Raw genomic sequence first — 72,089 nt, forward strand, 5'->3', positions numbered from 1 at the left:
CAGGTGCCTTGGTAATGCACAGTTAAATTTTGAAGTTCATAACCATCTTGTCATTATTTTTTAGGGCCTGATATGCTTGCAGTGCAAAACCGAGCCTAGTTTCTTATGTGCTTTAGAACATAGTCCTTCTAATGAAAATGATTTAAAACAATTTGCAAAAGACTCTTATTTGTAAAAGTGAGATAAAAATACTGATTTTTTGCATTTTTACAAAAATTTTCAAATTTGCCATCAATTTGTAAACTATTTGGAATCTGTAAGAGAGTAAAGAGTTACAGTCTAAGACCTTGTCTTGGTAAATTGTTACATGAAAAGTTTCAAGTTTATTATGCAATTACTTCTGGTGATATAAAAAGCTAAATTTCTACTATTCCAAGCTTCTATTTTTTTGACCAACTTTGTTTCAAATTATCTACATTAAAATTTCTCAAAGATTTTTTTTTTTTTTTTTTTAGTATTTTGCTTAGGAGAGCACAAAAAGTTGCACAAGACTGCCTAGTTTTGTTTCTTACAAGAAATTATATTATATTATATTATGACTCAAAATTGGTGAAAACTCAGGGAATCACTTTTGACAGCTGCTGTATGTGGTCAAACAAATGACTATACATCTCTTTAAGTATTATATTGGTGAAAGTAAAACCTTACCATTGTTCACTGGGAACATGCGTAAATGTTCACACAAATCCGTGATGGTCATGCTGGAATCTCTAGACTGCTTTGCATAGAATGATACCATTGTAATCACCTCATGTACCGATTTACAGTGACCATTGAGTATCTGTATCTACATCTATACTTTGCAAACCACTGATCTGACTGAATATTTATGCAGCTTCTTTCAGACTTTGAAATACAATTGAAAATAAAAGTGAAAAACTAAAAAACAATAGTCAGTAGTGCTTATTTTATGTTCTTACACAAGGTTACTATTAATATTGTTCGCAAGGGTCCCAACCCACTTCCCTGGGGCATAATCAAATTTTCTTCTCCGTCTGTCGATGACTCTCCATCACAGAAAACTTCCTGATTCTTCCTGGTTGTCGGGTTACAAGAATTCTCAAACGTATAAAATACTTTTCTATTAGGCTTTGAAATACGATTGAAAATAAAAGTGAAAAACTAAAAAACAATAGTCAGTAGTGCTTATTTTTTGTTCTTACACAAATCACAATGACAAAATAATGTGTCTTCAACATTGACACATTGTTCATGGTCCCAGCCTTTACATGTGTTGCACTGAATGAAATTTTCATTGTAACACTGCCCTCAGATTATGCAGTTGGGAATACATGAAGAAGATGTAGTAACAGTTGGAAAGAATGGAGCTCTCCTGCATGAAGAAGATGTAACACTGCAGCTATAATTTTCTGCTTATCTGCATTATTTTTATAATTTCTCCTTCTTTATTTTTTGTTTCATCTCCCTTCATTGTGCTTTAGCTTCCTTCTCTTTGATAAGTGCCTTTTTAGCTACAAGCATATTTTTGTAAGGTGTAGATGTTAGGATTCCACTTCTCTTGCTTTGTACTTTACACTTGAACTGATTGGTAATGGTGAAATCTCTGCCAATATCTGTTGAGTATTCAGTAATATCAAAGTAGCTACTTCTTGGCACTGGCCACAGTTTTGGTATGGAGCCTCAGGCAAGTGTGAAGTATGAGAGGGTCTTGCATTTGAAGGCTGGGTGAACATTGGGCTTTCTTCAGCAGGATTGTCTGAGTTAGGCTCCTGTCTGTTAGGCATGTTTGAAGCATCAGCTGACTAATGAAGTTGCTCTTGGTCAGGATTGATTGATGTCTGAACTTGAGTTTTTGGTCTCTCATCTGCTTCTGGAGTTGAGTTGGTCAGTGACCCCACAAAGTTTAAGTCAGAAAACACATTTGGATTCAATGGATACATTCCAGTGCACTCAAACCCAGATTGTACCAATTCCCTTTCACAGACTCTGGAACAGTGGAATTCACCAACCCAGCTATATCCTTCAGGGTTATTTTCATGTTACAGTACTACCTCATCCAAAAACCATGTGCTTCATTACATGCACTTTTAAATGGTTTCATTATTGACTGATCCAATAGCTGCATCTTATGGGAAATGTGAGGTGTCAGACATCATGTGAATACAATTTTGTTTTGCATAGAGGATTATGTCAATATTGTTGTGGTCATTTGTGATCAATAAGACTGATCTCTTCTCAGTAGGGTTTATGCATTCAACAAAACCTTCCATCCATTTCAGGAATCTGTCTTTAATGATCCACTCACTCATTGGCCCATTAAATGTGCTTCGTGGTGGAGGGTGCATTTTTAAGTCATTGGCTATCCTTGCATGAAGGGATACAAACAAAGGAGGGATGAACTGATCTCCTGCTGCATTTATTGACTGCAGAACAGTCACATTCCATCCTCTCTCCCCAAATGTTAATTTCCCAACTTGTTTTTTCTCTTTTGTAGGCTGTACAAGTCTGTTGTCATGCACACAAGATACAATTTTTTCATCAATATTAAATATCCATGACACTGTGAACTTGTATTTTTCCATAAGCTGATTTAGCTTATCAAAAAATATGGTGAACTTTTCCCTACTGAAACCAACAGCACAGTGCAGGCTTGTCGACTTGGCTGTTCTCACCTTCAGTTCAGATGTCAATTCATAAAGTAATTATAAAATCTTTTCCAGCCATCCATGTTTTTTTCATTGAAGCAGTGTTTGATTTTTAGTTTTTCAGCAAGTTTGTAAGCTAGTTCTAAAAATTCAGATTTGCTTAGTGGCATCAGTTGACTACCCAAAGCCATAACATGATTGTACAGTATCTTCTTTTGTTAATGATCGAACATTCTAGTAAATGTACCTTCATTGCCAAGCAGTGTGGCTTAGCTGTTGCCTCTTTCCCTTCCAACAGATTTTTTGACACGATCTCCTAATGTAGTCTTAGGAACGCCACAACTAGCACTGGCTGCATTTACTGTCACTTCTTTGGAAATAACTTTGTCCATGGCCAGCTTTATATCTTCTCTGTCCCAACTGCCTTGTATTTTCCCCATGATTTCCTGGAAGAACCAGAAACCATTACAAAACTTGAAGTTTATTTACCAGTGTGAGGTCTGATACCACCCAATTACACTTTGTCTGAAACCAGCCAAACAACTCACAACCTATGGATGGCTATCTACCAGCTTGTAATAACACAAATGAAACTAGAGCACGTGAGTTGTATATGTAAGCTCTAATAAATGTTGTGCTAACAATAATATATAAATACACTTACTTTGTAATAAGTTGCTGCACCACAAAACTATCTCTGTGCATCTTATCACTCACGAAAATACAAAAAAAAAAAAAAAAAAAAAAAAAAAAAAAAAAAAAAAAAAAAAAAACTAAAGCATGAAACACTCTATTCATAGTACAACTCCAGTATGGCATGGGATTGGCTATTTAATTTTGATAAACTCACTGCGTGCTTGATAGGTTCTGCCTCCAGCAGGAAATAATGAAAACTGCTTTTATGTGGTACAGCCTGCTGTCCCATACCAGACGATCTTCTCTTAAGCATACATGCAGAACTGAGTCAAGTGATTCTCAGAAATCAAGAAATACCACATCTGCCTGAACGCCTTGTTCCAAAGCTTTCAGTATGTCATGTGAAAAAAGTGAATGATGGGTTTCACATTATCAATGTTTTTGGAATCCATTCTGGTTGATGTGGAGTAGGTCATTCTGTTTGAGATACCTCATTACACTTAACCTTATAATATAAGGGGCATTCAAATGAAACCTGTCACTAGTGTAAAGTAACAGTAGTTATTTTATTAGCTCAAAAATGTTGTTATACACAGTACACATACTCAAAATTAGTCGCCAAAACTGTTGGCACATTTATCTCATTGCGACACTAGATGGTCGATTCCATCCTTGAAGAAGCTAGTAGGCTGCTGTCGTATACAGACCTGGACCCACTCACACACTTCATCATCCATTGCGAATCAATGTCCAAGTACAGCTTGTTTTAGAGGTCCAAACACATGAAACTCACGCAGTGAAAGGTAGGGACTGTACTGTGGATGTTCCAGCATTTCCCACTGAAACTGCTGCAATGTCGTCTTCACTGCATTGGCCATGTGTGATCAGGCATTATTATGCAGGAGGATAACGCCATTGGACAACATGCCTCAGTATTTCTACTTGATGACTCATCTAAGGTTATGTAAAGTGGCCTGATAATGCTGAGCACTGATGGTGGTTCCCCGTTCCAGGAACTTGACAAGCAGTGGGCCCTTATGGTCAAAAAAAGAAGGATATCATGACCTTACCAGAACTGGTGTGCACGGCCTTTGCAGTTGCATGTTTCCGCTGCTTGCTTTCCAGTTCAAAATGGTAACACCATGTTTCGTCACCTGTGACAATATGCAACAGAAAGGAGTATTCCTCCTCATGATAATGTTGCAGATGATAACAAAGCAGAAGGGAGGACAGAATCAGAAGCTCCCTGAGTAATTGATTAGGCAGTACTTCTGTTCAACATATGTTACCTTTCAATAAAATAAAATAATTATCCATTTCTGATCGAACTCCATATGAAAGTTGTTTTACCTTTTCACTAGTGGCTGTTCCAAGTAAGTGTTCAAAAACACACAAGTTCCTGATGTGGTCTATTGTAATTTAGAATGGGGTTAATGTAAATAACTAATCCCAACATGTTAATCGTTTACTGCTGTAATAATCGTGATACATGTTCCAACTTTCACTAAAGATTCAGGTTCAGTTGTACTATGAAAAGGTAATTTTAAACAAGTTAACAAATCCTGCCTATGGTGGATCAGAAGCCACATCAGCCCTTTGCATATTCTCGATAATTGATCTGAAAAATATTCTGAAACTGACAAATTAATACATCAAAATTTAGGAGAATATGACTGTATCTGTAACATAATGAGTACAGTAGAATTGTCTTCAAATATTATAGTTAATCACGAAGTCACAGCAGTACAAAAAACAAATACCTACAAATGGCTGATCAGATGCAGAAGAGGTAGAAGGACAGCAAGCACTTGTCTTGCTGTCTCCCAAAATATGTGAAAGCTGACCTTCTGTTATTTATTGAGATACAAATTAATCTTTGACATTCATTTTACAAACATTTTAAATTACAGCAAAAGGGAAAATAACCCCTTGAATGGCTATGAAGTCCATGTTTTGATGAGGAGCCATTCAGTGTCCTGATTTCACCTTTGAGGTTCTACAAGGGTGGTTTGAAAAGTTCTCGGAATCACCACGAAAGATCAGGGCTAGGGCAACAAGTTGTTCACATGATATCCATTGGACTGTTCTCTGTAAACATGTGCCACATCAGAGCTCTTGGAAGAGAGTTGGGGTGATGACGTGACTCTGTTGTTCCCGCATAATGATTTGCGAAGATGGAAAAAATCAAGATTTGAGCAATGATTAAGTACTTTGTAAAGAAGGGTATGAAAGCAAAGGACATTCATGCTGATTTCCGGAATACACTGAGGGACTCTGCTCCTTAATAGTCAACAAGTGGACAAATGAATTTAAATTTGGTCAGGAGAGCTTAAATCATGATCCTCACAGTATTCGGCCAAGATGTGTCACTACTCCAGAAATCATTGCAAAAGTGCACAAAATGGTCATGGAGGACTGCCGATTCAAAGTGTATGAAATTGCTCATGCTTGTCAGATGTCATCTGAAAGAGTGTATCACATTTTAATTAAAGAATTGGAAATGAAATCTGCAACATGGGTGCTGTGACTCTTGACACTGGATCAAAAACGCATAAGAATGGACATATCGGAACATTGCTTGCCCCATTTTAGGAGAAACAAACAAGATTTTTTGTGCCGGTTTTTGACCACGGATGAAACTTGGGTGCACTACTATACCCCAGAGACAAAACAGCAGTCAAAGCAGTGGAAACATGCTGATTCTCCACCACGAAAGAAAGCAAAGACAATTCCTTTGGCAGGAAAGGTCATGGCATCAGTGTTCTGGGATGTGAAGGGGATTCTGTTTGTAGATTATCTCGCCACTAGGCAAACAATTACTACAGAATACTATGCTAACCTCCTGACAAATTGCAACAACAGATGCGTGAAAAAAGGCCAGGTTTAGTGAGGAAGAAAGTCATCTTCCATCAAGCCAATGTGCGCCCACACACCTGTGCTGTCACTATGGCAAAATTACCCGAACTAAGGTATGAATTGTAGCCATACCTGCCTTATTCACCTGGCTCCATTAGACTTCCATCTCATCCCAAAGCTGAAAATTTTTCTTGGTGCTCAAAGATTCACTTCAAACGAGGAATTGATAGCCAGAGTTGACAACTATTTTGCAGGCCTGGAGGTAACTCATTTTCGAGATGGGGTCAAGGCACTGCTACATTGTTGGACCACATACATTGACCTACAAGGAGACAACATTGAAAAATAAATAAAGTTTCAGCGATGTAAGTACTTTTTTTTTATTCTGTTCCGAGACCTTTTCAAGCCACCCTCGTAGTTTCAATGTATTATTTTCGTTTGGGATTATTTTTTAACAGTGGTATGCATGTATATGCTAGTTCAAATGAAGAGTGACGCATTAGTTCTCGTTCATATTGGAGACTAAACACTTGTGACCTCTTGTTGCATAATGCAGCACAGCACAAAGTGTGACATCAGTCTCGCATCATCAGCCATATGGTGCGGAGCTGCCTCGTTGGCGATTCTGCATCCACACGGGGAGTGTCATCTCATAGATTTGTTTATCAAGCATTCATGTGCACAGTTATAGTGGTTCCAGATTCCAAGAATACATGGAACATTTGTACCACTGCATCAATCTCTTTGAAGGCATTGCACAATTCAGCATACATAATAAATTGAAATACATAAAGTTATTTACATACATACAGGTAAGTCATACAAAGTTTTCTTTACTGTTACTATAACTATAAGTTTAAAATTATTTACAATAAAACATGTTTCTTGTGTCTTATGCAGTTAATTTTCAAAACTTTGACCTTGCCCACTGTACAAGTATAACTTGTCTTCAGTGGAATTTGAGATTCTCGCTGATGGAATGTGATAGTCTTTTCTCTGTCAAGAATAATTAAAGATCAGTAAGCCACATAACGGTCTCTGAATCATAACTTATCTTCCAAAATCACATGGTAGCACAGTTATTTAAATGTACAATCATGTATGTTGCTTCAGTGACAATCGACAATGCTAAGTTTGTTCTTGCCACACTGGTAACTTAGATGGCATGTGGTGGTTGGAAACGAAGTAAATTACTCACACAAAGTTTCTCTTTTAGATAGTTTGTCTTGGTGTCCTCTTTGAAATGTTTGTGCTGGCAAATCCACCGATCCATTCAGTGTCATGCCCTGTTCATTTGAAAGGTTTTCAGTTTTCTGAGAAAAGTAAACAACTTTTAAACTTGCTAAAAATACCATTCGCTTGGAGGAAGTCTTTATAACACATCACCAGGAACCACGTTTACGGTCCTGCACTTACTTCCTGCCAAGACACGCTGAGTTACTTCTCTTTACCAATTTACAGATCGCTGTTTCTTTTCACTGAAAGCATTTATTCACTATAGATTTATTTGTGGTCCTATATCACGTATGTGCTTTAACACCATAATTTTCTGGTCCAAGTCATTTTGCGATACTGTTAACTAATTTTTTCAGACATCTGCTTTACATTTTACATTGACAAAGCATAGGTCATCTTCTTACACATTGAATTATCTGGAAACAGTATTCAGATTCTTTAAAATAAAATGAACTATCATGTGCTCATTATTTTTACAGACAGGCCAGAGAAAATCACAGAGACACAAATCTACTTAAGGTTGATAAGTGCTTGAACATACATCATCCTATACCAAAGTGGCAAGGAACAGAATACTAAAATAGTTCAACTAATAGAGTGAAATAAAATCATTCCATATAAGCAGTACACTACAGTTTTATTGCTTAATATTGTGGCAGTGTGAGTGTACTACTGGTACTGGTCATCATCATCAGTTTTCTGCTATATTAGCAGGTCTTTTGCCTCTCCACTTTCTGTGATCCATTGCTTCCTTCTTAAAGCTGCTGTATGTTGTACCATCCGTCACGTCATCCAGTATCTGAAATCTCTTCCTTCCTCACTTCCTTGTCCCTTCTACATAACCTTCTAAAACCGTTTTTATCAGTCTGTCATTCTTACTTAATATATGCGCAATCCAATTTCTTCTTTTAATTACATCTATTAACTGTCTTTTCTCTCCCACTCTTCTCAGTACCTCTTTGTTTTTTACTCTGTCCATCCAACTTATTCTTTCCATCCTCCACCACGTCCACATTTCAAAAGCCTCCAGCCTTTCTCTGTCTTTCTTCCTCAAAGTCCATGTTTCAGTGTCATATGGCATAACACTCTATACAAAACATTTTATGATTCTTTTCCTCGGTTCTCTGTCCAGACTGCTGCTTTTCTTATAAAATGCCTCGTTTGCCATTGCTACCCTTGTTTTAATTTCAGTGCTGCCATTCCAGTCGGTGTCTATCCTGCTTCCAAGATACTTAAAATTTTGCACCTGTTCTAATATTTCTCCATTCAGCATAATTTTTATTTCTTTATTTCCGCCTAGTGTCAATACTTTTGTTTTCTTTGGGTTAATTTTCATTCCATAATTTTTCCGTTACCTTCAATTGCGTCCACTAAATCTTATAATACTTTTCCCCCTATGACTAGAAGGTAGTAATGGTACTGGTAGTGTAGTCTGAATCTTGCATGGTGTGCACACATGTTTTATATTCTCATACTAGTGTGATGTACAGTTCATAGTGTAATGTGTCGGTATGGTAGTTTCACTCTGAAACAGCAGTGTGTTGCATTATATGGTTTTGTCATCTTGTTTGCTTCTCCAACCTGACAGGTTATTTTCTCAGTTTTTTATCAGTGTTCAAGGCTAAAATACTTGTTTTGCATACCATGTGCTGTATCCTTGTTTCATTGTGAAATGCACTTCTGCATTCAGGAAGATAAACTTTACTCTTTACAGTGAAAAAAAATTAAGCAATAATAGACAATAAATTCTGATTCTGCCACAGGACATATTTCTTAAGTGAAAATATATATGTATAGACCAAAGAAAAAATAGAATTTATTGTGGGTAAGCTTCTGTATTGCAGATACGTCTCTGTGGTGTAAATGAATTATTTGTTCAGATGACATAGAGTCGTTCATATAGAAATGCCCATTTGGTGTTTCATTGCTTAAACTGTGACGATTTTCGATGGGTTTCCAGCAGAACATAATTCCCTATTTCATACTTTTGTACCTTTTTTTAGATTTTTGTTATATTGTAGCTTTTGGACATGCACCTCTCATATGAGTCCAATTAAAAGAGACCTAATTTTTTTCTTCATATGTTGCCAATTTCTGATGTAACTTCTGAAGAGTATTTACTCTCACATTGTCTTCTTTAGCAAATTAAGTCTGGAGGAGTGTACTGTGTGTCATATATTTGAAGGCGATTTACCACTTGTTCTATATATTGTACCCAATGAGTGTGTTTGTTATGTATGTAGGTCTGCATGAAGCGGTTAAGTTCGCATGGCTTGCATTCTGAATCGTGATATCAAGAAAATTCTTTCATAGAAATTCTCTCCATTTATACCCTGTGAAATAGTATGCATCGTCTGACAATAAAGCTTTAGGTTTTTCTGTTATATGTACGTAATTATCAGAGATTGTCTTGATGGTTGTTGTTGCTATGGCTGACTTACTGTGTACAACTTTACAAATTTTGGAAGTACATCGTAAAGCACAATAACGTACCTCACGCCCCCACATGCCATTGGATATGGACTGGAAACACCAATGGTAACTGTTTCTTGTGGTTTACTTGGTAAAATGGCATGTAATTCATCTTTGATAATCACAGTAATTCCTTTTGTTTTCTGACAGATTATACATGTTCGCAAAAATCGATGAACCTTATGTCACATTTCCTGGAAATAACAGAACAGATATAGTTTTCGTACACATTTATTTGTTCCAGAATGCCCCCAAGCAGGATATGTGTACCAAATGAGCGTGTCAATACTGTCTGCAGGTATGTACACGCACAATACATTGTGATACAAAGAGTAATACTATTTTAGTGTGGTAGTGTCATTGTGTTGTAACTGTACTCTTACCTTGTGTCATGTGGGAACATTTTCTTGTAAGTTCGTCATGTTCCTGCACATCTCAGTGTAATAGTGCCTGTAATATCTGTCTTGCATAAGTAGGTTTCAATAGACAGATATCTGTTCTATTGTTTCAGTGTTCTCAGTTAGCCATTCTAGTAATCAAGATAGTGCGACAGGTATGACATTCTGTTCACCTGAGATATGGATTATTTCAAAAGAGCGTTCTTGTAAAAATAACGTCCAATGTGCTAAGTGTCAGTGTAAAAGTGTACATGAGATTAAGAAACTTCAAGCCTGATGGTTAGTGTGGGCTTATATGTTTCTACGACATACGTAATAGGCCCTAATTAAATTTCTTAAATGACCACACTGCAAGTGCTTCCAGTTCTGTGGCTGAATATGTATGTTCGCATTTGGTTAAGGTTCTACTGTCAAAGCTAATTATTCTTCATTCTTGTTTCTCCAGTTCTTTTATGATATGGAGTAAACATGGCCCAGATCACAAAACTGTGCATGAGGCCTCACTGGTTATATGAAATCTTGATTGCATAATATATCTAAGTTTATTAGTTTTAGTTTAATTCTATTGGAATCATTCTTACATTCTTGTGTCCTTGACCATAAATCGTTTTTCTTAAGCAGATTAAGTAGAGGTAGACTATTTAACAACTGATCAGGAATTAATCTACGAAAGAGTGACTATAAACCAAGGAAAGCTTTTAACTGTTTCTTTGTTTGTGTAAAAGGAAAATTTTTAATTACATTGATCTTATCTGGATCTGGAATTATGCCTCATGATGTGACAATATGCCCCAAGAACTTGATTTCTTATCTTCCGAATTTAGATTTTTACAAGTTTGCTGTAACTCCTACCTGTGCAAATTTATTTAGTCTTCCCCAAAATAAGTAAATGTCCTTCCCAGATACCTTTAGCTATCAAAATGTCATCAGCATACAGTGTTACATTCTCAAGTAGCTCTGGACCCAACACAGTGTCAAGGGCAGTGATAAGTACTCCAGAACTAACGTTTAATCCAAATGGCAAAACACAGAATTGGTAGCGTTTATGTGCAAAGATAAAAACTGTATATTTTCTAGGTCCAGGTGTTAATTTTACTTGCCAATAAGAACTTTTTAAATTGATGCTGGTGAGGTACTTGACCCCTAGAAATTTCTGCAATTGTTCTTCCAAGCTCTAAGGCCTAATATGTATAGGTATAATGATATTGTTTATTACACACACGTGTATCATGAGCTGAATGCTTTCGCTACGTTTATTCATGGCAAGAAGTGGGCTGCAGTGACACTGAGGGTTCAATTATTTTCCAAGCAAATATATGTTTCCTCTCATCCCTGAATGCACTTCGTTTAGTCCAGGGGACTGGATATGTGTCATAACAAAACACATCATGGGGGTGAACTCCCATGCTATACATACAAGTCTTGATTATACCTGGTTCCCATGTAAAAACTTGTTACTTCATTGCTCATTATCAGTCGCAGCAGATTCTTTAACCTTACCATTCATGAGTACTTTCAAGTCTGCAACTTCTTCACAAGTTACAGGTAGGTAATCCATATAGCTGTCATCATTGCCTAACAATTGTATTTTATAACCCTGGCAGTATTTTCAATGATTTAATTTTTGACCATTCAGAACTACTTCAATTGTCTCGCCATCGTGCGTTAAGTAACATTTTCTCATCCAAAAAGTCTGCCACTACCAAAGAATTTGTGACTAAGTGCTCAATTACAAGGAATGGGCATACAATTATTCCATTTCCAAGCTGCAATGCTATGAAAATTTGCATCCTACCTCTATTAGACTTTGTGCCACTGGCAATTATAATCCAGCATTTCTCAACTGGGCCTAGTTTCATCATATTTTTGTATAGATTATCTGACACAGCACATATGGCTGCCCCCAAATCTAATGTGACAGTAGTGGGCACATCATCAACAATTGCTTGGGTCGTGGCCTGTATTACATTTGTTTTCAGTTCATGACACCCAGTATCTGACACAGCACATATGGCTGCCCCCAAATCTAATGTGACAGTAGTGGGCACATCATCAGCAATTGCTTGGGTCGTGGCCTGTATTACATTTGTTTGCAGTTCATGACACCCAGTATTTTCATTTGTTAACTCGTCATGTAAGTCTGTGTCTTCATTATATATTAATGGCAGTACTGATTCTGTATGTTTACTGCTTTGCTTGTACTGTGTTTTTGTATTAGTTTTACATGACAGGATGTTGTTGTCATCATCGTTGCCCCCATACAATCCCTGACCAATATCTGTAAATGAGATGTGACTGCATTTAGTTTGACAGTCCATTGATTGATAACTGTGGTTTGTTTGCCCCTTCAGCTATATTTAATTGTGGGTATTGTCTTTGCCAGTCTCCCTGTACTGCACGATCTGATGTGTGGTTCTGTGTGTTGTTTTGATTCCCGCTATTGTTGTTATTAAATGTAGGTGGGTTCTCTGTATTAGTTGAATCACTATTTGAGCAACAGCATCGCCATTGTCCGTTTCATTGGTTGTCATTTCTATTTGGACCATCTACATCTACCTCCATACTCCGCAAGCCACCTGACGGTGTGTGGCAGAAGGTACCTTGAGTACCTCTATCGGTTCTCCCTTCTATTCCAGTCTCGTATTGTTCGTGGAAAGAAGGATTATCGGTATGCCTCTGTGTGGGCTCTAATCTCTCTGATTTTATCCTCATGGTCTCTTCACAAGTTATATGTAGGAGGGAGCAATATACTGCTTGACTCCTCGGTGAAGGTATGTTCTCGAAACTTCAACAAAAGCCCGTACCGAGCTACTGAGCGTCTCTCCTGCAGAGTCTTCAACTGGAGTTTATCTATCATCTCCGTAACGCTTTTGCGATTACTAAATGATCCTGTAACGAAGCGCGCTGTTCTCCATTGGATGTTCTCTATCTCTTCTTTCAACCCTATCTGGTACGGATCTCACACTGCTGAGCAGTATTCAAGCAGTGGGCGAACAAGCGTACTGTGACCTACTTCCTTTGTTTTTGGATTGCATTTCCTTAGGATTCTTCCAATGAATCTCAGTCTGGCATCTGCTTTACCGACGATCAACTTTATATGATCATTCCATTTTAAATCACTCCTAATGCGTACTCCCAGATAATTTATGGAATCAACTGCTTCCAGTTGCTGATCAGCTATATTGTAGCTAAATAATAAGGGCTCTTTCTTTCTATGTATTTGCAGCATATTACACTTGTCTACATTGAGATTCAATTGCCATTCCCTGCACTATGCATCAATTCGCTGCAGATCCTCCTGCATTTCAGTACAATTTTTCATTGTTACAACCTCTCGATATACCACAGCATCATCCTCACAAAACCTCAGCGAACTTCCAATGTCATCCACAAGGTCATTTATGTATATTGTGAATAGCAACGATCCTACGACACTCCCCTGCGGCACACCTGAAATCACTCTTACTTCGGAAGACTTCTCTCCATTGAGAATGACATGCTGCGTTCTGTTATCTAGGAACTCTTCAATCCAATCACACAATTGGTCTGATAGTCCATATGCTCTTACTTTGTTCATTAAACGACTGTGGGGAACTGTATCGAACGCCTTGCGGAAGTCAAGAAACACGGCATCTACCTGGGAACCCGTGTCTATGGCCCTCTGAATCTTGTGGACGAATAGCGCTAGCTGCGTTTCACACGATCGTCTTTTTCGAAACCCATGCTGATTCCTACAGAGTAGGTTTCCAGTCTCCAGAAAAGTCAATATACTCGAACATAATACGTGTTCCAAAATTCTACAACTTATAGACGTTAGAGATATAGGTCTATAGTTCTGCACATCTGTTCGACGTCCCTTCTTGAAAACGGGGATGACCTGTGCCCTTTTCCAATCCTTTGGAACGCTACCCTCTTCCAGAGACCTACGGTACACCGCTGCAAGAAGGGGGGGGGGGGGGGGGGGGGGCAAGTTCCTTCGCGTACTCCACGTAAAATCGAACTGGCATCCCATCAGGTCCAGCAGCCTTTCCTCTTTTGAGCGATTTTAATTGTTTTGGAAAAAGACATTTAGTATTTCGGTCTTTAGTCTGCCATCCTCTGTTTCAGTACCATTTTGGTCACAGAGTGTCTGGACATTTTGTTTTGATCCACCTACCGCTTTGACATAAGACCAAAATTTCTTAGGATTTTCTGCCAATTCAGTACATAGAACCTTACTTTCGAATTCATTGAACGCCTCTCGCATAGCTCTCCTCACACTACATTTCGCTTCGCGTAGTTTTTGTTTGTCTGCAAGGCTTTGGCTATGTTTATGTTTGCTATGAAGTTCCCTTCGCTTCTGCAGCAGTTTTCTAACTCAGTTGTTGTACCACGGTGGCTCTTTTCCATCTCTTACGGTCTTGCTTGGCACATACTCGTCTAACACATATTGTACGATGGTTTTGAACTTTGTCCACTGATCCTCAACACTATCTGTACTTGAGACAAAACTTTTGTGTTGAGCCATCAGGTACTCTGAAATCTGCTTTTTGTCACTTTTGCTAAAGAGAAAAATCTTCCTAACTTTTTTAATATTTCTATTTACGGCTGAAATCATCGATGCAGTACCCGCTTTATGATCACTGATTCCCTGTTCTGCCTTAACTGTTTCAAATAGTTCGGGTCTGTTTATCACCAGAAGGTCTAATATGTTGTCGCCACTAGTCGGTTCTCTGTTTAACTGCTCAAGGTAGTTTTCAGATAAAGCACTTTAAAAAATTTCACAGGATTCTTTGTCTCTGCTACCCGTTATGAACGTTTGAGTCTCCCAGTCTATATCCGGCAAATTAAAATCTCCACCCACAACTATAAAATGGTGGGGAAATCTACTCGAAATATTTTCCAAATTATTCTTCAGGTGCTCAGGCACACCAGCTGCTGAGCCAGGGGGCCTATAGAGACATCCAATTACCGTGTCTCAGCCTGCTTTAACCGAGACCTTCACCCAAATTATTTCACATTTCGGATCTCCGTCAATTTCTTTCGATTCTATTGCACTTTTTATCGCTATAAACACGCCTCCCCCTTCACTGTCCAGCCTGTCTCTGCACTAGACGCGGCACCGCTTCACTGACACATCAGTCAATATGTTTGTCTTTCTCACCTATCCACTCCGAAAAATTACTGTTAAATGTATTCATCTGCTCTTCAAATTGTAATTTGAAATCGTGGATATGATCGACAGTAAAATGTTAAGTTTTTGACTGTAAAGTTTCAACTCTATCACTAAGAGTGGAATTTATCTACGTTTCTAGACAAAGTCTTTCAAACATCAGACAAATTGTCCCATTACTAGTCAATGCCTGCTGTTGTTTCTTTACATTGTCACTTTCATGTATTAACTATTTTTCGAACTACCATTGTATTATATACATAGGTTAGATATAGAAGCTGTTAAGTTAGTGTTTTGTGTTGTTAACGTAATGCTTATATAATTAAGTATAGTCAACATTTCATTTTTAAAAGTATTCATTTCAGTTACACACACATCCCAATAAGTTTTCATTTCATCTAGAAGCATTTAAAAAATATCTTACATGCAAAATTCATCGGAATTTGCCTGTTCACAAGGTCGACTGAAAGTCGCACACTTTCCCTCGCTGTTTGATGGTCATTAGTATTTGCTTGTGGTTCCATGTGAATATCATATGGAACTGCAGTGTTTTCAGGTTGTACGAGGGCAGTTCAATAAGTAATGCAACACTTTTTTTTCTGAACAGGGATTGTTTTATTCAGCATTGAAATACACCAGGTTATTCCCCAATCTTTTAGCTACACAACACTATTTTTCAACGTAATCTCCATTCAATGCTACGGCCTTACGCCACCTTGAAATGAGGGCCTGTATGCCTGCACGGTACCATTCCACTAGTCGATGTCGGAGCCAACGTCGTACTGCATCAATAACTTCTTCATCATCCGTGTAGTGCCTCCCACAGATGCGTCCTTCATTGGGCCAAACATATGGAAATCCGACGGTGCGAGACGGAAGTTTTGTGAGCTCCTCTTGGGTGCGAAGACTTGTGTGAGGTCTTGCGTTGTTATGAAGAAGGAGAAGTTCGTTCAGATTTTTGTGCCTACGAACACGCTGAAGTCGTTTCTTCAATTTCTGAAGAGTAGCACAATACACTTCAGAGTTGATCGTTTAACCATGGGGAAGGACATCGAACAGAATAACTCCTTCAGCGTCCCAGAAGACTGTAACCATGACTTTACCGGCTGAGGGTATGGCTTTAAACTTTTTCTTGGTAGGGGAGTGGGTGTGGCGCCACTCCATTGATTGCCGTTTTGTTTCAGGTTCGAAGTGATGAACCCATGTTTCATCGCCTATAACAATCTTTCACAAGAAATTGTCACCCTCAGCCACATGGCGAGCAAGCAATTCCGCACAGATGGTTCTCCTTTGCTCTTTATGGTGTTCGGTTAGACAATGAGGGACCCAGCGGGAACAAACCTTTGAATATCCCAACTGGTGAACAATTGTGACAGCACTACCAACAGAGATGTCAAGTTGAGCACTGAGTTGTTTGATGGTGATCCGTCGATCATCTCGAACGAGTGTGTTCGCACGCTCCGCCATTGCAGGAGTCACAGCTGTGCACGGCCGGCCCGCACGCGGGAGATCAGGCAGTCTTGCTTGACCTTGCGGCGATGATGACACACGCTTTGCCCAATGACTCACCGTGCTTTTGTCCACTGCCAGATCACCGTAGACATTCTGCAAGCGCCTATGAATATCTGAGATGCCCTGGTTTTCCGCCAAAAGAAACTCGATCACTGCCCGTTGTTTGCAACGCACATCCGTTACAGACGCCATTTTAACAGCTCCGTACAGCGCTGCCACCTGTCGGAAGTCAATGAAACTATACGAGACGAAGCGGGAATGTTTGAAAATATTCCACAAGAAATTTCCGGTTTTTTCAACCAAAATTGGCTGAGAAAAAAAATGTGTTGCATTACTTATTGAACTGCCCTCGTATAATGTTTTCTGAGGCAACAGCGTTAACATCTTCCATCTGGGTATCTGTTACGTGTTCATTAACTTCTTTACTCGGAACTATACTGTTCTGATTTGCACTAGCCATATTGCCCTCTTTTACCAATTTTTATAGTAATATTATGAACTGAATTATTTGTAATAAAATGTTTATTTGAAAAAAATATTGGTAAGCAAGAATGTTAGATATTAATGCTGTCTTTCGCTATTTATAACACTGGTGTCCTCTGTATTAATAGTTACAACACATCATGCATGGAAAGCAGGAAGCAGGCCGCGGTGGCCCTGCAGTTCTAGGCGCTTCAGTCCGGAACCGCGAGACTGTTACGGTTGCAGGTGCGAATCCTGCCTTGGGCATGGATGTGTGTGATGTCCTTAGGTTAGTTAGGTTTAAGTAGTTCTAAGTTCTAGGGGACTGATGACCTCAGATGTTAAGTCCCATAGTGCTCAGAGCCATTTAAACCATTTTTTGAAAGCAGGAAATTTGGCCATCTTGTGGTGACATATTACAGTGACAGTAGTACAGAGAAGTTAGTTGAGTCGGCTGAGAAGTTTACCGCCGTTGTTTATTCTTTGTAATTCACTGGTTGTCACAGTTTAGTGTTTATCAGAATAGCAGTAAAGATTAGGTTTTAGAGTTCGACACATATCTATGAATCCGTTTTTTTTTCCCGGAGAATAGTGAGTGGCTACAGTGATGGCACCGAATGAAAAAAGAATACAGTACAAATCACAAATAAAAAACGATGTAGCACAACGATGGCAGAGCAACAGGAAGATACGAGCCAACAGTCGTCTTCGACACATTTGAGCAATTCCACTACAGTGATCGGAAGTACGACTACAACATTACGTTTACCGAATTTTGCACTACATTACCAGAAAAGTGGTTTATAAGAGATGAGAACATTTTTTAGCAATATAATATGAACACTTGACAGTGACAAACTAAGCTATATTTTCGCGAATGTGGACCAAGAGCTAGCAAAGAGAGCACAAGAGCTCATCATGAAGCCAGTTCATGAGGAATCGTATCAAGCCTTCAAAGAGACACTCATAAAATGTTTATTATTACTCAAGAAACAACGCATGCAAAGTCTCTTGTTTGAGAGAACAATCGGAGATCGTACTCTGTCAGAATTACAGCGACATTTATACAACTTAACAGGGTGTAGCCTATTTTCGGACGAAATGTTACGTACTATTTGGCTCAACAGTCTTCCAACAAACATCGGACTAGTACTAGCAGCCCACGAAAATTTGTCGCTATCAGAACTGGCGGAAAAAGCGGACATGATCTCCCAGTTCTCACTAGCGACTATAACATCAAGGAAATGGGCCGCAGTTAAGGAGGAATAGACCTCAAGAGGACCAGTACAGAAGAGAGGAAGATGGAAGCCGCGTGTATAGAGAATAAAAAGAACTGTGTGGAGCCTTGAGAGACCCACAGCGCCGCTTTACGACATTGGAAGAAGAACTCATCGCTAGTTGGCGTTCCAGGGAGACACTGTTTTCTCAATAGTACGAGCACAGGGTGCCTATTTTGTATCTTTCCGCCATTGTGCCGATTGTTTCGGTACTCAAGAGCACCGAACGGTACTCAAGAGCACCGAACGGTCCAGTACTCGAATTAAGAGTCCCTGTATTATTCAGTATGCATTTCGGTAGCAATATCGTTCGGGTCTAGAGAACCGAAGCGCTGTTGTCAGTTCGTGTTGCGCAAGCCAATCAAAAGCAAGCGGCCGCAGATCCGCGCTTGCGCACTGCAACGCGCACAGCGCCACGAACACAAAGCGGCTAGCAGACGACACAGGCGCGCTATTCTTCCAAGTACAGAAAATTGCGTTTACGTTGCCATAACTAATGACGCAGCATTCCATCGAGCCGACGTGCCCTCCTTCATCGACTTGCCTCCTCCTTAACAGTATAAGGCGCAGTATATCCATTTCCATGATTCTCAGCTGAAATGCATAAACATTTTTACACTTTCTCTAACCGCATGTTTCCACGCATGCATAATAACGATAGCGTATTTGACTGTATTCTGCAGATTGTCGTAAATGCTGCATCATGTCATCTTATTCTCATTCACACTGACATCGTGTTTTGGATTTTACGTTTCGGAAAATGAGTTAGGAATAGGGTGTAGTACCACAGTGTACTAATGCATCTATAAAAACACTCGAAAAATTGATTCTGAGAGCTTCAAAGAATAAGAAGATAAATAGAATGTGGTTATATCTCGCACCTAGAGATCCAAAGGATTAAGTAGCCCACTTCCCTATATGATACGTCAACGATTTGGGTCTTAAAAACAAAATTGAAAAAAAAGCGCATTTTCGAGAGCTCCTGCAGTTCGTCGAAGTTTATAACATGCATCTCATGACTGAAACTGTTTCGTGTATGGTCCTGCAGTCTAAAAATATTACGGCAGAGATCTTTCATCTCAGTCTATTGTTGTTGAGGATTCGATCGCAGATAAAGACTTGTGACAAGCAAGATTATGAAGATGACTGCTGCTAGTTACATTCCCAGTAATTTAAGTTGTGCTCTTAGATTCCTGTATAACCGCATACTCGCAAATCTCTACATATCTGCATGCGCATCTCTACATATTCGGAAAAAAATGGTGAATTATTTCTGGCAAGAAAAAATATGAAGGTCACTGTCGGTTGTTTCACTCACAGCAATTTCATCTCCAACAGTTTTGTTGTGGACGGACAATGCAGCCAGTCCACAGTGACGGGTAGCCGAAAGAAAGGCACGCGTACACACACGCCGACTGGCGTGAAGTCTGGAACAGGATAACTATTGAATGCTAATAAGAAAAGTATGCAGCTCCTCGAATACTTAACTTTATTCTTTGTTGGTTTACAACGTTCTTCTTGAGACATTTATACGATAACTCTCAAACTATGTAAGGCTAATGGCGCCTTGCTAGGTCGTAGCCATGGACTTAGCTGAAGGCTATTCTAACGGTCTCTCGGCAAATGAGAGAAAGGCTTCGTCCGTATAGTCGCTAGCAATGTCGTCTGTACAACTGGGGCGAGTGCTATTCCGTATCTCGAGACCTGCCTTGTGGTGGCGCTCGGTCTGCGATCACACAGTGGCGACACGCGGGTCCGACATGTACTAAATGGACCGCGGCCGATTTAAAGCTACCACCTAGCAAGTGTGGTGTCTGGCGGTGACACCACAAGTTTGATATTTCGTATTTTAAACACACAGAAATCACGAAATCTTTACTGAGGAAGTGCGCTCTTACATGTAAGTAATAACGAATGTTTCAGAAAAATCTTAACTTACACGAATCGTGTTGCATATATGAAGAGGAAAAAAAAAGATCTTTACATCCAGCCATGCGCGAACCCATGTCATATCGTATTGCATTCCAGCACACTAACCACTTTGCCACGCCAAAGAACAGGCAGACAGTGCTCAATTCTTGTAGTATTGTGTAGAGGGATGCAGGCTGACTTCGTTCCCAAATGGTGCTGCGTAAGTCCTAAATGCGTGATACTTTCGAAGGTTTCCAATATCAGACTTCACATAACTGCTTTCCATTGTTACTTGAAAGTGTTTCAATAATTACTAACTAAACCATTTGTGGGAAAAAGTACACAAAGGTACTAGTAATGTCAGTTCACACTCATGTAATATACGTAAGCAGATATTTAATGATCTTTAAACTCTTATTTGCATAAAAATAAGACATATTTTGAGAGGATATTGACCGAAAACTTTTTTTTTTGTTTTGGATGTAATCATTCACAGTAACAACCTAACCTAACCATGTTTCTCACAAAGGAAAATAGTCTCTTATGACCTCACTTTCCAACCGGTTGCATCCGCTGGTGATTCTTTAGTAACACAATCACTAAATCCAAAGCTAAAACCGCTAAATATGTTTAAAATAACAAATTATAGGTGTACATAAGCCACAGCTCACCGATCGACAGGGCCAGACAGAAATCCAAAACCTCTCGGTACAATTGTCGTAAAATCGGTGGGAGGACCTTTCGGTAACAAGTCTCAGAAGCTTACTGAATAGGATATTTCGATAAAGAACCGAAAATGACGTCACTACCGAGACAAACCTACTACACCGACCGGTATGAACGATACAGAATAGGGCCCCAGGCCACGTTCGAAAAAGGCAAATTCGGTAGCCTTGTGCTGATATCATAGCAAGTTCGGTTTCTGGGTTAAGAAGTGTGAACAACCATGCAGGTACCCAAACGCCAAGAGCGGTCTACAAGGGACGTTATCGATCACCAACAACCATTTTATCGCGCCACAAACCTCAGTGAGAGACAGAAGCAACAAAACGTGACTGTAGCACGAAATGCTAATTAAAAAAAAAAAAAAAGTGGTTCAAATGGCTCTGAGCACTATTGGACTTGACATCTCAGGTCATCAGTCCCCTAGAACTTCAGAACTACTTAAACCTAACTAACCTAAGGACATCACACACATCCATGCCCGAGGCAGGATTCGAACCTGCGACCGTAGCGGTCGCGCGGTTCCAGATTGAAGCGCCTAGAACCGCTCGGCCACCAGCGGCCGGCAAATGCTAATCAATAGATCAGCAATACCAAAGATAGGCGTATTTTTGTCAGCGGCCCTTTGATTGGGAAAGAATACCTTGTCGACAGCGGATCAGATATTAGCATTCTGCAACAAAAGTACATTGTGATGATGCAACCCAAGCAAATGTTTACGCTTAAAGCAGCAGACGAGATAATAATACGGACGTTCGGAACAGTTCGAGTGTCATTGACACTAAGTCCAGAGATTCAGGGAACATGGAATTTCGTCGTGGCTGCAGTCGCCCATCCGATCTTGGGGACGGACTTCGTAGAACATTTCAAGTTACTAATTGATATACATAATCAACAAGTAATTACTAGCGATTTCTCACACAAGACTTTTGCCATCAAACTGGCGCAATTTCAAACGACAAAAATCACAGCTAAGGATGACGACCCATTTCGACAGATAATGCACGACTACCCGGAGTTAGTCACTCCAACGACAAGACAGAAGCAGAGTCGGCTTTGAACGATGTACCTGGACCGCTGGTCCACTCCCGGGTCTGCCGCCAAGCACCAGAGAAGTATGCAGCAGCCAAACAACACTTAGAAAAATGGCTAGACTCAGGGATTGTACGTCGTTTGGATAGCCCGTGGGCATCGACTCCACATCTGGTCAGTAAGAAAGGTGGTACCTATAGACTTTGTGGGGATTTCAGGGCGTTTAACGCCAGGACAGTGCCAGACCGTTACGCAATCCCAAACATGGGTGAGTTTACGGATATGTTACAGGTAGAAATGGCTACCTGTGATATTCCAAAAAAAAGCGGTTATGACATCTTTCGGGCTATTTGATTTTCAGTTTATGCCATTTAGGTTACAGAATGCTCCGCAAACATGGCAACGATTCATAAATAAAGTCTTGGATTAAATTTCTGGTTCGCATATGTCGATACTATTTTGGTGTTTCCACAAGACGAGGAAGAAAATAAGAGACATTTACGACAATTGTTCGATCGTTTAAAAATTTTTGTCGACCTTTTAAACACTGATAAATGTACATTAGGAAAAAGGAAGATCAAATTTCTGGGGTACGAGGTGATACGAGTTGACAGCAGGAAACATAAGACCCCTTCCAGAGTGTGTACAAGCAACAGTAAATATGCACCAACTGGAAAAATATCAAGAGTTATGTCGTCTCTTGTGATTGATAAATGGCAATAGTCTGGTACAGGCCACAGCAGACGACAGGAGCTTTCTCTAAACTCTAGGATTCTTTGGTGCCGGGTACTCTATTATGTGATCAAAGTCATACTGCTGAGGTGGCTCTAATGGCTGACGCAAGCTTGAGTGCCATTGGTGCAGCAGTGCAGCAGGGGGTAGCAGCGATATGGTAGCCATTGGCATTATTCTCAAGAAAGCTCACTCCAGCTCAAACTCTGTGGTCAGCTATCAATAGAGAGTTATTTGCAGTGTACGAGGCACTAAAATATTTCCGTACAGATTTAGGAGCAAGAGCCTTCTCTCAACGTCTTGAGAGGATCTACCAAGAGAGTTCCCCACGTCGCATCAGACATTTGTAATTCATAGGACGATTTGCAATGGACATACGTCACATCAGTGATTATGACAACATTGTGACAGACCTGTCTATCAAGAACATGTACAGTGATTCAAGGAATCTCATGGCCAGCTGTAGCGTCGGCGCAAAAAGTGGACAAACCACAAACGACATTGTGGTGTGACACAGTTCGCGGTCAGATTCGCACCAACATTCCTGAACAGTACCGTAAGACCAAATTCCACACGGTTCATGACCTTCCACATACAGGAATTCTCTCGTCTACATGCGCAGTTAGAGTTTTACTTAGCCGGACGGAGTGGCCGTGCCGTTTAAGGTGCCATATCACGGATTGCGCGGCCGCTCTCGCCGGAGGTTCTAGTCGTCGCTCGGGCATGGGTGTTTGTGTTGCTCTTAGCATAAGTTAGTTTAAATAGTGTGTAAGTCTAGGGACCAATGACTTCAGCAGTTTGATCCCTTAGGAATTCACACACATTGGAACATCTTTCGTTTTACTTGGCCGACCGCAGACAAGCATGGTCGACAACTGGCAAGAGAATGTTTACAATGTCAACAATGTAAGGTTGGACGACACGTTTTAGCACCCATTGGCAATATCAGTACTTCAGCTACAAGGTTTTCTCATGTATATGTAGATGTCATTGGACTATTACCCTTGTCGGAAGGATATAGGTACCTACTTACAATTGACCGCTCTACACGTTGGTCAGATGCTGTACCGATTACGGACATCTCGGCAGAGACGGTGGCTAGGAACTTTTTCAGTCTATGGATCGCCAGATCTGGAGTCCCAACTACGGTGGCAACCGACTGAGGACGTTAGTCTGAGTGTAAACTTTTTTCAGAGCTTACGAGATTATGTGGAATTTTCCATTTGCGACTAAAAGCTATCATCTTGCCAGCAATGGCATGGTAGAAAGACTCCATAGAACTCTTAAAGCTACACTCACGTGTCGCCAGGAGACATGGACTTAAGCTTTGCCAGTAGTGCTGCTTGGGATACGGACAGCTGTTAAAACTGGTATCGACCTTGCACTAACTCAGTTGGTTCTTGGCCAGCAGATTCGTATTCCCCCGATTTAATAGAGCAAAGAAATACACTCCTGGAAATGGAAAAAAGAACACATTGACACCAGTGTGTCAGACCCACCATACTTGCTCCGGACACTGCGAGAGGGCTATACAAGCAATGATCACACGCACGGCACAGCGGACACACCAGGAACCGCGGTGTTGGCCGTCGAATGGCGCTAGCTGCGCAGCATTTGTGCACCGCCGCCGTCAGTGTCAGCCAGTTTGCCGTGACATACGGACCTCCATCGCAGTCTTTAACACTGGTAGCATGCCGCGACAGCGTGGACGTGAACCGTATGTGCAGTTGACGGACTTTGAGCGAGGGCGTATAGTGGGCATGCGGGAGGCCGGGTGGACGTACCGCCGAATTGCTCAACACGTGGGGCGTGAGGTCTCCACAGTACATCGATGTTGTCGCCAGTGGTCGGCGGAAGGTGCACGTGCCCGTCGACCTGGGAGTGGACCGCAGCGACGCACGGATGCACGCCAAGACCGTAGGATCCTACGCAGTGCCGTAGGGGACCGCACCGCCACTTCCCAGCAAATTAGGGACACTGTTGCTCCTGGGGTATCGGCGAGGACCATTCGCAACCGTCTCCATGAAGCTGGGCTACGATCCCGCACACCGTTAGGCCGTCTTCCGCTCACGCCCCAACATCGTGCAGCCCGCCTCCAGTGGTGTCGCGACAGGCGTGAATGGAGGGACGAATGGAGACGTGTCGTCTTCAGCGATGAGAGTCGCTTCTGCCTTGGTGCCAATGATGGTCGTATGCGTGTTTGGCGCCGTGCAGGTGAGCGCCACAATCAGGACTGCATACGACCGAGGCACACAGGGCCAACACCCGGCATCATGGTGTGGGGAGCGATCTCCTACACTGGCCGTACACCACTGGTGATCGTCGAGGGGACACTGAATAGTGCACGGTACATCCAAACCGTCATCGAACCCATCGTTCTACCATTCCTAGACCGGCAAGGGAACTTGCTGTTCCAACAGGACAATGCACGTCCGCATGTATCCCGAGCCACCCAACGTGCTCTAGAAGGTGTAAGTCAACTACCCTGGCCAGCAAGATCTCCGGATCTGTCCCCCATTGAGCATGTTTGGGACTGGATGAAGCGTCGTCTCACGCGGTCTGCACGTCCAGCACGAACGCTGGTCCAACTGTGGCGCCAGGTGGAAATGGCATGGCAAGCCGTTCCACAGGACTACATCCAGCATCTCTACAATCGTCTCCATGGGAGAATAGCAGCCTGCATTGCTGCGAAAGGTGGATATACACTGTACTAGTGCCGACATTGTGCATGCTCTGTTGCCTGTGTCTATGTGCCTGTGGTTCTGTCAATGTGATCATGTGATGTATCTGACCCCAGGAATGTGTCAATAAAGTTTCCCCTTCCTGGGACAATGAATTCACGGTGTTCTTACTTCAATTTCCAGGAGTGTATAATGATACCTTCAGCTAGCGTGCTACAAGACTTCTCACAAGAATTATGGCATTCAATGCAAAAACTTCGTCCACAGGCTCGTTGACCTGTACAATATCTGTTTTTATGCAAGAAGATCTTCATCAATGTTCACGTGTGTGGTTACGAGTAGATACAGTGAAACCACTATTGTGCACGCCAGATGTTGGACCATACCGAGTCCTGAAGTGTAAGGCACACACTTTTGTCATGAAGCACGAAGGCAAGGCCACGACAGTATCTATAGAGAGACGAGTATGAGCAGCCAGTTGAGCATGCAGTCGAGGCGGAATGCACAGGGTGACAACTGCATGAAATAAAATCATCGTAACTTCTGAATGGTTTGCGTTAAGACGTTGAAACTGCGCGGTTGGCTGCAGGACTGTTGTCGGCCACTTTCATTTGGATGGGTTCGTCAGTAAGCAAAATTGGCGCATTTGGGTGACTGAGAAGCCGCATTTCGCAATCGATAAGTCTCTTCACCCTCTACAAATAACTGCGTGGAGAGCAATATACAATCACAGAATAATTGGTGCATTATTCCTTGGTGGCACGCTGACTACCGAACGGTATGTGAAGGTTTAAGAAGATTATTTCATCCCCATTATCTAAAGTGACCCTTGTTTCGACAAGACGTGGTTCATGCAAGACAAAACTCTACCCCCTCGAAGCAGGGGTTTGATGTCCTGGAGGAGCGCTTTAGGGATCGCATTCTGACTCTGGGATAGCCAGAGGCTCCTGGCATAGGCCTTGATTGGCCGCCATGTTCTCCAGATCTGAACACATGCGACTCCTATTTGTGGGGCTATATTAAAGACAAAGTGTACAGCAATAACCCCAAAGCCATTGCTGAGCTGAAAACAGCTGTTCAGGAAGTCATCGACAGCATCGATATTCCGATACTTCAGCGGGTCATGCAGAATTTCGCTGTACGTCTGCGCCACATCATCGCCAATGATGGCAGGCATATCGAACATGTCATAACTAAATCTGAATATCTGTAGTGACGTTTACATGTTGAAATAAGTGAGTGCACGCCGCAGTTTGTTTGTAATTTATGTTTTTTTTTTCATGTAGTTCAATAATTGCCACCCTGTAGAAAGTGGGCAGGAAGAAAAGTCATACCTCGGCGCCCCTACACTCCAGACACCTCGGCAGCCAGTCGACCACAGCCACAGGAACAGCAAAGAAGGCCTTGGACACCGGCTGTGGTACCTAGTGAGACATCTAGATCAGCAACAGACAGCTCAGAGAAGTGTTCTCCCGAGCTGGATGACGCATTTATCCTGTGTGTCCCGAGGTTCCAGGTGCACCAGGGTTCCAGAAGAAGATATTTACGGTCAAAAGAGAAGAAACAGCAGCCACATTCTCCAAAGAGTCGCCACACAATGGTACCTGCATGCCCCACATTAAAAAATGGGGGAGGAAGGGCTACTGTTGCGACGTGTTACAGTGACAGTAGTCCACAGACGATAGTTGAGGTGGCTCAGAAATTCACCCTTGTTGTTTATTCTTTGTAATTTACTGGTTGTCAGAGTTTAGTGTTTATCACAGTAATAATAAATATTTGGTGTGTGGGTTCAACAAGTATCTGTTAATCCAGTTATTTCAGAGAATAGTGAGTGGCTACAATCTTATGCTAGTAGTAGGGTAATGAGGGTGCTGGCACACTGTTTATATCAAATTGATGTGCAAATTAATTAAACTGATCATTTAATTACCCCTGACCATGCCCATCCCCACCTCTGGATGACGTCATGTGTTTTCATCAGCATATATGTGGGCCCCAGCCCCCTACCCCCCAACCGTCCTCCAGCCCACCCTATTGGCGGCAGTTTCGAATTTTGGTGATAATTTCTAATTTTGGTGCCAATTCCGAATTTTCGCTGTACAATTCAATGGTCAGTTCAGAGGATGTAATAATAATGGAAACTGTTGATGGGAATTGTTTATAAAACCAGAATAGGTGGTAGAAATAAAAAAAACAATTTAGAGGACGGAATATAGCTGAATTATGCTCTGAGGACATAATTTGCATTTCATAGGACAAGGATACTCTTGTTTAACTTCTGATCGCTTATTGCTTTGTATAGTGCGATCGCATAGTCATTAAGATCCTTCGTGATGCACTGCCGGGTGCGAATGCAATACTGGTGTGGCTGGCTCCATGCTGCCAGCCCCCTCCCCTCCCCACATCAGACTGCAGCCCGCTCACCTAACCTTGCCAGCTCCGGCCCTCCCCAGCCAGGCTACGTTCATCATGTCCTTGAAAACTGCCAGACCCACCTATCCCCACCTCCTTGCTTGCTACAGGCAGTTTGGCTTGAAAGGCGCTGCATCATGTGAACTCTCAGGCAGCCTTAAATGACACAATCGCGATACGTGTGCTGCTTGGGTAGCTATCTGGCAGCCAACTGATGACCACTTCTGTACCTCCCTAACAGTCCCCCAGCCCCCGACTTCCATACCACAGGGGGGTGGCAGCCAGTATTTGGAAATCGGCAGAAGTTTGTAATGTACAATGCCACTCTCAAGGCGCGCTTTTGTTGGTCAGCTACCATGAGCAATAGATTTGTTTTCGGCAGTTAGCGTCTTCCCCCACAGCTCTTCCCTAAGTAAAACAGCAATATTTATTTCGGGGCATGCAGCTGGCATTGTGCATGTCAGACTATCTATATGTCTCAGAATGAACAAAGGGTGTTTTTCTAAAGACAGAAGACGTGTACAATTTTCCATCCACTTGCTGGCAAACAAAAGACGTTTTCAGATAGGGGCATCTATCGATTTCACAGAATTTTTTGTCAACAACCACCTGCACAAAGACTGCTTGAAGAAGATAAAGAAGGCAAGGTTAGCGTTCTCATCCCACAGTTATACCCTGACTAACAACAACATGTATTTCGAAGGGTACAGCTGACGTCAGAAATATCGAGCTATCTATTTACTTCAGAATGAACAAAGACTGTTTTTCTAAAGCCAGCAGCTGTGTCCAATATTCCAGACACTTGCCAGTAAGCAAAGGATGTTTGCCTCCGAATTTTTTTTCCTCCCCCCACAGACGCGATGTCTCCTCAAACACCTGCACCAAGCCTGCTTGGAGAAAAAAGGAGGAGGCAAGTTATAACTTGCTGGTATGACACTGAAAAATAGTTGGTGGAGTCTGAAGATATGTAAAGCCCAAACCCCACAACAATCATCAGTCTTTGACAGTGCCTAGTTCAGTCAGTGTGATTCCTGCACCATGAAACGGCCAGCCAGCAGTGACACCAGCGGTAGTGGTGGTGGGAAACGGCCAAACGTGGGTCAGTTGCCATGTAAGTGTTTATTAAAAAATTATGAGTTCAAACTGCGACAGTTATAAAATTTCGCAGCAAAGAATTCAAATTTTCGAGACTGATACATTTTCGTAACAAGTGGCTCTAATAGTTCTTTTTTCTTACTATTATAACATTCATTCCCGAAATGTTGATATAACTAGAACGCCAGCTGGAAACTGAAAGTCGCCAGCAAGCGGAAAAGGTTGTGCTACCATCATGTATGTACATCTCCAAATTCTGTGTCATAGTTTACATGACCAGAAAACAGCTATTGATGTATTCAGATCGTATCAAGTGTTTATGAAACTTTTGATCTTGCTGTTACAGCATTAGAGCAGCAGCTGATGTACATTGAGCTGCTGCTGGAGGGTGAAATGCACCAAGAATAAGTACAGTTGTAATATATTGCAGTTAGACTTTTTTTTAATCGTATACAGTTTTGTGAGGCATATGTTATTCATTGTGATAGACGTTGCTACAGATCAAGAGGAAAATGAGATTATAGTAACGGTATGTGTCGAGAATGTTGACCAGAAGTCATCACTTCCATGAACTTTTTATTTAATTAACTTTTTTTGTAGTTATTTATAATCAATATCTCAGAGTAGTCAAATTAAGTACAAATTTGTTGTTGTTGTTGTTTATTATAATCAGTATCTTGTTGTAGACGACTTCCATGAGATAGATCGGTGGCTCGACAACAGTAACAATTCCGTCGGACGTGAAATGCCTGAGTGGGCGCGTGAGATAGCTGCTGAAAGATAGCGCGATCTCTCCCTTTTGGAAGAGGGGGTGGAGGTATTTGACTGGATGGGAGAACTACCAGAAAGATCGACTGAACTGCTCAATCCTGAGATGCAGAGTGTTAAAGGTAATTATTATGTGACCATCATGGTTGCAGCAGATAATTATTATTCTGTAATTATTATGTACTTAATTGTTGTTGTTTGTTTAGAGCATATATTTAAAAAATCTTGAGCATTGTGCTTAATTTTATTCCGTTATTCGTATGTTACAGAGGTACCACCAACACTGCCACAACAACTGAGCTTAAAAAGGCATCTGGAGAACTGTGAATCCATGCATACACAGATGAGGAAAAATGGCTCTGAGCACTAAGGGACTCAACATCTGTGGTCAGCAGTCCCATAGAACTTAGAACCACTTAAACCCAACTAACCTAAGGACATCACACACATCCATGCCCGAGGCAGGATTCGAACCTGCAACCGTAGCGGTCACGCTGTTCCAGACTGAAGCACCTAGAACCGCACGGCCACACCGGCCGGCAGATGAGGAAAGGTTTCAGCTTGTGACTAGGAAAGGAGTATTCCCTTACGAGTAACTGAATAGTGCAGTGAAACTCAACGAAACCAGGCTACCTGACATATCTGCATTTACCATTACTCTCACAGCGATGCCATTACTATGGATCTTATTATGAGCATGCCGTGAATGTCTGGCGGAATTCAACATTCCAAATTTGGGTGAATACGCAAGCCTATAAAAGGACACTGACGTGCTCTTGCTTGCGGGTGTTTTTGAAAAGTTGCGGATTGTATGCATGGCCACGTGCTCTCTGGACCCCGCCTTTTATTACACGGTACCTGGGTTGTCCTGGGATGCAATGCTCAAGAAAATGACTTATGCTGGTATGCTTCTTTTCTTTGAGTGCAGTATCTGTGAAGGACTTTGCCAGTGTGTCCGTAGACATGCCAAGGAAAATAATCCATGTATGGGTGTGGGGTTCAGTGAATCCCTCGATTCAAGTTATATACTATATTTGGATGTGAATAACTTACATGGGCACGCCATGATGCAGCCACTGCCGTTTGGGTGCCCAAAAACGAATTAGAGGGATTAGGTGGAAAAAGATTGGGTCTGGCAGCTGATTCTGATGTAGGGTATTTGGTGGAGGTACACCTCATATACCCTGTTAGTTTGCATGAAATGACAAGCGACTTGCCGTTATGTCCACAGCAACAAGTTCCATGAGGAAGCACTATCCCTAAACTGATGTCCACTGTTGGACATAAGCAGAGGTGTGTAATTGATTATCATAATCTCCAGCTGTGTCTCAGCTTAGAGATGGAGATAGGTAGAATCACCCAGGCTATCTCCTTCAATCAGTCCCCCTTGCTCAAGGAGTATATTGAATTAAATACCAAGAAGAGGGCGGGCGCGACTGGTGATTCCGAAAAAGATTTTTATAAGTTGATGAATAATTTCATTTTCGGTAAAACAATGAGAAATGCAGGGAATGAACGTGATATTTTGATTAGGACTGGATGGGATGGGCGTCGGGGCGCAAGAAACTCCATCGCCAGACCAAATTTAAAGCAGGTCACTATTTTCAATGAGAACTTTGTTGCTGTGGAGATGTCGAAGTTTCAGTAGAGTTTACGAAACCGATCTATTTGGGAATGTGTATATTGGACATCTCCAGATTCCACATGTACCGTTTCCACTATGAGATTGCTAAAACTCATTTCGTGGGACCAAAGTTACTTTATATGACTGCGATTCATATGAAGTAATTAGGTGTCATGGTAATAAATTCAACACTTCAGGCTATGCAGGTGATAATCCTTACAGTATTGTTCCTCAGAACAAAAAGGTTATCGGGTTAATGAAAGGTGAGGTGGATGAATTACCGATTGTGGAGTTTGTGAGCCTAAGATCCAAAATGTAACCATATCGTAGAATAGATGGAGCCACCCAGTGGCGGGCTAATGTTGTGCAATGTGCAGCATCCCGCGTCCTCACAGTCGAAGACTACTTGCAGTGCCTGTACACTGGTGCTCACAGTGTTGCACTGCAACTTCCACATTTGGTACATCAAACTAGTATTCGATCGCAAGACCATGAGATGCACAGTGTGCTACAGTCTAAAGTCGGATTGTCACCTAATGACAATAAAAGAACTATTTGTGATGATGGGATCGAAACCCTCTCATACTCACATTATTTACATGAAGTGCAAGTGGGATTGGGGACTCCCAGTGTGTGAATAAGAGAGAGAGAGAGAGAGAGAGAGAGAGAGTGACTCGCTGAGTGAGAGCTTGCACCTAATAGTACCGCTCTTTTATCACAGTTAAAATATTGTATGTGTGATGTATGGTGTGCCTGCATGTGTGTATGCTCTTTTTTGTCTGTGTGTATGGTTGTAGGTGCATTTGAGTGTGGATGTCTGTGTAAAAAGATATGCCAGTGTGTAAATACATTCTGCTTTTTTCTGAATAAGTAGCATAATATCAATGCTGAATATATAAGCAGTATGTGCTGGAAACAATTATAAAATTGAAAAACGTTAAAAAATTGCAATATATATATATATATATATATATATATATATATATATATATATAAAATTGAATTACAACCATCAAAAACTTAAAAAATTGTAAATGAAGGGAAAATATAGCTTACTGTATTTATCACTTTTGCACATCATATGCTTATGTGTATGTGATTGTGAGTGTATGTGTAAATACACTCCTGGAAATGGAAAAAAAGAACACATTGACACCGGTGTGTCAGACCCACCATACTTGCTCCGGACACTGCGAGAGGGCTGTACAAGCAATGATCACACGCACGGCACAGCGGACACACCAGGAACCGCGGTGTTGGCCGTCGAATGGCGCTAGCTGCGCAGCATTTGTGCACCGCCGCCGTCAGTGTCAGCCAGTTTGCCATGGCATACGGAGCTCCATCGCAGTCTTTAACACTGGTAGCATGCCGCGACAGCGTGGACGTGAACCGTATGTGCAGTTGACGGACTTTGAGCGAGGGCGTATAGTGGGCATGCGGGAGGCCGGGTGGACGTACCGCCGAATTGCTCAACACGTGGGGCGTGAGGTCTCCACAGTACATCGATGTTGTCGCCATTGGTCGGCGGAAGGTGCACGTGCCCGTCGACCTGGGACCGGACCGCAGCGACGCACGGATGCACGCCAAGACCGTAGGATCCTACGCAGTGCCGTAGGGGACCGCACCGCCACTTCCCAGCAAATTAGGGACACTGTTGCTCCTGGGGTATCGGCGAGGACCATTCGCAACCGTCTCCATGAAGCTGGGCTACGGTCCCGCACACCGTTAGGCCGTCTTCCGCTCACGCCCCAACATCGTGCAGCCCGCCTCCAGTGGTGTCACGACAGGCGTGAATGGAGGGACGAATGGAGACGTGTCGTCTTCAGCGATGAGAGTCGCTTCTGCCTTGGTGCCAATGATGGTCGTATGCGTGTTTGGCGCCGTGCAGGTGAGCGCCACAATCAGGACTGCATACGACCGAGGCACACAGGGCCAACACCCGGCATCATGGTGTGGGGAGCGATCTCCTACACTGGCCGTACACCACTGGTGATCGTCGAGGGGACACTGAATAGTGCATGGTACATCCAAACCGTCATCGATCCCATCGTTCTACCATTCCTAGACCGGCAAGGGAACTTGCTGTTCCAACAGGACAATGCACGTCCGCATGTATCCCGTGCCACCCAACGTGCTCTAGAAGGTGTAAGTCAACTACCCTGGCCAGCAAGATCTCCGGATCTGTCCCCCATTGAGCATGTTTGGGACTGGATGAAGCGTCGTCTCACGCGGTCTGCACGTCCAGCACGAACGCTGGTCCAACTGAGGCGCCAGGTGGAAATGGCATGGCAAGCCGTTCCACAGGACTACATCCAGCATCTCTACGATCGTCTCCATGGGAGAATAGCAGCCTGCATTGCTGCGAAAGGTGGATATACACTGTACTAGTGCCGACATTGTGCATGCTCTGTTGCCTGTGTCTATGTGCCTGTGGTTCTGTCAGTGTGATCATGTGATGTATCTGACCCCAGGAATGTGTCAATAAAGTTTCCCCTTCCTGGGACAATGAATTCACGGTGTTCTTATTTCAATTTCCAGGAGTATAGATTAGTTTTTAAGTTTCACCTACTGCTAGCTGTCCGAGTCATATTAGTTATAAGTGTGAGTTCCACCCAGTTTATTTAAGTGCAGCTGTTTGGGATGAACATTTTAGGGCCATTCGCTTCATTATATTATTAAATATCAGCTGTTTGAGATTTAAAATGTTTAGAGCGACCCAGTTCAAAGTATAAGTTAAACCTTCTGTTTGAGTGGAATTTCACTGTGTAAGAGGAACTATACCTCTGCATTATCTGCAAACAGTACTGGAATGTAAAGTAAAAAAAATTTTCAACCAGTACTATTATTTTTAAAACCAAGAACTGCAAATAAAAAAAATTCAAACAGTAACAAGAACTGGGAAGTTAAAGCAGTATTACTTCGTGTATTGTAGAAACAACAAGATTTGTGGATGAAAAGCTGTATTACTACTGTGAATATTTATGTCTGAATAAAAAATTGTTAATCTTTACCATACGTCTTCGTTGTTATTTCACAAATCCTTACCCTTACAGTTATATATAAAGGCTGTGCACAAGAAATTAGTTTAAAGCATGAAGGAGGCAACGTTTAAGACGACAAACAAAATATATGTAATGATTGCATGGGATTTCGCCTATTGCACTGCATGTGTAGGTTTATGGGAGCAGGTGGCACTTAATCGTGAATGCTTCCAAAGACATATAGCAAACATGGCTGAAATTATACCTCCTGTGCTTGAACAAAGCCACAGACACAGAATCAGGGCAAAGCTACATACTATCTAAGTAGGAGCTAGGTAGAAATACAGAAAAACACAGACTGTGAGGTAAAAAATTCATTTATTTTCATTAACCTAACTTTAAAAGAAATTTTAAATTTTCATAAAATAATAGTACTGGTTGAAAATTTTTTTTACTTTACATTCCAGTGCTGTTTGCAGATATTGCAGAGGTATAGTTCCTCTTACACAGTGAAATTCCACTCAAACAGAAGGTTTAACTTATACTTTGAACTGCGTCGCTCTAAACATTTTAAATCTCAAACAGCTGATATTTAATAATATAATGAAGCGAATGGCCCTAAAATGTTCATCCCAAACAGCTGCACTTAAATAAACTGGGTGGAACTCACACTTATAACTAATATACACCTTCTTCTTCTTTAGCTTGTGGATAGCGGCACACTCATAGAGTTCCAGGTCTTGAATAGTTGCAAGCTTGAAGATTCGCTGCATCCGTGTGATCTTCTCCTCGCCTTTTACGTAGATGATGGTCTCAGAACGATCTAAAATTCGAAGTGACGGCATCATTTCTTTATAAGGTATACCAGAATCATTCGAGTGGAATCCTTGAAAGAAACGTGCACTTTGCACTCATCAGTGCTTTAGCACAGTTCACATCCTTGAAAGGCTTCAGTGATGCAATTCTTGCTGAGAATGTATCTATTATACCAGCATCGTCTGTGTATGCTATGAGTGCCACATCTTTAAACACGAATTGTCTACACTCATCATCAAAGAAACCTTGAACGTCGGCAACGACGTTCACATTGCAAGTTGTCATTGTGAAATGCTCTGGGCATTCCACACCACTTGGTCATTTATATCGCACACTGCACAACACCAGTAAGTGGGCAATAGTTAATCACACGGTCATGTAGAATTAGAGCATATGCTGCAGTGTGTTCTGAGAAATTTGATGAGGATTCAATTCGATTTGTACATCTATTTGTCCTGGTTTCATTAGCTCATTCTGCCTAGAACAGTCGTGGTGATTGGTGCCAGTTCCTTGAATTTTCGTGGACTGATTAGGCATCCTTTCTCTTCAACACCTTCATAGTAAGAAACATAGAACCTTGCTTACATGTCAAATGCTATACTGTATATTTCTGATACCACTGTAGCAGTGTGTAATACCTAAACAACTAACTCCCAATATCACACCTTGTTAGTTGTCTCGTTATTAATCTGTATGAACGTTTTCTTATCCTGATTTTTAATAAGAGATTTGTACATTGTCACAGAAGATGGTGAAGTTAGGCTTCTAAAATTATCTTTGTAACAGAAGAGTAATGCCCGAAGAATATTCTTTTTTTTAACAAATTTTGTTTCTGTCTCGCTAGAGAGTACTTATGTTTAAGATCTCACACAAAAATGATATGTAATTTTTACTTGTGCATCAACAATGTGGCAGTAGATGCTACATTCGTTCATAAGCATGACTTTTGCCTGCAATCATAAGAAGAGGCAGTAATTTCTTCCATCCTGCAAGACATCTTGAAATATATATGTGCTTATCATCAAGATTTTATCGATTGACTACATGATCGACAACCACGGAAAATTAGAGGTAAATTAATGATCTCAGTGTAACCTAATAATGACCTATATATATATATATATATATATATATATATATATATATATATATATATATGTGTGTGTGTGTGTATATATGTGTGTGTGTGTGTAATAATAGAACAACTGAGTTTTTATTAAGCACCAAATTTGCTGCAAAATCAGTCGTTCAAAAAATCTCCATGGATACAGTAAAAAAATATATCCCGCATACATTATTCATTTTTGTGCCTTCAGTGTTTGAACACTGAATTGTATTCTTATTATGATGCAAGGAAGACTGTTCATGACATCAATTTAGTTTCAGCAAGAATCCGTACTTTAATTCCAGTACTGCACGTAGCTAACTATCTGTACAGTGGGGGCCATTACTGAATTGATTTGTTACAATAAAAATTTGATTTTTATTTTTCACTTGAAGTTCATCAGTGCCATCTGCCTGGCGGCTGGTTGCAGTGTCTCAGTCACGTTGCCCAGAACCGGACATAACCACTTTGAAACTCACTTGTTGAACCATCAGCAGCTAAATTCACGTATTGCTGATGAGGTAACACTACCGAACTGTGCGTCTTCGATTTGGCCGACCAGTAGGGACGCTTGGAGGTGGTCAGGTGGGGGTGGAACCGCGGCCAGCCGGTGGGAGCGGACACGCTGTCTGGTCTCTTCTGCTGGCAGCTTCCGACCCAACCAGACGTTCTGCCTTTCCTTTTTATGGCATTAAACATTCATGTAGTTAAAATATGTTTGATTTTTCACCTCAACGGCTGCCTACTGCTTTCCCCTCCTGGCCAATCCTGACACATTAACATCTCACGTTAGAAGTGAGATAGCTCACGGTTAGGCCCGTCTTATTGATCTAACTGCTGTACCCAATGAAGCTGCCATGGTACTTCACATTTACACGCCAGATGCGATGCGCAATAACACGCACGTGCATCGTGGTTCGCCACGCAGGCTTCCACCACTGCGGCGTTCTTTCCAAACAGCTGCCGCAGCGAACGCCAGGCCGCTTGCGTGGTCAGGCGCTTCGCCGCGCCACACAGCCAGCCCTGCCGCTACGCTTCCAGGCAGTCTGGTGCTACGCCACGCCGCAGGTAGCCGTCCCCCACGCCGCTCCGATGTAGCGCGGTCGTATGTTCCGGCCGCGCGCCACCATCCAGTAAACATGCATGTTCCAGGCAACTACCTCAGGCACACCAACATCATCTTCGCCGCCGTTTTCTGCCGCCGTCGTCCACCGTGATGCAGCCGTCGACGACCTACCACTGCCACAACTACGGATCCTGTAAGTTCGTCGCTCAGTTTTTCTTCGCCGCCGCCTCCTTGCTGTCCAATGTAGGCCTTTTTTGTGCTCTCATTGTAAAGTTTTCGGCGAGCACCAGGTGTCCTGAAATTGTAACCATGCCTCCTACCCATAGTACCACCACTAGCGAAAGAAACTCTTCACCTACAGAAAAAACAGACCCAGTAGCTACCCTCCAAGCAGAAATTGATAGGTTAATGTTAAGGAAGATAGAATTGACAAAAGAATGCCAAAAATTGTCTCAAATCCAGTCTGCCAATTTAAGGATAAGTTAGCTCATCTGCCTGCGGCTGACCAAAACAAAATGTACTCCGCCTTGGAAGAACACTCCTGGTTATTCGAGGACAGGCATTATTTGCCGGCTACTGACCTTGTTTACCATGAAATTCCCACTGGAGTTGCAAGGCCCATTGTGCAGAAACCATATAGAATACCGTATCACCTCCAGCCTGTTGTGGAGGAAACTGTCCAACAGCAGCTAGAGGCAGGGATAATACAACCCTCCACCAGTCCATGGTCATCCCCAATCGTTGTGGTCCCCAAGAAATCAATCATTGGAGAGAAGACCTACCGTCTTTGTGCCGATATGAGAGCAGTGAATAAGGTAACTGCTCCTGATACTTACCCTCTCCCCCATATCGACGAAACACTGTATAGGTTAGGAAATTGCAAATACTTCACTACACTTGATATGAAGAGTGAGTACCACCAAATACCGATTGCACCACCGGACAGGGCAAAAACAGCGTTTGTAGTTCCCTCCAGTCTACATGAATTTCTGAGAATGCCATTCGGGCTGCGCAGCGTGCCAGCCATTTTCCAACAATTTGCTGACTTACTGTTAAGAGGACTGAAGCGTACAATGTGCCTAGTTTATCTAGATGATAACACTGTTTTTTCCAGGACCATAGATGAGCATCTCAGGCGCTGCAGTCATGGACTGTGCAGCTGATCCCGGCGGAGGTTCGAGTCCTCCCTCGGGCATGGGTGTGTGTGTTTGTCCTTAGGATAATTCAGGTTAAGTAGTGTGTAAGCTTAGGGACTGATGACCTCAGCAGTTAGGTCCCATAAGATTTCACACACATTTGAACATTTGAACATAGATGAGCATGTAGCCAGATTAAGAAATGTTTTGTCTAGACCAAGAATTGCTAATCTAACTTTAAAGATAGTTAAATGTTCCTTTGCTGAGAGTCAAGTACAATATCTAGGGCATATTATTAGTGCAGATGGAGTAAAGCCAGATCCCCATCTAATCGAAGCAATTAGGACATTCCCTTCCCCTAATAATGTAAAAGAATTGCAAAGCTGTGTAGGACTCAGCAATTATTATAGGCGTTTTGTAAAGGACTATGCCACAATAGCTAAACCCCTTACCCACCTGTTGAAAAAAGATGTACCCTATCAATGGACTCCCGAATGTGAAGCTGCTGTGCAGCATATCAGAGATGCTCTGACTAATTCCCCCTTATTGATCTATCTCGATTTCGAAAAACCATTCATTCTCTCATGTTATGCGTCTGACTTTGCAGTGGGAGCTATTCTGAGTCAAAGTATTGATGATGAGGAAAGACCAATTGGTTATGCATCCCGTCAGCTGAACCAGGCGGAAATTAATCACAGCGCTTCAGAGAAAGAATTACTGGGGTTGATGTTTTGAGTTAACTACTTTAGATGCTATTTTTATGCGAGAAAATTTACAATAGTAACAGATCATGCAGCACTTCAGTGGTTATTAAGTTTATAAGACCCTATCAGCCATCTCACCCGCTGGGCCCTGAAACTGAATGAGTATGAATACCAAGTACAACACAAAGCTGGAAGGTTGCACCAGAATGCTGACGCCCTTAGTAGAAAAGTTAAGAGTAGCTCAAACAGACGATGTGTTAATTGACGAATTAAGAGTCCCAGGAAAATGATGCAAAATGCTGCCAGTATCGCTCCCATCTGGATTTTGTCACAGAGGATGGAATTCTATACAGCAAGACCCCCCTGGGCAAGCGTATAGTAATACCTAACGACTTGCAATCAAGAATTATTGCCCAGTGCCATAACAGCATCCAAGCTTGCCATAGTGGACGAAGAGCCACAAACGCCTGCATTACCATGAAGTATTGGTGGGACAAAAGATGGCGAGATGTTGCCAAGTATATAAAAAACTGCCTACCATGCGCCCAAAGAGCACCAACCGCACGAATCAAAAATTCCCTTACAATCTCTTCCTGAGGCATCAAAACCCTTTCAGTTCATAGCTTTGGAGTAGTTGAGCCACTTCCTGTAAGTACACAAGGAAGTAAATATATTCTATCTATTATTGATCATTTTTCCCGATACCTTATTTTGGTACCTATCACTGACATGTCAGCTGAAACAGTAGCACAAGCTTACTTTCAGGAGCTCTGAAGCCATCATAACCTATCAAGGAACCAATTTTATGTCTGCCTTATTTGTCCAAGTGTGAAAATTGCTGAGAATAAAGAAAATAGAGAACCAACCGTTTTCACCCCCAGCCAAATGGCTGCATTGAATGTGTACATCACACTGTGAAACGAATGCTTTCCTATTACTTCAGCTGAACTCATAGTGACTGGCAAAGATATATTCCGTACGTGGCAAGTGTGTACAATAGCCGTTTTCACGAAGCCACTGAACATACCCCTTATGAGATAGTATTTGGCCGCCCTATGGAGTCCCCCTTTGAGATCGATAAATTACCTCCGGGAATCGATCACACAGCTGTTAAGGGGCTAGCCCGCCGCCTTAAGGCCATTTGGAAGAAGGTACAAGGGAACAATCACAAAGCAATCAGGAAGCAGATAGAGAGAAGCAATAAAAATGCCATCCTCCCCTCCTATAAACCTGGCGATTTGGTTTTACTAAAAAAAAAGTGTAAAGAAAGAAAGAGTGAAGAAATTTACCCCCCCTGTATGATGGACCATATTCAACCATTCAGCTCACCTCTCCTGTTAATGCAGAATTACAACTGCCCGACCCCAAAGTGATCATCCATTTTGATAGGCTAAAACCCTATTTAGGAACTATGCCTCTGTCCCCACGTTCTAAGACAAGCGCCGGATCTTCAGCAGGTTCTGTTCTCCCTGTGAAGCGGAGAAAACGGAGAGTTCCACCACCCCCAGCTCGCCTTAGATACGCTCTGAGGTCTAAACACCCATATGCCCTTAGATCCATGGACTAAACACCCAGGTACTTCTTCTTACTTACCAGTTATATCAGCCAAAGGAAAAAGTAACAAGGCTCAAGAAACCACCTTATTATTTTCCTTTGCAGATGAACATTCTACATATACAATATGTATTTTATGCTCCCATGCTATGATAACTAAGATGTCACTGTAGCCTCCTTCTCTGAAGGAGATTATCAGAGCTCTACCCACCCAGCCTGTTCTGCAATGCTGGCGTAGCCCAATTAATTCCGAGTTCTAACCAGTATTTTACTTACATTATTTTTATTTACGTTGTTTATGTGTTATGACACGCCTAGTGGTCGGACAACAGCCCTGTGTTCAGTACCAATACAGTTAATTTTAAATAAGAATATTGTATGAAGAAGTGATTCCATTAAGTAATTTTCCCATTCGAACTCTAATACCACGAAGTTGTAAACACATGTGCTCCGCCTGTCAGAATCAGCTGGAACTGTCAATGAGGAGTCGCATGTACGGCGGCCATAATGCGAGGGGTGGAGTCATTTCAAACACCTGACACTACTGCTACTTTCCCGCCACTCCCCAATCCGCACCATCCCACTAGCCTACCAGCTGTCGCCGCCAAAGTCCCCTTCCCCCTTCCTTCCCCTGTCACCAAGCCATACTTGCAGCTGCCGGCTGCTGTTAAAGGGATCAAGGCATATTAGAACTATCTTTGCTATTAATCCAAGAATAGCAACTTATCACTTCTTATGTAATACCTGTTGCAAACGTGATTTCTTACATCCTTCTGTCTCAATGCCTGGGTGACTTCAACCACTTGAAAACCCACCCGTAAATTTATTTGCACACCTAAGCCCTTAAAATGTCCGCTGATCAGACTATAACTCCGAGGGGAGTTTAGAAGCAAGCAACCTCCAGCTGATGGAACGCGAAACAGAAAAGCATTGCAATAACGAAGCGCGCCGTTATGGTGTGTTTTCCCGTGTACCGCCATTTAGTTTGGTGGTGCTTTGCATTTTCGAGCCTCCCCCGAAGGATAGTACCACCCTACCACCTCCCGTCTAGTTTGAAGCACCTTACTGAGCGACTACCTGCTCCTTTTCCAAATTCGTAAATGGCTTCACCATTGTGTACCCCTCACGGCCCATTCAACTCATATTTATCGATTCATTCGCGAAAGAAGTTCGAATACTCTTCGCAACAATCACTAAATTCACTCTAATGTTACTAATTTACGTGTACTGCGTTTTGTAAATGGCATATTCCAACCCCCCAAGGTGTCGCTCACTCAGGACACGCGCTGCTGCCCAGCTATCTCAGCATTACACGCGCCGCACAGCTGTTCCACTATCTCAGCGCTCCACATGCTGCACTGCTCCTCTGCAATCTCAGCACTAACTTGAAACCTGCCTCTGTCTGTTTCTACCTCTCGCCAGTTTCATAATGCTAACAGCCTCACCAAATACCGAGTTTGATAAATTGTTTTACCACCCAGTTTTATGTGCATCTTGTAGGATTAGAAGTGTTGAGTGATGTCTGACCCACTACGCGTTGCCAGTTGATAGCTTATTAATAATTGGTACCAATAACTTATATTTTTCTCCCCTTATGGTTTTATGTTAGGTTGAAGCATTTCATAATCATTTTGCTGTGCAGCAACGCCTTTGCTATATCATATATGTTATTTCATTAATGTATTTTTATAATTTATGCTATTGGTGTTGTATAATATGCACTTGCATTTTATATTTGTGAATCCAGTAGGGAATGACCCACCACAGCCCTGGATTTTAGATATGTTGCACTGCAGCAACACTCCCATTACGTAAGATTCCCCTTCAGTCATGATACATAACTTTATGAGTTAGCGATTCTGGAAACCTATTATGCATCATGTTCGTGCCCAGAGCCAGACTGGTATGTTTAAAGGAGGGTGAGGTACCCGAGTTATATAAAATACCCAATAGAGAAGAGTTGAATGCGCCCCTGAAGTTGAGAAGTATTGCGCTACCCTCTCTCTGTAGAGCGGTAAGCGAGATAGATTTTATGGTAGGATAGAAGTAATTAAGTTTCACCAAAGTAAACGAAGAATAGTAGTTGGCACCCCATGTGCGTGCTGCATATTTAAGAGTTCATCCAGACGAATACAGGTTTCGTTGTTGTTCACCCCACTTCTTACGATGTAATTTATTGACGAAGTGAATGTTATTAGCGAGCATGGAAATCGACACTGCTGCCATTTGGATACAGTGCCCCACCGTGCATTTAGCGAGTGAGACACACCCGTTTGTTAATTCAAACAAACACACTCATGATACAACAAGATCGAAGCACCCACTGAAATAAGCACTAGATTGTTGATAATTAGTACCCATGACGTGACGTCATCTCCCAAGTAGCACGTTATCTTGTTAGAAATATAGTTAGTAAGAGATTTCCACTCTAATGAATAAAAGTTTTATGGTACAATGTCGCAGTAGTTCGCGTCCCTTTTTTTCGTAGCTCACCCTGTTACTTCAGGGATTTTGAGAAATTTTTAATAGTTAACCCTCACAAGACATAATCGCTCTATGTCTTCCTCGCCCATGCATTGCACTGGGTTACTACCACTGCTCTCTGTCGCTCATCTATTCGTTCCAACCTCGACCATTACTTTGTCACTCCCTCCTCCAGGGCCGTATGCCTTACACGTTGCCGTTAGCGTCCGCAGAGTGCCCAGGTGATCGGTTTATTCTGTCAGCTTTCACTTTCGTAAACCGATCGCCTACCTATCTCTTGCATCTATACTTCATTGACACATCACGACGAGGTTCGCCTTCGTCTGCACCCTGGTCGGTAACCAATGCTCCTCAGACACATTGCCTCCCCCCAGACGGAGAGGGAAGAAAAAAACCCTGCGACTAGTGGATATATCACTGCTGAATCGTTCTTATTCTGAGACCTGTTACCTGAACTTGTTCCTGATTATACCCAATTCCTTATTCTTTAACGTGAGCACCCTTCCGGTTCGCCGCGTGTGGACCACTCGGCATAAATGGCCAGTATGTCGGGCTACCTTGGCGTTGCCATCGCGGACGGCTGTCCACGAATATACCCAGGAAAAACTCTCTGTTAAACGCATCGTGTTTTTCCCATTGGTCAAATCCCTTTTTGTCCTAAGCCACAACATCCATTACTAAAGTTTCCGATTCAGCAAATCACTTACAAAACCACTAAATACCGCTAATTCCACCTATGCATCGATTGCAGGATTTGTTTAATGCAACCCCCCTGATCAAAACGACGAATAAGCCTCTTTTCAGCACGACCATACCCCCCTCATTCCCTCACTACCCTGTTGCTACTAACTGATACCCCTGCAGTTCTTTAGAATCTTTCCCGACCATTTTTTTTTTCTGTTCATGCCTTCTGTTTTTCGTAAGTGGTAGTTCCTTGATTGGTTAACTCAATGCACGAAGCTATGAAGGAGAATTGATCTGTTCTACCCCTGCAAGTTGATAAGAGAGGATAGATGACTTGCAGCTGTTATCCCCCAGAGGACAGCGAAGTCTTGTTGATATGAGGATATGTAATACGTTGTTTTATTGAGATTATTTGTCAACAGGCAAGAGTTTCTGTGTGTGTTGTGGTAAGTGATGTTAAATAGTTTGTTTTATGCTGCCACTCGAGAGGTCAGAGCAGAACCGTTAGCCATGATTCATTTTACCATGCAGCGAGTTTCCAGTTGATACAAAGTTTTGGAGTCATTTAAATTGCATGTTATGTTACCAGTGAACTCTTATTATAAGCAGAGAATGGTGCAAACACATGGATTGGCACAGCTGTCGCCTTGCGGTAAGCCAGTCGCTCCCCCCAAACGCTACAACTTCTCTCCCTATTCTTCGTCTTGTCTGCCGTAATTAAGTCTAATTTTCGTATGAGTTATAAGTCATAGTTGAGTGACATAGTGCACACGAGCCTGTTAACCATCGACTTTTCACCCGCCACTACAACCTCAGGTAATTACTCACTACTTTTTCATCCGCTATAATACTTCCTTTTCATAACATAACTACCACCTGGAGCTAACAAGCTAAATTGTCGCGTTGTTTCTCACAGAGCAAGCGACCCCCCTCTGCAGTCATCTAGTTGCAACAATAATTGAACCCCAGTTTGTTGCTATAAACAACAGTATTTTATGCACCGTACCCCACCCAGTAATATCCACTGTCGTATGTTACGAATACTTTCGAGCAACCTAACCCTACCGCGTGCTACTCAACGGTAGCGTTTTACTATTTAATAGTTCTCACTGCGATATCACTACCCCCACCGAGAAAGTGTTTGCACACTTACGTTACGCCCAAAATGTGCGACTCCCTCCTCTCTTGTGGTATTTACCAGAGCAACCTATGATGATACTACCGTCGCCTGACAATTGGGCATCTCTTCCCAATCACTCACATTCCTAACTGGTCCAATCTTTAACTCACCTAGTAAACAAAGAGTTAGTGCAGATTACGCAGACCGTGCCACCGCGTATATCACGGATTGGCACCACCACCAGTATCTGAGTCGTATAGTTATTCATAGTTCTGTATGTACCCCTTTAGTAATTATCTTTATTGGTTTATCGCTGTGGGTAGCGTTTAGAAAAAGACTTTTTGTGCGACTTCGGTCACCCCCTCCTGCTGTCCCTAAACAGCAACCTCCCGGGGAATACCATGCTTAAGTTGTGAAATGGGAGCAAGAGTGTTCCTTGCTGCCCCCATACTGTAGTAGTCCGGTAAGAAATAGTTGTTGTTGTTGTTGTGGTCTTCAGTCCTGAGACTGGTTTGATGCAGCTCGCCATGCTACCCTGTCCTGTGCAAGCTTCTTCATCTCCCAGTACTAACTGCAACCTACATCATTCCGAATCTGCTAGTGCATTCATCTCTTAGTCTCCCTCTACGATTTTTACCCTCCACGCTACCCTCCAATGCTAAATTTGTGATCCCTTGATGCCTCAGAACACGTGCTACCAATCGGTCCCTTCTTCTTGTCAAGTTGTGCCACAAACTCCTCCCCAATTCTATTCAATACCTCCTCATTAGTTATGTGATCTACCCACCTAATCTTCAGCATTCTCCTGTAGCACCACATTTCGAAAGCTGCTATTCTCTTCTTGTCCAAACTATTTATCGTCCATGTTTCACTTCCATCAATGGCTACATTCCATACAAATACTATCAGAAACGACTTCCTGACACTTAAATCTATACTCGAAGTTAACAAATTTATCTTCTTCAGAAACGCTTTCCTTGCCATTGCCAGTCTGCATTTTATATCCTCTCTACTTCGACCATCATCAGTTATTTTGCTCCCCAAATAGCAAAACTCCTTTACTTCTTTAAGGGTCTTATTTCCTAATCTAATTCCCTCTGCATCACCCGACTTAATTCGACTACATTCCATTATCCTCGTTTTGCTTTTGTTGATGTTCATCTTATATCCTCCTTTCAAGACACTGTCCATTCCGTTCAACTGCTCTTCCAAGTCCTTTGCTGTCTCTGACAGAATTACAATGACATCGGCGAACCTCAAAGTTTTTATTTCTTCTCCATGGACTTTAATACTTACTCCGAACTTTTCTTTTGTTTCCTTTACTGCTTGCTCAATATACAGATTGAATAACATCGGGGAGAGGCTACAACCCTGTCTCACTCCCTTCCCAACCACTGCTTCCCTTTCAAGCCCTTCGACTCTTATAATTGCCATCTGGTTTCTGTACGAATTGTAAATAGCCTTTCGCTCCCTGTAATTTTCCCCTGACACCTTCAGAATTTGAAAGAGAGTATTCTAGTCAACATTGTGAAAAGCTTTCTCTAAGTCTACAAATGCTAGAAACGTAGGTTTGCCTTTCCTTAATCTTTCTTCTAAGATAAGTCGTAAGGTCAGTATTGCCTCACGTGTTCCAATATTTCTACGGAATCCAAACTGATCTTCCCCGAGGTCGGCTTCTAGTAGTTTTTCCATTCGTCTGTAAAGAATTCGTGTTAGTATTTTGCAGCCGTGACTTATTAAACTGATAGTTCGGTAATTTTCACATCTGTCAACACCTGCTTTCTTTGGGATTGAAATTGTTATATTTTTCTTGAAGTCTGAGGGTATTTCGCCTGTCTCATACATCTTGCTCACCAGATGGTAGAGTTTTGTCATGACTGGCTCTCCCAAGGCTGTCAGTAGTTCTAATGGAATGTCGTCCACTCCCGAGGCCTTGTTTCGCCTTAGATCTTTCAGTGCTCTGTCAAACTCTTCACGCAGTATCGTATCTCCCATTTCATCTTCATCTACATTCTCTTCCATTTCCATAATATTGTTCAAGTACATCGCCGTTGTATAGCCCCTCTATATACTCCTTCCACCTTTCTGCTTTCCCTTCTTTGCTTAGATCTGGGTTTCCATCTGAGCTCTTGATATTCATGCAAGTGGTTCTCTTTTCTCCAAAGGTCTCTTTCATTTTCCTGTAGGCAGTATCTATCTTATCCCTAGTGAGATAAGCCTCTACATCCTTACAATTGTCCTCGAGCCTTCCCTGCTTAGCCATTTTTCACTTCCTGTCGATCTCATTTTTTGAGACGTTTGTATTCCTTTTTGCCTGCTTCATTTACTGCATTTTTATATTTTCTCCTTTCATCAATTAAATTCAATATCTCTTCTGTTACCCAAGGATTTCTACTAGCCCTCGTCTTTTTACCTACTTGATCCTCTGCTGCCTTCACTACTTCATCCCTCAGAGCTACCCATTCTTCTTCTACTGTATTTCTTTCCCCCATTCTTGTCAATTGTTCCCTTATGCTCTCCCTGAAAGTCTGTACAACCTCTGGTTCTTTCAGTTTATCCAGGTCCCATCTCCTTAAATTCCCGCCTTTTTGCCGTTTCTTCATTTTTAATCTACAGTTTATAACCAATAGATTGTGGTCAGAGTCCACATCTGCCCCTGGAAATGTCTTACAATTTAAAACCTGGTTCCTAAATTTCTGTCTTACCATTATATAATCTATCTGAAACCTGTCAGTATCTCCAGGGTTCTTCCATGTATACAACCTTCTTTTATGATTCTTGAACCAAATGATAGCTAGGAAACAGTAGTGAGCAGAAATGAATAGTAAATAAGTAAAATACACCCAAAAGAAAAGGCATAGTCCTCCTCTAGGTTTAAACAACAAATTACGCGTCTGAAGTGATTCAAAAGTTTCAACCCTCTTCCCCCCTTGTGATCTGAGCATCGCCCTTTCAGAACCCCCAACTTATACGCTCCGGCGGAAGTTGCAGTGCATCATAGTGCGCCGCTGCCCGCCGCGGTCGGCGACCTCCGCCGCTGCCATCGCCAACAGCTGATCGCCACACCTTGCACCGCCACTCGCCGCGTTTCACACCACCGCCTCACCATCCGCCATCGACCACATTCCGTCACGCAAGTCTTCACTACCCAACGCAAACATTATCACACTTTCTTAAACAAATGCAAATTTTAAAAAAGAAATCAAAGTGTATTGTCAAAATTACGTAAGGGTGTCCTTCGCAGTAGCCCCATAGTAACTGTCAATTTACCACCCTCCCCCCCCCCCCACCATGCTTCACTCCTGCGGAGGGGAGAAGGGTGTACAGTGGGGGCCTATACTGAATGGATTTATTAGTATAAAAATCTGATTTTTGTTTTTCACTTGATGTTCGTCATTGCCTTCCGCTTGGGGACTACTTGCAGTGTCTCAGTCACGTTGCCCAGAACCGGACATAACCACTTTGAAACTCACGTGTTGAACCATCAGCAGCTAAATTCACATGTTGCTGATGAGGTAATGCTACCGAACTGTGTGTCTTCGATTTGTCCGACCAATAGCGAGGCTTGGGGGTGGTCAGGTGGGGGGTGGAACAGCGGCCAGCCCCTGTGAGTGGACACGCCGTCCGGTCTATTCTGCTGGCAGCTTCCAACCCGATCAGACGTTCTCCTCTCCTGCTCTATTGGGCGGCACCATTCAGTTTCGGCGGCTTCTTTAGGCCTGCCCTTCTTTTTACGGCATTAAATATTCATGCAGTTAAAATATGTTTGATTTTTCACCTCAACGGGTGCCTACAGCTTTCCCCTCCTGGCCAATCCTGACACGTTAACATAACTCTTATTATGTAAATTTCGTGCTGATTCATACTATTTGTGTTACCTGTTGGGCTGCCTCCCAGCACGGTTATTCCAAGAACGACCAACAGACTAACATAATTGACGACCGATTTTCCAGGAAAAAGTCATATCTAAACATGAATAGAATTTTTCTAGCTAATGTTAAATGAACATACGCAAAAATTCTTTGCCTGAATTGCCTCAGCTTTATCAGCTAAAATTCCATCGGCTGTGTGACGATCTTTATTTGCAGCGTATGCAATGTCGAGTTCCATACACGCTTCGTCTAATAGTTTTATCCCCTTATCACTGCATACCAATCGTTTTAGAAGTTTTGTTCTAGGTCCACAGTAGATACATCCAGGAATGTATAGTTCGACTAGTAGTTTGTCGAGAATACCGCCTCCTCCTCTAATGCGTCTCGTATGACGTGGTTGTAGTCTGTGCATCCCTGTTATATAACAAATCGCCAGAGTCGATCCAGCTGTTTTGTGATGTGGGAAAACCACACCATTTAACAACCGCTCTATTCCCTCGACGGCGTATGACCTTCTCTACGAGATACGCACCTGTTTCCAAACTCTTCTGTAACTCTTGTGTGTAAAAGCATCCATAAATTCCAATACCATTGTTGTCCTCTAAGAGACAGAATCTAGGATTCGTTCTCTGTAATTAGGAAATTGTGAATATCTCATTTGACTAGTTTGACTTGTATGACTTCTCAAATACTGTCTTGTGATTTGAAATACGTACTAAATCACCTACATTAAATTTCTGTTTGCGCGGATCTAGCATTTTAATACGGTTGTATACTGTATCTAGAAGTCTATTATCACGAACACCGATTGGTCTCATTTTTATTGTGAGATATTTGGTTCGATTACGCTGTGTAATTATTTGTGGGAGGATATGGCCCATTTTTGTGAGCCACGACGATTGAATTGCATCCGCATTTGGGTTTTCACTGTTCTGTTCAGACGTCCCCCGATACTCGCCTCTGGGTGGATGAACGTCGAGTAGTGATGTATTCCATATCGCTCCATCACAGTCTTGAAATATCTGTTGCAAAACTCACTACCGTTATCTGTTTGGAGGTTGTCTGGGCTTCGATTCGTCCCCGTCTGCAGAAATCCATCAAACAACTGCGCGACATCCTCCCTTTTCGCTTTCACGGGTAATGCCTAAGCACATTTGAATATGTTATTGCCGGCCAGTGTGGCCGCGCGGTTCTAGGCGCTTCAGTCTGGAGCCGCGCGACCGCTATGGTCGCAGGTTCGAATCCTGCCTAGGGCATGGATGTGTGTGATGTCCTTAGGTCAGTTAGGTTTAAGTAGATCTAAGTTCTAGGGGATTGATGTTGAGTCCCATAGTGCTCAGAGCCATTTGAACCATTTTTGAACATGTTATTCACACTTGAATATTCCCTGTTGTCTACTAGATCCTCCTGCAAAAGGTCTTCCAAACCTTTTATCACAACATATCTTCGAGGGTATATTTTGCGTGCTGGTTTGTGCAGTTCTCGAACTACAGTCGCCATACTTACTCGATGATACCTCTCTCTACAAGTTCAGAAATTATTGAAATAGTTTCATTCGAATAAGCTGTATTACCAGCGGCAGCTGATGCCAGAGCTGTGATAGCCGGTCCACTAGCTCATTTGGGTTGTCTTAATACACATACTGTGGGAGTCTATTGCTCACTCTTTTGCTGAGTGTTAATACCATCACCACTGCTGTTCTTTTCACGATCCGATATAGCTCTTATAATGGATTTGTATTTCACATGGCTTCGGCTTTCTGCTTTCTTACGCATATCAGTCAAAATCAGTATTTCACAATACATTTCCTGGTCTTTAGGCGAATAATTTACAGTTTTTGTGGGTCTTATGAAAATAAGGTTCAGTAGACCGGGTGTTCTTTGAAATTGTTTATCTCCGATCTGTATTGTTTTTTCATATACAGTTATAGCTATCTGCCCAACATGTATGGTTTTTCGCCACCGACACCTAATGTTTTGCCTATCCTAGCATCGCTGTGACGGTTAATGAAATAGGCAATAGCGTCATCGCCGTCGTCGCAGAATTTCGCTGGAAGTTCATCGAGAAATTCAGCAGCTGGTTTAAAGGTTTCTCACAGTGTCTGCTCCTGCTTCAAATGCCCTATCCTCAGCAACCGTAACATTTCGCAAACGGCCTTCCGTGGCTCGATGACTTTATGCTTAGTCGACATCTCCTTGTATGCTAATCGGGCTTCATTGCATCTTGAGGTTTTATATATCCGCTCTTTTTCTTCTTATGCTGCTCCCCATTCTCGGTAATAGCTATTTTACCTCCATTTAAGTCGCCTATTTTTTTCCAATTGCGTTAACTCCTTCGTAAAATGTCCCGTTCTCAATAACAGCTATTTCCCCTTTAGTTAAGCCGTTTACTTTTTTCTCGATTAACTAACCAGATCATTCTGTGTATTGTGCAGTCTCAAAAGGGTATGACAATACGTCTCTAGTTCCTTGCGTATGCCTCCAAATTTACGTTCGACAGTTTGAATTTTCGCGTCCATGTACAGGCGAATGTTTTGTCAGTGCACACCCATCCTATGAAGCTGAGGTCCCAGCAAGAGTGCGAATTTATTCATTTTGATACGTACACTGACACACTCACCTTTTTGCATCGCTATATCTATAGGAATTCCTGGAAGTTCCATCTGTACCTGCCATCATTCAATTTTCTTGTTTTATCGATAACTAGAAACCCACAATGTGAGTGATTCCAGTAATCTGACTTATCTTCACAAAATCATTGAATGACATATCGGTTCCTACATGAGCCTGGTAAATGTTTTTTAAATTCAGAATGTCTCTTTTGAATGCTATACTCAGATTTGCATTACCCTCACCAGCTGTTTTCGGATTCTGGAATATGTCTGACTTAGATAAAATACATCAACAGCCATATGGCGACCAAAACAGAAATATCGCCGAATCTGATCTTGGTTTTCTACAGCAACATCGTCAATTGTGAACACTGTGTTTGGCTTTACTTTTTCCAGTGGAGGCATACCACTGCTCTCACTGAATGTTGTGTATGTCACACCATCTACACCCTGCAATATCTCCTGTAATAGTTGGTATTTCGGCTGAAACTGTTTTTCAGAATACACATAAATGCTCAAAGTGCACTCCATCCGGATGTATTACCAGCAACATGAGAACATTTGTCTTGCAACAGTTGGATGAACCTACAATTATGGCACGTATGTTGTCGGGAAGGCGTACACCATTCTTCTTCTTCTGGTCTTCTTCCACACCACCACAGCTCCATTCGCTTACAACAAAGTCTTGATGCTTCACCCACCCTGTCATGATACCTTGCATGGGGGCTTAATTAAATAGAATGCAAATATTTTTAATTTAAGTAGCTGTCTGTTCGGTTACGCTGTCTCGTAACCGGTTGGCCCTGACTAGTATTAGTACGCAATCTGACTGCATAGAATAACAACAAAGAATGAAAGGAAATTTCCGTTACCACAATTAATTAATTAAGTCCCCAGCAACTATAAAAGCTACAAAACAAAAACTACGAACAACAAAGCACAAGTGTAACTGTTCTGAGTGTGGAAGTGTGATTCAACGTACACATCTGGCACGGTTCTTTCTCAATAAGACAAGATATTTTAAATACCATTTACACTGAATTAATTAAATAAAACTGAAATACTATAATTGCACGTAGAAACCCGAATTACAGTATAATATATGAACACAAGCCAGATGCTTTGTTGACTGATCCTGTGACCAAGAGGCATTGTTAGTTAGGAAATTAAAAAAAAAATAATAAATGTTTTTTACCTTCATATATATTGACTAAAAATACACTCTGATCATTACAACATCTCCATTCGAACAACATCTGCTGTCTAGCCCATCAAAACAACTGCACACGACATGGCCTCAAATAGTACAGCTATCAACATCCTCTCAGCAAAGCACTAACCACCACAACTTCTGAACAAGCACTACCAGTGGAGGCGGCGGAATAAAACTCTTTGGCGCGATCTCTGGCGCTGTGACTCAGTGTAGCCACCTTTCATATGCCCTTCCTCCACGGGCTAGAATTTGGTGGTATTTTTGCCAGCATTGGTGGTGAAAATACCACCAAATTCGTCAAAAAAAGACAGACAAAAATAAAAGATAATATTAATAAGTAAATATCACATAACTAGATAAATTTTGGCTTTGCACTGACCCTTCAATAACCTAATATATAAAATACAGCAAGGAATACAAATGCTTGCATACATGTGATTTTACATAATAGTTTACACAAGTATCATTCAATCAATGGCACCAGCAATGACGAATAGGTGTAGGTAAGAGTCTCATAACATTTCATAAACAGTAAATACACAAAAAAATCAGTTTATACAAATATTCACAAAAAATCCTTTCAATAGTTCAATAAACAAGTAGCACTCCTCAGAGTAGTTCACAGTTTCAACAGTAGCACCCGTCAATGGTCAACAGGTGCAAATAGCAGTCTCATAACATTTCATCAGCAGTATTTAAACAGCTCCAACAGTGGCACCCCGCAATGTTGAACAGGTGCAGACACCAACAAGTGACATTACGTCAGTAGAAGCAGTTCCATCAGTGGCACCCAGCAATGTTGAACAGGTGCAGACACCAACAAGTGACATTATGTCAGTAGAAGAAGTTCCATCAGTGGCACCCAGCAATGTTGAACAGGTTCAGACACCAACAAGTGACATTATTTCAGTAGAAGCAGTTCCTACAGTGGCACCCAGCAATGTTGAACAGGCGCAGACACCAACAAGTGACATCATTTCAGTAGAAGCAGTTCCATCAGTGACACCCAGCAATGTTGAACAGGTGCAGACACCAACAAGTGACATTATTTCAGTAGAAGCAGTTCCTACAGTGGCACCCAGCAATGTTGAACAAGTGCAGACACCAACAAGTGACATCATTTCAGTAGAAGCAGTTCCATCAGTGGCACCCAGCAATGTTGAACAGGTGCAGACAGCAACAAGTGACATCATTTCAGTAGAAGCAGTTCCGTCAGTGGCACCCAGCAATGTTGAACAGGTGCAGACAGCAACAAGTGACATCATTTCAGTAGAATCAGTTCCATCAGTGGCACCCAGCAATGTTGAGCAGGTGCAGACAGCAACAAGTGACATTATTTCAGTAGAAGCAGTTCCACCAGTGTCACCCAGCAATGTCGAACATGTACAGGTAACAGTCCATAATATTTACTATCACTAATTAGACAGTTCATCAGAGTTTATCAGCAGAAATTAAACATCTCCTAGTGGCACCCAGCAATGTTGAACAAGTGCAGACACCAACAAGTGACATCATTTCAGTAGAAGCAGTTCCATCAGTGGCACCCAGCAATGTTGAACAGGTGCAGACAGCAACAAGTGACATCATTTCAGTAGAAGCAGTTCCGTCAGTGGCACCCAGCAATGTTGAACAGGTGCAGACAGCAACAAGTGACATCATTTCAGTAGAATCAGTTCCATCAGTGGCACCCAGCAATGTTGAGCAGGTGCAGACAGCAACAAGTGACATTATTTCAGTAGAAGCAGTTCCACCAGTGTCACCCAGCAATGTCGAACATGTACAGGTAACAGTCCATAATATTTACTATCACTAATTAGACAGTTCATCAGAGTTTATCAGCAGAAATTAAACATCTCCTAGTGGCACCCATCATGTTGAACAAGTGCAGGTAACAGTCCATAATATTCACTATCACTAAACAGTTCATCAGAGTTCATCAGCAGTAATTAAACATTTCCAAGTGCCACCCACCAATGTTAATACAGTACGTATAAGCATGAACAACAGTTTGAATGCACACACAATTGCTTTTACAAAATTATTATCAATGATCTTACATTAAACATACAAATTATAATAAACACACAAATGATATCAGATAATTGTCATATTAACTATTACAAATACACAAATATCAGTAAACCTATAATATTTATGGGTGTCAGTGCAAACCACAACAAACAAGTAAAATAATATTTAGGAGATAGGTTGGTACCAATTATTTGGGATTAGGAATGGAAAACACACAAAACACACTCGCTCATCTTTCACCCACATTTAAGTACTACTGTGTAATTGAACAGTGTTAACTGTGTAAATGCAATTCTGTCAAAATTTGATGTTCAACATGTGTATCCGTTAGTAGTGGCACAGTGTATAACAATCAATAATAGTTAGTCAACGTCATAGTCTTCATGTCAAGACCAATGTTTGCCAAGCCAAATCAAAATGTGCGGTTGCTGAACAACTGTCAGTGTGCCAAGATATGCAATTACCTCCTCTCTCCAAAAAAAGTATATACTGCTTACTGATTTAACGAAGTGTGTGTGTAGACAATCTTCCTTCTACTTGAGTGTTCTAGTTTGCCATCTTCATCCTCCTTGTTCCATATAAACCAACAAAAAAATATGCTCCTCACTTACTTTACCTCTTGTCCACCAAAACTCCAATAATCATCAACTTCACACAATCTCAATACCTCAATAGTACCTCTTCAATACGTCGACACATATAAACCTTATCGCCAATATCATTTCACTTCCATAACAACTCTTTCCTCTAGTCAGTCTCCTCAAACAAGTACAGATAAAATTCTAGTGCAAACTTCAATTCATCATCCCATACAATCCGAAGACACAATGTCCACACACATCCTCTGTGTAATCCATCTGACCGTAATCTTCTACTCATTATGAATCACAAAATACATTTTGGTTACCTTGTCCATCATTAAATAAAAGAAATGCATACATGACCTCTAACAGCCTTTAGTTCGAATAACTTTCAGTAAGTAAGTACGAGTACGGAGTGTGAATGATCATAATATATCACAGTGTGTACACCACTTCAAGAATCATGGTAAAACAGAAGCAAACATGTGGAGTATTTCTTGTGTCAAGTGTCACTTACTATTTCAATTGCTCACGAAGAATGCAGTGTAGTAATTGTCAATGGTCTAAACCTAGTGTTGGTATGTCATGTCGTTAGCTTCCTTCCTATTAGCATAAATTTATACAGCTTCCATAAGACCTCCAGATCATGTGACTTCAATGAAGTTTCTTGTACCAATGTCGTTCGTAGAATTATAGCAGTTCATTTTCTTATCTTAAAATATAAGGCACTAAGCGTAAGCAAAACATGCAATAGCGAGTAAATATACAGTAGAGAACAAAATGTTAACAAGTGGATGTAGCACAATCCCTACAACGAGGCTCTGCCAAGCGAACAATCTATAATTAATACTTTAGTGTGACCTAAACTCCATGTTCGTACACCATATATCAGCATTTCTATATACCAAATTAAAGAGTAGTGTTGACAACAAAACAAAAATGTGTAAATATGCAATCCATACGCAAGCAGCAATTATGTATCTTACATAATAAACAGGTCATTAGCATCACATCAGCGTAAGCAAATAAATGTTCATATGTAATCTTAATAAGTAAACTTGAAGGCGCAAGCAGATAAATCACAAAGTATAACTTACACATAACCATATCAGCACAATTAATCAGGTGACAATTATAATTTAAATAAATACGCACAGCAGGCACATAATAAAAAAAATGTGACATCAGTGAAAAAGCATAGCAGCCAAGCGATGCATAATATACATAAGTAACAACCCTGTTCATTAATCAATCATTGTCAAAATCAGATAACACAAAGTATAAATCACGTAATCGCGAGCAGCAAATTACGTCTGAAGTACGTACCTAAGTGGAAATATGCTACCTGAAAAATAAACTCAATTAATAGTTACCTTTTTAGTTTATTACTTTGTTCTTCGAAATTACATTCTTCCTGAAATTTTTCTCGATAGCAAGTCGTCTTAACGTCGGACACACACAGAATTTATCTGAAGTTCTTAAATATTTTATACAACCGTATCCTGAAAAATACTGAACGTTAATAACATAATTTATCAAGTCACTATAGCTTTATACTGAATTTAATCAGAGAAATTAGACTGTGTATTTGTTTACGGCTGTCAGTGCATTCGCACTGAGCGCTCGTTCAGCTGTAGGTACGCGTGACGTAAGAAGTAATTGCTTGCGGTCAACGACTGCCTTATGCGGGACGCAGACTTGACTGTTGCTTTGAGTATGTGCCGCCGCCGGAACACGGTGCGGTATCCTTGTATTCTCTAGGTGTTTACCTATAACTGTTAGTTTCTCAAAAGTATGTCATTCCACAAAAATTTTAACGTTCGATATATGATGTACTCCCTTAGAGCGCCGAGATTTAAGGGTTTCTACTTCGACAGTGTTATCATGAATAATTTTGCGAACTCTATACGGACCGTTATAAAGCAGAAAAAATTTGCGACACAAGCTTTGCTAGACAAACGGTGAGACTTAATTAACACCTTTTGACCAACTGACAAGGTTTTTAAACGACCAGGACGTTTAGCTGATTTCTCTCTTCCAGCAGCCGCAGATGCAATATTTCGTAGAGCCAGGTTGACAACTTCAGAATGCCGCAGTGTCCGTGTAGGCGGAAAAGGAACGATTTCAGAAATGCGATTTGTCGGTGCTTTATTTTTTAATATCAATATCGGCGGTAAAGAAGTTGAATCATTAGGGAGTTCTTTCAGAATGTTTTGAAAAATATGAAGATACCGATCCCACGTTCTGTGATTCTGATGACAATAAAGTCGACACAATTTATTGATTTCCTTCATCCATCTCTCCGAAGTGTTAGATTGAGGGTGAAAAAGTGAAATGAAAATTGGTTTAATCTTACGACGCCGTAGAGTACGAAGCCAAATTTTAGAGCGAAACTGTGATCCATTATCTGATATAACCTTATCAACATGACCCACTTCTTTAAGAAAATGTTTGATGAAAGCATTAGATACTGAACGAGCTGTTGCTTTGCGTAAAGGTGTAAAACACACATATTTTGATGTCAGTTCCACTGCTACCAAAATGTACGCAAAACCATTAGTAGAACGAACCACTGGACCGAACAAATCGACTGCAGCCATCTCCTTTAATTTCGCTGGAATGATAGGAAGCAACGGTGCTCTGTGAGAAATAGTTGGCGGCTTAGCCTTTTGACATAATTTGCATTTGGCAAGAACAGATCGAATACGTTTTTCCATATTACTGAAGTAGCAATTTTCTCGCCATTTATGAAAGCATTTTCTGGGACCAAAGTGTGCATAACTGAAATGTGTATACCAAATCAATTTATTAACCCACTCATCAGGAATACAAACTAACCAAACAGAGTTGTCGACCGATTTTCGTTTAAAAAGAATATCATTGCGAACTAAATAATACTGTCTAATCGCTACGCTTTCCTTTCTCCTCCACTTCTCCTTAATGTCCTTCCAGATTGGATCCTTATTTTGCTCTTTAGCGATGTCCTGGAGCGAAGACGAAATAAAATTCTCAAACGCAACACCTTGAATATACATCAAACAATAATTGTTTTCTTTGCAGTCCTCTTCAGCACTTTGTTTCAAACCCGTAGGTGCACGTGATAAAGCATCAGCGATAATATTTGAAGAACCTTGTACGTAAACAATACTAAAATCAAATTCCTGTAGATACAGCGCCCATCGTGACAATCTTCCATGTGTTAATTTTGTTGACATAAGAAATTCCAGAGCTCGATGATCGGTGTAAACCTTAGTATGTCTGCCAAACAAAAATGTCCGAAATTTTGTGAAAGCCCAAATAACAGCCAAGGCTTCAAGTTCCGTAATCGAATAATTCTTTTCTGATTTAGAGAGAACACGACTTCCAAATGCAATAGTTTTCTGTACTGCAACGCCGTTTTCTTCTATCTCTTCAAATAAATGTGCACCTAGGCCTTTGTATGATGAGTCCGTCGCCAAACAAAAATCTTTAGATAAATCCGGATGTGAAAGAAGTGGAGAAGCAACTAAAGCATCACGAAGTTGTTCAAATTCTGATTGAGCTTCCTCATCCCAACACCAATTAGAATTCTTTCCAGATAGTTCACATAAACGAGGTGTGGCCAAATTGTCCAATCTAACAAAGCGTCTAAGAAAATTACAGACACCAAGGAAACTACGAACATCACGTTTTGTGGTAGGAACAGCATAATTACGAATGGCGTCTAGTTTCTCTGGATCAGGAAGAATACCTTCTGTAGAAATAATGTGACCAAGAAATTTCACCTGAGAACGACCAAATTCAGATTTTTCCAAGTTCACTGTAATGCCAACTCTTGCAAAAACACGTAATAATGAATCCAAAATTTTGTTGTGCTCACTCCAAGAACGTTTAGCAATAAGAATATCGTCAACATATGAAGTAATATTATCACGAAGATAAACAGGTAAAATTTCGTTTAAACTACGAATGAATGCTGCTGAAGATACAGTAAGTCCAAACGGTAATTTCCGAAATTGGTAACAGTTACCAAAGGCTAAAAAGGCAGTGTATTTTCTACAATCAGGGTGGAGTTCTATTGGCCAAAAACTTGCGCGCATATCAATCGTGGATAAAACTTTAATTCCATGGAAATGTTGAAGAAGTTCATCTAAATTTTGTGGGCGGTCAGTTTCAGGAATGATGATATTATTTATCTGTCTGGAATCCAGAACCAAACGAATTGACCCATCCTTTTTAAGAACGACGTGTAATGGGCTGGTATAAGGACTGACTGCTGGCTCAATAATACCTTGATCTAACACGTATTGAAGTTCACTCTTAACCTTGTCTCTGTAAGCCAAAGGAATAGCGTACGTTTTTCCTCGAAATAGTGTGTGTTCTTTCACTTTAAATAAATATTGTAAGCCTTGTATAGTTCCTGTGTGATGACTAAATACTGTAGCATGTGAAGTCAAAATTTGGTGCAGTTCTTCTCTTGCAACGTCATCTGGCACTTCAGCTTTCTTAACCTTTTCATTAATTAATTCTTCGCTATTAATTATATCATCCATCCCGTTTCTGTATCTATTGTCGTTGTCATGAATGAACACATTGTCGTCATAATACTCAGCGAAAACATCAGAAGTAAGAAACCTTAAACATTTTGTGTCTGATACAGATTTTGTTAAACACTCCAAAAATTTCAAACATTTCGGCATTCCGGCAACAGTCAAATTCACACTTCCTTCTTTAAAGTTTAAAATTGCCTTATGTGTGTTAAAAAACTCCATGCCTAATATAATTTGTGTATTGAGTAGTGGAACAATAATAAAATTAGCAGAAAATTCGTATCCTTGACAAATGAAATTTAGGTTGGTCTGTTGTTTGACTTCCACATTTTTTCCAGAAATAGCTCCTCGAATTGTGGTTTTAGAAACAGGTAACACAGGACAAGCAATAGTTCTTACACATATACGAAAAACTGATTCACTAATGACATTCAATGGGCTCCCAGAATCTAAAACCGCAGTGAACTTATTCTTACCCACACATACTTCAATAACAGGATGTAAAAATGCGTCTACATTATTTTCCTTTTCGTCTAGCAAAATGTCTCTCATGTCTTCCAGGCGTACGTAGTGTAAAGTCGTGGTGTCATTACTTTCTGAACCGTCTATATGGCTGCCAGAAGCCGAAGCTACAAGTCATTGTCGTTTGTTTGCGTCACGTCTATGATTATTCGCGTCATTTCGCGGATCAATTTCTACGATTTGCACTTGTCTCTCGGAATTTCTGTCACGCGGAGGATGCCAATTAGGTCCCTTCTGTCTGTTAGATGTAAATTCTTGATTGTGTCTGTTATTAAAATTTCTATTTTCCTGTCTATCTGCATGACTACTTCTTGTGTAATTTCGACTGTCACTTCTGAAATTATTGTTATGTACTGTTATATACTACTCTGGTTATTTCTGTACTAAGAATTTCTGTTATTGTATGAATAATTTCTGTCTTGATGATACCGATTACTGTTTCTGTATGATTGATCATTCCGGTAGGAATTTCCGTTATTATAATTGTCTGTGTAATTTCTGTTAGAACGTCTGTTATTGTCATAAGGCTGGTATCTATTGTCCTGTCTGTTTCGTCTGTCATTCTCAAAATTATCCATATAATGTCCGTTCCCATCATTATACCTTCTCTCTGAAAATCTATTGTGATTACCGTTACTGAAAAAATTACAAGAAGTCCCGTCGTCGTTGTCATACTCAAGTTCTTGTAGCAAAGTCTTAAAAGTCTCAATGTCGTCTTTACATCTTCCGGCTAAAGCAATTTGTCTTATGGATTGTGGCAGCTTAGTTAAACAAATGCGAATTAATTCAGTCGGGCTATAAGGGCTGGAAAGGAACTGATTCTTTCGAATCATGTCTTCAAAGTATTCTGCTGGCGTGCGGAACTCAGACTGTTTAAAATTACGCTGCATAATAAGACTATGTTTGACTCTGTCTTGCGTGTTTTCGGACCAATATGCCGATAGAAATGCATGATAAAAGTCATTTAAATTATTACAATCTCTAATAAGTGCGCGCATCCGCGTCGCCAGTTCGTTTTCTAAATATCCACACATAAATTCCAGTTTGTGACTTAGTGGCCAATTTGGTGGAAGTGTGTACATAAATTGATCTAACCATGAACATGGGTGTATGTCATTCTTAGAATTGCGAAAGATCTTAAATTTCCGAACAGTTAAAAAGTGTTTATAGTCAAAGTTTTCGCCTCGTGGCGACAAAGACCTACCGCGTCTGTCCCAGTCCGAATGTCGATTATTGTCAAGTTCGCGCGCCTGGCGCTCTCTTCTTGCATCTCGTAAATGAAATAAATTATTTTCTTCAAAGCCCTCTGCTATCTGTGATTCTAAATTTCTTCTGCTGTCTTTTCCTACGATGTCGCCTTCAATTTGTTCGACTTGCTTTCGTAATGCCTCAAATTCCCTTTTAACGCGTTCATTAAATTTTCCCTGATTTTCAACATGTTTATTTATGCTCTGGTACTCTTCTGTTTCTGCAAATGGCAATGGAACTGCATCATCTGAATCTCTGTCCCCATGTAAACTAAGATTTGTCAATTTATCTGAAATCTCCTCAACTCTTTCCGATAAGTTACCTATTTTTTCTTTCTGTTTATTTACGTCTTCTGTAAGTGTCGCGACTCGGGTTTCAGTATTGACACATTTAGTAGTTAACTGTTCATATTGTTGTGTTAGGTTATTTATTCTGTCATTTGGTACGGATTCCTCGATTCTCTCAAATATTTCTTCCTTATCGTGTGCACATTGTAAATTTAACTCTGAAAATTTTTGTACTATCACGCGATCTCTTTCATTCTGTTCTATATCCTGTTCCTTTTGTCTAATTTCTATTGCAATTAATCTATTATTGTGAGAATTCAAAATCGGTTGTACTTCTTCTCTAATTTCTTTCTTTAATTCATCTTTCATGTTTTTGAAACATGTCCCTATTCGTGAGTCTAACCGTGTTTCCATTGTTCCCATCTCAGTTCTAATTGTTCCTATTTGTTATCCCACTGTTTTTAATTCAGATCTTAACTGTGTTTCCATTGTTCCCAGCCGTGATCCCAAATTTAATATAGCACCCATCAACTGCTCCATATTAACTGGTTCGAAATTCTTTTCACCCCTAACATTTCCCGCAAAACTAGCTTCTTTCGTCATAGCAGTAAAGCTATCTACTATTCCAGAATCTTCTGTCGTTAATCTCGTATTCTGAAAATTCTTTAATCGTTAAAAGTTTTGAACTGGTTCTGGACTATTTTCCCTGCTTATTAAATTGTTTTCTACTTCATTATTCATGATACTGCTCTCTTGTGTTGGTGAGTTCGCCATGTTAACAATTTCGTCATTCTCACTATCCATCATTTTTGCCTTTTTCATCGACCGCGTAATCATTTACAAAACATACAAAACTCGTCACTATACGAAAATTACACACAATATGACACTTTATCACCAACAATACCATTCATACGAAATGCTTCCCTCAAACACGATTAACGTCAAATGCGTATACAGGACATCAAAAATTAAATTCTGCAAAAATACCATTAGAAGAAAGACAAGACAACTACAATGTTCATTACCAAATCTACACATGCAATATAGACTACAAATTACTATAACAATACTACTGTCTGCTATTTTTACTATCAAAAGAATTCCAAGGGAGGATCCGAAGCAGCGGTCGCCATATGCATGGGGGCTTAATTAAACAGAAAAAGAATGAAAGGAAATTTCCGTTACCACAATTAATTAATTAAGTCCCCAGCAACTATAAAAGCTACAAAACAAAAACTACGAACAACAAAGCACAAGGGTAACTGTTCTGTGTGTGGAAGTGTGATTGCCGGCCGAAGTGGCTGTGCGGTTAAAGGCGCTGCAGTCTGGAACCGCAAGACCGCTACGGTCGCAGGTTCGAATCCTGCCTCGGGCATGGATGTTTGTGATGTCCTTAGGTTAGTTATGTTTAACTAGTTCTAAGTTCTAGGGGACTAATGACCTCAGCAGTTGAGTCCCATAGTGCTCAGAGCCATTTGAACCATTTTTTGGAAGTGTGATTCAACGTGCACATCTGGCACGGTTCTTCCTCAATAAGACAAGATATTTTAAATACCATTTACACTGAATTAATTAAATAAAACTGAAATACTATAATTGCAAATAGAAACCCGAATTACAGTTTAATACATGAACACAAGCCAGATGCTTTGTTGACTGAACCTGTGACCAAGAGGCATTGTTAGTTAGGAAATTTAAAAAAAAAATAAAAAAAATGTTTTTTACCTTCATATATATTGACTAAAAATACACTCTGATCATTACAACATCTCCATTCGAACATCTGCTGTCTAGTCCATCAAAACAACTGCACACGACATGGCCTCAAATAGTACAGCTATCAACATCCTCTCAGCAAAGCACTAACCACCACAACTTCTGACCAAGCACTGCCAGTGGAGGCGGCGGAATAAAACTCTTTGGCGCGATCTCTGGCGCAGTGACTCAGTGTAGCCACCTTTCAACCTGCTAAGTCAGGTTCTGGCGTGCAATGGGTTTTTATAGAAAATAATGAACTCTATGCTCTTCTGTGATACCGACTATGTCAGGAACTGGCGTGTGATGGGTTTTTACAGAGAAATTAGTTAAATGACATAATTTTCTGCTGGTGCATGTCTGCAGTGAAAATACTGGTGGCAATAAATGTTCAAATGTGAGTAAATTCCTAAGGGACCAAACTGCTGAGGTCATCGATCCCTAGACTTACACGCTACTTAAACTAACTTATGCTACGAATAACACACATACACACCCATGCCCGAGGGAGGACTCAAACCTCTGGCAGAAGGGGCCACGCAATCCGTGCAATAGGGCCTCTAACCACGCCGCAACTCCGCGCCAGCTGGTGGCAATAGCTTCAGTACTTGAAATATAACGAGAGGTAAGAAATAATGAAACACACACATGGTTACATACATTTTTTTGTTCAGTAACCATATAGAGTATGCATTACATCAACAGGTTCATTCTTTATCTTAATGCTAGTACAGAACATAGAAAATAAAGCCTTCTTGTAAGCACAGAATTCAGCATGTATTTCTCTTAAATTTATTGGCAGTACATTAGTTTTTGTTGGCACCATATTGACCCATTGTTGGAATTCGTCTACATGCACACTGTTCGTACTTAGGTACTCTGCAGTGTCTCTATACACAGCTTTAACATAAGGCAGCCATATGTTCAGTCTTTCCAACATCATGGATATCACCATCTGTAGATAGAAAAAGTTTTTACTGGTGGAGTGCTGTAGATAATGGGTGTGTCACCTGATTTCACACGAAGTGCAGAGTCATTGTACACTGTGGTAATGGACAGATTAGAGCAGGACAGTAAATGACTGGAGGAGGATGACTCGGATGATACTCGGCAGTCAACTGCTGCTTGAGCTCCGTCACACGTAAAAATCATTCGTTTGTTGTTCTTCTTAACCGTCTGCTATTGCATCACGACACTCTGAAATCTGTTACTATACATTGACAAGGAGTGCTAAGCTCCTCGACATGGGCACATCTCGAGAAATCTTGTGCACCTGGATGGGCGAGGACTCGGTAAGCTCTATTCAATCATGAGACGTGGAAGGTAGCGGCCTATTTCTGGTCGGATGCAGATTAAATCGGTAGTGGTGCTGCAGGGTGGGTTGGTCAGTGGCAGTGCGAGAGGGTCTTTCACCATCTAATTTTATCCTAAGACAGCGAGAATGATCTGTGACTCTCATCACCATAAATTATGCACTATGCTTGGGGTGTTAGAAATATGTAGAGAATTGTCTGATATACTTTGATGATGTTTGTACTCGAGAATTAACATTGAATGGACGTACTTCACAGTCATCTATCTACATTCACAATGATGCTAGTAAAGTTGAGAAGCGGTGCTTTAGCTATGATACTGAAATTGGCAAACATGCTGGCACATCATTGGTTGATGTTGAAATTACTGTAAAATTGCTAAAATTGTTCCAACTATCAACTGTGATGTTTATTATTAGAGTACATCAACGTTGGTTAGTTGCTTATGTTGTAACTGTCATTTATTTAAAATAAGCCGATGTGTGGCGTGTTATACTATCCGAAGTAAGAATGTGATTTACACTGTGCAACGTGTAGTTTCCTGCGAAAGGCCATGGTTCAGAACTTCTTAATTTCAGTTTAGAACCTGGCACAGGCCTCGAAGTCGTGGCAGAAAAACGAAATGTTTGGCATTGTACAAATGCGTGTTAGAAAACAGTGTTTCAAACAACTAAACAGGACCAGAGGGAGCGTCTCATGCCATTTAGTATAGTCTGTGGCATACGCCTAGAGTACAGGTGATCAAAGCTTAAAGTGGCCTCTGCAGTGCCTGTATATTTAATAGGATCGTGCCACACAGGCAGCAGTAGCAGCACCAATTTGAGGTGTGAATTCGGTGAGGGACTGAGTATACCGTTAGGAATGCTTGGAGGGCTGCATCTTCGCTATACTGGGGAAGCATTGCGAAATCTTTTTCTCAGCGCTGGACCGCACTACAGCTATGCGTCTTCTCGCGAGCAATGGCACCTAGGTGACTTCTATATCAGATCAAGTTAGTAGAACTTCTGTAGATCTTAATTTTTCTCTGTTTGGGGGTATAGAATAACGATGATAGCATGTTGGGGGTGATAGATTTGGATGGACACGGATCTGTAGTACTTGTATGTAGTTTGGGAACGCCCTACAATGCCCACCTTTCCATCGAATGGTCAAAACATGCTCTGTCGCACTAACTCAGGTCGCTCTGTTTCTAGACGGGTTGCAGAAGGTGGTGGGTATGATTTTCTCCGACTTCTGCTCAGTTGCGACTTAAAATGGAACGATCACATGCGCTAAGCTGTAGAAATGGGCGCAGCTGCAGGATGTGTAGTGACTGGCTAAAAAAAGGTTTTAATTTCACTGTAGCAGACAGATTCGAGGAAGGCGACTCGTTGCGAGAGATGAGAGTGCCAGAAATATGGCTAAGTAGTGGTTGTAATCATTAAAGGAACTGTCAATAGCATCCAATGCAGGTATGTGCTTGAATGGAAAGAGCTGTTTCCAAATCCTAGACCTCATTTCTAGCGGATAGCGTAACACTAGAGACCTGAGAAGCTAGTGTACATTTTCTTACGACCTCAATCAGCACATCATCTACTACTACTGTTTGTGTTCCTTCTTAATCAGTCATTGCCTATATCTCACTGTGTATATCGCGGAACCTCTGATATGGTCTCGAGATATAATGCGCTACAAATACTATAGAATTCTCTAGCTGAGGTGGTGTGAGGGAGTAGCAAATACCTCTTACATGCCACGTTCCTTAGCCAAAGCCCTTTCAAAATGCGTAATTTTATCACGAGGTTGCAACATGGGCCGATAATACACATTCCTACGATCACCATCATGATATTTGTCCGGAAAAAGCCACCTCATTCAGAGGTAATGTCGTACCTCGATTCGTAAAGCAGGTGTAGCTTTTAACATGGATACTTGTGTGCACTTGTAGAACCAAGATCGTTTGTGACAGTAACAAGCAGTAGTTGTTTCCATTGGGTTCTTTTTAACATCTGGCCAATTACATCTCTCTTTCTAAGACACAGTGGTAGCACTCACAGGAAGAAATCTAAGAAATATGCACACCCATCGTTGATTTTCAATCAGTATTATTTCGTATCATAGGCAATCGTATATTGACGAAGTATTATAATTAGTAGTAGGGGATGCATTTGAGCATCAGGTTTATAAAGCATGTGTTTGTGCACAGGAAATGACTATGTCCAGTCGTAGGGAGGGTATGGATTTGGCTTGGAGTACTGTGATAGTAAAGGGAAGAGTATATCGAGTCATACGAAAAATAGTGATATTTATGTTTCCAGAGCCACTGATGACATCGCATTCGGGAGGACGACGGTTCAATCCCGCGTCCGGCCATCCTGATTTAGGTTTTCCGTGATTTCCCTAATTCGCTCCAGGCAAATGCCGGGATGGTTCATTTCAAAGGGCACGGCCGACTTCCTTCCCCGTCCTTCCCTAACCCGATGAGACCGATGACCTCGCTGTCTGGTCTCCTTCCTCAGAACCAACCAACCAACCACTGCTGACAGCAGGGTGTATTTCCGATACTTCGCTCATTGTCGAATGACGTTCAATTGAGACTATTGAGACTGCGATCGAAAGATGGGCGGCTTTCGTGATGAAGCGGAAATTTGAGAAGATTGTGTATGGAGGTGCTTTTACGCTGGACCGTTATTGCCTCCCGTGTAAATTGTTCAGTAGACTGCTTCTGCAAATTTCGGGCCTTTATTTAGTTGAGAGAAGATCGATTGTGGTGTGTGTATCTGGCATGTGGAAGACACATTTGCCTGTTCTATAGACATGGGAAAGACCTTAGTTGGCTTGTAAATTATAAGGATGATTTGGAATCTGTTCCATCAGTGAGATCGGTATTCGCGGGTGGAAATATAATTTTTCATCGTTTGTTTCTAGTTACTCAGTGGTCTAAAGCATGCTGCACCTAGCTAAAGTTTCGGGTTTGTAGAGAAATACACTCCTGGAAATGGAAAAAAGAACACATTGACACCGGTGTGTCAGTCCCACCATACTTGCTCCGGACACTGCGAGAGGGCTGTACAAGCAATGATCACACGCACGGCACAGCGGACACACCAGGAACCGCGGTGTTGGCCGTCGAATGGCGCTAGCTGCGCAGCATTTGTGCACCGCCGCCGTCAGTGTCAGCCAGTTTGCCGTGGCATACGGAGCTCCATCGCAGTCTTTAACACTGGTAGCATGCCGCGACAGCGTGGACGTGAACCATATGTGCAGTTGACGGACTTTGAGCGAGGGCGTATAGTGGGCATGCGGGAGGCCGGGTGGACGTACCGCCGAATTGCTCAACGCGTGGGGCGTGAGGTGTCCACAGTACATCGATGTTGTCGCCAGTGGTCGGCGGAAGGTGCACGTGCCCGTCGACCTGGGACCGGACCGCAGCGACGCACGGATGCACGCCAAGACCGTAGGATCCTACGCAGTGCCGTAGGGGACCGCACCGCCACTTCCCAGCAAATTAGGGACACTGTTGCTCCTGGGGTATCGGCGAGGACCATTCGCAACCGTCTCCATGAAGCTGGGCTACGGTCCCGCACACCGTTAGGCCGTCTTCCGCTCTCGCCCCAACATCGTGCAGCCCGCCTCCAGTGGTGTCGCGACAGGCGTGAATGGAGGGACGAATGGAGACGTGTCGTCTTCAGCGATGAGAGTCGCTTCTGCCTTGGTGCCAATGATGGTCGTATGCGTGTTTGGCGCCGTGCAGGTGAGCGCCACAATCAGGACTGCATACGACCGAGGCACACAGGGCCAACACCCGGCATCATGGTGTGGGGAGCGATCTCCTACACTGGCCGTACACCACTGGTGATCGTCGAGGGGACACTGAATAGTGCACGGTACATCCAAACCGTCATCGAACCCATCGTTCTACCATTCCTAGACCGGCAAGGGAACTTGCTGTTCCAACAGGACAATGCACGTCCGCATGTATCCCGTGCCACCCAACGTGCTCTAGAAGGTGTAAGTCAACTACCCTGGCCAGCAAGATCTCCGGATCTGTCCCCCATTGAGCATGTTTGGGACTGGATGAAGCGTCGTCTCACGCGGTCTGCACGTCCAGCACGAACGCTGGTCCAACTGAGGCGCCAGGTGGAAATGGCATGGCAAGCCGTTCCACAGGACTACATCCAGCATCTCTACGATCGTCTCCATGGGAGAATAGCAGCCTGCATTGCTGTGAAAGGTGGATATACACTGTACTAGTGCCGACATTGTGCATGCTCTGTTACCTGTGTCTATGTGCCTGTGGTTCTGTCAGTGTGATCATGTGATGTATCTGACCCCAGGAATATGTCAATAAAGTTTCCCCTTCCTGGGACAATGAATTCACGGTGTTCTTATTTCAATTTCCAGGAATGTAATTTCCAGTCTATATCTTCAGAATTATGTTGCGTGAGCGATCGGAAGGCTACTGCTGTGTGCTTGATATTGAGAAGTACTGCGAAAATGATATAATATTATCTTAAACCATACAAAAATACTTGTGTTCTTGTATTCAAGCTCCTGTCATCAGTTGGAGAGCAGTGTAATTGAGTAAGAGTCTTTCCGTATTTGATGATATGTATGGCACTTTGCAAGGTTTAGTTGTGGCTGCAATATGGCGAACAGTGTAAAACAGTTTATTGCTGCTGAAAGTCTCATCTGTAGAAAGAAAGAAAAGGCAGACGGTGCTTCCCTAGGACTGAGAGGCGTAGTGACACACAGGCGGTATGAGTGTAGGCATACCATAATTTTTTCGGGTCCTGTACCGATATAAAAGATAACTGCACTGTTTGTGTAAAATGTGTATATATTGCATTGTAAAGTTATTGTGGCTTATGTTGTGTAAAATGTGTATATAATGCAATGTAAAGTTACTGTGGTTTATGTTGTGGCATGACTAGAGAGGATGACTGTGTGTCCTATCGTGAGGTATGTATATATTCAGCACATCGATAACAGCGAGAGATTTTTTACTTGGAAAATTATGTGTGCTATAGATACTTAAAATCATTCCAGAAGCACAGCTGTCAAGAGGAGACATTACCTGTACATCGATCGGTGTCAGACTGTAGCAGCAATCGTAATATTTAATTGTAGTTACACTGGTAGATGTGGTCCTGGCTTCCAATATCCTTGTGAGTCTGGTATGTATTTGATGATCTGTAGACAACTTTACAGGTTTTACTGTCAATGCACTTTAGCGATCTGTACAAAATAATTTTACCGCTGAAGGTCCCATCTGCAGAAAGAAAGAAAAGGTGGATGGTGCTTCGATACTGACGTCACCAGTAATTCGGCGGGTAAATTCGATAAGAGCCAGACATAATGCTCGATTCATTCACATCCTTTGTGCTGGGATATAGGAGCCTCTACATAGCAGTGAGAGCATTTGCGTATGTTGAGATCAGGAAGGGTAACACGTGATGAGTGGATACCACATTAGGAGCGCTGAGAAGAGCGCATTCGACGTTATTGTGAGCTATTTTCGTAAACAGGTTCTGTTAGGGCAAGAATTTTCGTGCATACAAGCTTAGACATCAAGGAAAGCGATCGTTAACTATTTCTGGGACACTATACCGTTTCCGCGGGGTCGACTCAGTTCTTGTTTTTTGCATAGTCACGTGACATGAGTATAAGACTGAGAACCTTTTAGATGGTGAGTCGCCACGTGGACGTTTTGCGGCGAGGTGTCAGTCACACTGTGGCTGGTATGCACAGCTGAACACAGCTCGTATGTTCCCTTAGGGGGGAAGCAGCCTGTGCTGTTTTGTCATCAACGGTACAGACACATGCTGTCCGGAGGTGTCTCGCATATAGGGGCTGCACCTTGGAGTTCTGTGACACCAGTATAACAGTGGCTGTATACCTGAAAATAGATACAACTTTCACATGCGTCCAGCTGTGACTCGCGACTGTGACAGCATGCATGTCCCTGGCCGGTCGCACCAGCACCTGTGTCTAGGTGAACACGTATTTGGATAGGAATTTCTCTGGTGTCAAGTATGAAAGGGGTGCCACCGCCTCATGTGTATGGGACCTTAACAGGTGCCTGTGTGTGTCTCTGTGTGGTTTGACAGCTGATGGCCGCATCACTTGGCAGGGGTTGCTGCTAACCTCCTGTGCCCTCTAGTGGACAGTGGACGGTGCTTGTGCATGTTGATTGCATTATTTTGTGAGTGGGTCTGTAGGCTGTGCTATGCGTTATTTGGACAGTTTACGAGTACTGAGGGTGTCTACACATCACTGTGGTGCATTATTTAGGAGGAGTCTCCATGTCTGTACTGAAATTATTTGGGTAAATTCGGAGTTGTTTGCATGTCTGCAGACTGTGTGTTGTGACCCCAAGCACATCAGGGCGAGTGTTTTGTGTCAGTGTGATAAATATACTCCATCCCTAAATAAAATCTTCCAAAATAAATTCCTTCCTTACTCTCCCCAGCAATGACCACCAGCTTACACAATTAAATGAAACTCACCCACACACATATTTATAAGAATTATGTACGTATAGGAAGAAAGAAGGAGTATGTATATTATAACAATAAACGTAAGGTGGACTACGTCTAATATACAGGATAAAGCGAAATTTGTGCACTAGGGCTTTGCAGCGCAACTCCTAACATGCCGGTGATGAAAAAATGTCTCTCAGAAAATTTCATCCGGCGAGTACATCCGGCAGAAAAAGGACATTAGAGAGTGGCAATCTGGCAACAGTGTAACAACATGTATGGTAACTATCTCTGTCAGCACACTTTAGCCTTGCTGTACAGTTGGTACAGTGGATAGAATTTTGGGTTAGTATGCTGGTGATCGAGGATTCGATGCTGGGTTGGAGTGCACTTTTTTTATTTGCTAATTTCATTCTGACATATCATAT

The sequence above is a fragment of the Schistocerca americana genome, chromosome 7, assembly GCF_021461395.2.
Source record: "Schistocerca americana isolate TAMUIC-IGC-003095 chromosome 7, iqSchAmer2.1, whole genome shotgun sequence".
Taxonomy (NCBI): Eukaryota; Metazoa; Arthropoda; class Insecta; order Orthoptera; family Acrididae; genus Schistocerca; species Schistocerca americana.